A 72,089-nucleotide genomic window follows, 5' to 3' on the forward strand; every position below is an offset into this window, starting at 1 on the left:
TTTGTACTCTATTATCTGTGAGTCTGTTTCTATTTTGGTCTATTAATGAGTTTTTTTTTTTTTTTTAGATTTCACATGTAAGTGATAACATATAGTATTTTTCTTTCTCTGCCCGACTTATTTTCTTAAGCACAAAACCCTCTGTGTTCATTTATGTTGTTTCAAATGGCAAAATGTCATTCTTTTTTGTAGTTGAGTAGTATTAACAGTGTCAGACTTTATTTTTTTGGGCTCCAAAAATCACTGCAGATGGTGACTGCAGCCATGAAATTAAAAGATGCTTACTCCTTGGAAGAAAAGTTATGACCAACCTAGATAGCATATTGAAAAGCAGAGACATTACTTTGCCAACAAAGGTCTGTCTAGTCAAGGCTATGGTTTTTCCTGTGGTCATGTATGGATGTGAGAGTTGGACTGTGAAGAAGGGTGAGTGCCAAAGAATTGATGCTTTTGAACTGTGGTGTTGGAGAAGACTCTTGAGAGTCCCTTGGACTGCAAGGAGATCCAACCAGTCCATTCTGAAGGAGATCAGCCCTGGGATTTCTTTGGAAGGAATGATGCTACAGCTGGAACTCCAGTTCTTTGGCCACCTCATGTGAAGAGTTGACTCACTGGAAAAGACTCTGATGCTGGGAGGGATTGGGGGCAGGAGGAGAAGGGGATGACAGAGGATGAGATGGCTGGATGGCATCACTAACTCAATGGACGTGAGTCTGAGTGAACTCCAGGAGTTGGTGATGGACAGGGAGGCCTGGGGTGCTGTGATTCATGGGGTTGCAAAGAGTCGGACAGGACTGAGTGACTGAACTGAACTGAATATTACAGTGTGTGTACATGCATTTATGTACACATACATTTTCATCCACTCATCTGTTTGTGGGCACCTGGGTTGTTTCCACATGGGAGATCCCTGGGTTTGGAAGATCTGAAGAAGGGAATAGCAATCCACTCCAGTACTCTTGCCTTGAATCCCATGGACAGAGGAGCCTGGTGGGCTACAGTCCATGGGGTTGCAAAGAGTTAAACTTAACTGAGCGACTAACACACACAGGTTGCTTCCATGTCTTCAGTTCAGTTGCTCAATCGTGTCCAACTCTGCAACCCATGGACTGCAGCATGCCAGGCTTCCCTGTCCATAACCAACTCCTGGAGCTTGCTCAAACTCATGTTGGTGATGTCATCCAACCATCTCATTCTCTGTCATCCCCTTCCCTTCCTGTCTTCAGTCTTTCTCAGCATCAAGGTCTTTTCCAGTGAATCAGTTCTTTGCATCAGGTGGCCAAAGTATTGGAGTTTCAGCTTCAGCATCTGTCCTTCCAATGAATATTCAGGACTGATTTCCTTTAGAATTGACAGGTTGGATCTCCTTGCAGTCTAAGGGACTCTCAAAAGTCTTGTCCAACACCACAGTTTAAAAGCATCAGTTCTTCAGTGCTCAGCTTTCTTTATGCTCACATCTGCACATGATTTCTGGAAAAACCAATTATAAACAATGCTAATATGAACAACAATGGGGTACAGATATCTTTTTAAAATTAGCGTTATTGTTTTATTTGGCTATATACCCAGAACTAGAATGACTAGATCTTAAAGTAGTTGATGAAAGTGAAAGAGGAGAGTGAAAAAGTTGGCTGAAAGCTCAACATTCAGAAAACTAAGATCATGACATCCGGTCCCATCACTTCATGGGAAATAGATGGGGAAACAGTAAAAACAGTGTCAGACTTTTATTTTTTGGGGCTCCAAAATCACTGCAGATGGTGATTGCAGTCATGAAATTAAAAGATGCTTACTCCTTGGAAGGAAAGTTATGATCAACCTAGATAGCATATTCAAAAGCAGAGATATTACTTTGCCAACAAAGGTCTGTCTAGTCAAGGCTATGGTTTTTCCAGTGGTCATGTTATGGATGTGAGAGTTGGAGTATAAAGAAAGCTGAGCACCGAAGAATTGATTCTTTTGAACTGTGGTGTTGGAGAAGACTCTTGAGAGTCCCTTGGACTGCAAGGAGATCCAACCAATCCATTCTAAAGGAGATCAGTCCTGGGTGTTTATTGGAAGGACTGATGCTGAGGCTGAAACTCCATCCAATACTTTGGCCACCTCATGCGACGAGTTGACTTATTGGAAAAGACTGTGATGCTGGGAGGGATTGGGGGCAAGAGGAGAAGGGGGCAACAGAGGATGAGGTGGCTGGATGGCATCACCGACTCAATGGATGTGAGTTTGAGTGAACTCCGGGAGTTGGTGATGGACAGGGAGGCCTGGCGTGCTGCAATTCATGGGGTCACAAAGAGTCAGACACGACTGAGTGACTGAACTGAACTGAATTTTTAGTTTTTTGAGGAAACTTCATACTATTTTCCACAGTGGCTGCTCCAATTTACATTTCTATTAATACCAGCAGTGTGAAAACTGTTCCCTTTCCCACACATCCTCACCAGCATTTGTTGTTTGTGGTCTTTTGATTGTGTCTATTTTGTCAGGTATGAGATAATATCTCATAACTGTTTGTGTTTTCCACTTCATGAGGTTCTTCTGGGGTTTTGCCTTGTTCTTTTGTTTAGAACATGTTGCTCATTTTGCCTACTTTGCTGTTTTTACTTCTCTGTATTTGGTAGGTGGGTTACATTTTGCAACCTTGGAGAAGTGACTTTTTGTAGGAGACATCCTGTGAGTCCCAGTAGCACACTCCATCTCTAGCCACCAGAGCTACATGCTCTAGGGGTGCTCATGGGTGGGTGGTTTCGTGGCCAGGCTTCCTGGATCTAGTATCAGCTCATGGGCGGGGCCAATTCCTGACTGTTGACTCAAGAGGTTTCAAAAACTGGTGCTGGGCTTCTCCTGAGTGGTTCTGGATCCCAGAGAAGGCTGGCTAATGAATTCTAGGTATCTCTGAGCCAGTTTTGGCCTGTTGGTGGGGGAACGGGGGCTCAGCGGTTCCCAGCACTGCTGCTGGCCTGCTGGTGGGTTGGCTAGGTCCTGCCATGGCAGCCTTCAGAGCTGTGGTTGTCCTGGGGCTTGTGCCTGCCCACTAGTGGGTGCAGTCAGGTCCTAGGGTTTCTGCCTTCAGCATCCTGGGGTTCCCAGATCTATGTCTGCATCTTGGTGTATGGGACTAGATTCTGGACCCTCTGGTAGGCAGGGGCATGTCTAGGGGAGGCTATGGACCCAGGGGTTTATAAAGCAGCCTGCTTGGTGGTAGGTGGGGCTGCTCTCCACTTGGTTAGTCACTTGGCATGAGGCTTTCCAGTATTGGTGCCTACAGGCTGGTGGATGAGGGTAGGGCTGGGTCCTGAGGATAACAAGGTAGAGGGAGGGTTTCAGAATGATGCCTGTCAGTATCAGTGTCCATGTGGTAGAATAAGCTCCCCCAAATGGCTGCTGCCGGTATCTGTGTCCCAGTGTAATCCTAAGTTGCCTTCTGACTCTCTATGAGATTCTCCAAATCATCAGGTGGGTCTGATCCAGGTTCCTTTCAAACTGCTCCCTTTGCCCTGGGTCTCTATTTGAAATATTTTTGTGCATCGTTTTAACGGTGGAGTCTTTATTTCCCATAATCCTGTTATCAGGGGAGTAATTTCCTCAGTTCTGTCTTGCTGCAACAAATACTTGAAGCGACAGAGGGACCAGTGTTACAGCTCCATGTTACAGTTTGAATCTCCCCCAAAAAAGCCTTTGAAAGCCAAACGTTCTGAGAGTATGTCTTCCAGGCACAGGACATTTAGCTTGGGGAATCCAAAGTGAAGCTTAGACCCCTCTCTCATGTTGAGGAGGACATCTGCAATTTTGGTTAATCACCTGTTTGTGGGTTGCCCACCCCAGGGGTGTGGCTCTCCACTATACTATACCTCTACCTTTCCTGCCCACCTTTTGGCTGCTTCTTTATAGTTTTAGTTATAGGAGGTATTTTCCAGTCTTCCTCATCAATAGTTTCTCAGTAAATAGCTATAATTTTGGTTTACTCATGAGGGAAGGTGAGCTCAGGGTCTTCCTACTCCACCATCCTGCAGTTTTCCTCTGGAGATTAGTGATGTTCAGCATCTTTTCATGTGTCTATTGGCCATTATAAGTCTTCTGTGGGAAAATGCCTATTATTTTTTAATTGAATTGTTTGGCTTTGATATTGATTTGTGTGAGTTTTTAAATTTGTTTTGGATATTAACTCCCTTATCAGATATATCATTTGCAAATATCTTCTCCTATTCAATACTCAGCCATAAAAACCTGGGAAAAGAGAAAAAACCTGAAATTTTTCTACTAGCAAAAACATGGATGGACCTGGAAGGTATTGTGCTTGGTGACGTAAGTCATACAAAGACAGAAAAGTATTACATGTTTTCATGTCCATGTGGCATCTAAAAAATAAGTGAACAAATGTAACAAAACAGAAACAGACTCACAGATAGAGAACAAACTAGTGGTTACCAGAGGGGAGAAGGGTGGAAGGGAGAGAAAAAGAGCAAAACAGGTGAAGAGAATTAAGAGATACCAACTACTAGGTATAAACTCAATACGTTACAATAACGTAATGTTCAACATGGGGAATATAGTCAATATTTTCAACAATTCTATATGGAGTATAATCTATAAAAATATCAAAATACTGTGCTATAAATCTGAAACTAATATTGTAAGTCATTGTACTTTAATTTTTTTTAAAAAAAAGGGCATAGATTTTTCTCTATCAGATGCCAGAAAGACCACATTTCAGGGCATGCGTAATCTATTAAGTGCAGGGGATTTAACTCCCTCAGTGACAAATCTTAACCAACAGGGCTCAGAAGTCAGAGGATAACAGTTCCATCCTATGGTGGATCAGTTCTGGAGCTTACTCTTTATGGTTCCTCAGAGTTTCTAGTGGGATTGAACCTAGATTCCCAGCTAATTAAAAACCTCTTATAGATTTTTCTTTCTTTTTTTCCCAAAACCACACAGATGACTATAAGACATGTTAAAAAACAAACAAAGTCCTGAGCAGAGTAAGGCTTTGCTCAGTTACTGGCCTCAATATTAGCTTTTGTAACCAGAGTTATAAAATAAGCCCAATAATACAATAATTGAAGAAATTGACTGTGACTGCCTATTACTCCATTTTCCCCTCTTCTCTTGTTAAAACCGAAGTTCTGTCTTAACAACTGCAGTTGTATTCCTTCTGTTTCCTACTGTGCCTGCCTCCAAGTACACAAACACACAGACTCAATTTTTTAAAATTGTATTAAATCATGCATATTTCTCTTATGAATAGGACCTATGATGTAATTTAAAAATTTCTAAAAAAATATTTGAAATTTTGAAAAGTATAAAAACATCAACTTTTAAAATGTGGAATCTTCATATGTATAAGGTATTTAGGTAGCTAAATTAAAAATAGATTCCAAATTTCAGCTTTTCAGAAAAAGAAACCACAAAAACTCTTACAAGAATGAGAGCCTTCCTCTGCATTACTAAATTTGTGGGAGTGGAATCTCTTGAAATAATTGTTTTAAGTGCAAATATTTCAGCATCAAGTTTCAGGCTTTTTAAAAAACATATATGTATATATTCTCTTTCAAATTGTTTTTCCCATTTAGGTTGTTACAGAATATTGAGCAGAATTCCCTGTGCTATACAGTAGGTCCTTGTTGATTATCCATTTTAAATTATCCCCTCCCCCACCTTTCCCCCTTGGTAACCATAAGTGAGTCTGCTTCTGTTTTGCAGGTAAGTTTATTTGTATCATTTCTTTTTAGATTTTGCTTGAAAATGATATCATACAATATTTCTCTTTCTCTGACTGACTTCATTCAGTGTGACAATCTCTATATCCGTCCAAGTTGCTGCAAATGACATTGTTTTATTCTTTCTAATGGTTGAATATATTCCATTGTATATATGTTCAACGTCTCATTATCCATTCGTTGATGGACATTTAGGCTACTTTCATGTCTTGGCTATTGTAAACAGTGCTGCAATGAACACTTCGGTACACATATCCTTTCAGACCCTATTTTTCTCTGAATATACGTCCAGGAGTGGGATTTCAGGGTCATATGATAGCTCTGTTTTTAGTTCTTTCAGGAACCTCCATACTGTTCTCCATAGTGGCTATACCAGTTTACATCCCCACCAACAATGTAGGAGTGTTCTGTTCTCTCCGTACCCTCTCCAGCATTTATTGTGCATGGATTTTTTGATGATAGCCATTTTTGATGGGGTTGAAGTGATATCTCACTGTAGTTTTGATTTGCATTTCTCTAGTAGTTAACGATGTTGAACGTCTTTCATGTGCCTCTTGGCTATCTCTATGTCTTCTTCTTAGTATAATCACACCAGTGATCCAGGAGGTTGAACTTACTAGGTAGTTTCAGTGACTAAAAGATGGTGCCTTTGAATATTGCAGCTCCAGTACTGTTTTATGCCCATCACCCTCCAAGACTTTTCCACAGATTGAGGAAAGGACCACTGATTAATCTGTTTGAGATTAACAGCCACGCAAATTTTATTTTATTTTGGCATGGTTTTATTCTATTTTGTTACTTTTTGTTTGTTTGTTTTTTTTGTTTGTTTACTTGAATGTTTAGTGAACATTTCAGTGTGATAGGGAAATACGTCTAACTTGTTGCCTTAATGCAGTTTTTTCATGATTATTTCTTGGGTGATTTCGAAATTCAACATTATGTTAAAACATTCAACTTCATACATGTCCAAAATGATGAAACTCACTAGAAAACTGCATCAGGTAGGTATTTCCTAACAAGTTGTATCGCTGCATAAGACAATCAGTGATATTTTAGGGAAGATCATGCTATAAATGAAATGCAAGAAGATGATGTCTGATGTTGAAAGAAGGAAGAAGGGATAGAAAATGCCATCTAAGAGAAAGAAGAAAGAATAGAAGGGGAGTTAGTTCTGATAGCATGTAGTACATTATATACCAAGTATTTCAGCAATCCCATATTTTTATACATTAGCTAATGTATCCAATAATTAGTAATGTATGAGTCTTAGGAGTATTATTTTTTGTTTTGGAGGATGCTTTGAGTAATGAAGAAACTCTGATATTGCTTACCTGAATTCTCTCAATGCTTTTTTTCTCTGAAATGTATTGAGGGATGTACTACATCAATTAGAATTCTTTTTTTTTTTTCAGGCATATACTGAACACACTTAAAGAATGCAGAGAATGGTTGTCTTTGTAAAATATGCTGGGTCAAAATCAAGTCATTTGATCTAGTGTAATCTCTACTTCAACAGCTGAAGCGTATGGCAAAACCAATACAGAATTATAAAGTAAAATAAAGTAAAAATAAAAATATAAAAACAAAAACAAACGAACAAACAAAAATATATATTTAAAAAAAGGCATTTGAATCAAGTGATCTCTGTCAGGTCTGCTGAAGATCTGGTCATTTTCAGAGCTGACTTCAAATGGCTGAGATTATAACCTACGTCACAAAACAGCCACTTTTGCCCTCTAAATGGAACTGGTGAACTGCATAGTTACCAGAAGACACACATCAGGTATTCTTGCTGAGCAATAAAACATTTGTGTGACTCACTCTATTGTGGTGGTCTGGAACCAAACCTGCAATATCTCTGAGGTATACCTGTGTTTCTACTGCTTAGTAGAGAGAGAAGATTCAGTATGATGGGTATGTACCCCATCTCCTGATAAGCGGAATGTTAAAAAAATTTCTTCGCCATGTTTTAAAATGACAAAAACTTACTTGCAGTTTTTCCATTTGTGTGATTCACTAATTCCCTCTTAGATCTCCCCAGTGTCTCATTCTATCAGGATAAGCTAAGGCTTGAGATACAGAATCTCATCTCAATCAAATCCAAGTACAAATGAACTTCTTTGAATTCAGATCATTGGGTACAGTTTTGCAAAAAGTTCCTTCTTGATCTGAAGTCCTATCAACTAGAGAGACAAGTACTACCACCTATACAACCCTCTCCCATATATATACCCTATATATTATGGTGAGTCAGCATAGGAAAACTTCAGTAGACATTCTTATTTGAAAAGTGGAAGCATAAGACATACAGTAGTCACTGAGAGTGAGTCCCTATTTCTCCTGGCTTTGTCCACTGAAGTCTTGGTTTCATCTTCTAAATTATCGTTCATTTTCCATAAAATAGAGTCCCCCATTTGTAGCTGAATAATTTTTTCTGCCTGCTCTTGTCGATAGGAGTTTGGAATCCAAAGATGTCTTTTCATTTCATACTGATTCTGTCCTTTTAAACTCAAGTTGGTGCTTCCACCGAAACAATTGCCTTTAAAAACTGTGGAGTTTCTTTCTTTCTTTTTTTTTTTAAATTTTAATATCTTTAATTCTTACATGCGTTCCCAAACATATGAATGGTTTTAGAACTCTATCTTAGGCAGATAAGACTGTTATAATTAAATACCATAGACTGGGTGGTTTAACAAGTATTTATTTCTAACAGGTCTAAAGCCTGGGAAGTCAAAAATGAAGGTGCTGGCAGACTTCAGTTCTTTGTGAGCTCCCTGCCTGGCCTGAAGACAGCCAGCTTCTTGCTGTGTTTTCCATAGCCTTTCCTCAGTGCATCACTCTCCTCAATCTGATTTCCTCCTAAAGACTCCACCTGCAAATGCTTTCACATTGAGGGTTAGGGCTTCAACATATGCATCTAGGAGAAGCACAGTCACTCAGTGTAGAATAGACTCACTACATTTGACCAAAAGCTAAGACAGAACTCTGAAACAGTTCATAGAAACTCCATAGTTTTTAAAGCACCTAGTTGGAAGCACCAGCTTGAATGTGGTGATGGGAACATGAAAATTAAAAAACGAAACAAAAAACAGACTTCAATCTATATTAAATAAATAAATAGAAAAGGAGCAATTTTTAAAAAATATTTCTACTAATGGTTCTTAATGTTCATATTGCTCTTCAAAATTCTGGTAATAAAGATCATTAGAACTTGAAATACAGTGTTATAACATTAATCATCAGCTACTGGTTTATACATTGAGATAGTCTAGATAATTCTCATTCTTGCAATGGTCCTTACAAGAAGTTCATTTTTAATCTTTTTTTTTTATAAAAGCACACTGATAGGTTCAGTATGATGACTGGTCACAAAGGTATTATGAACACAAGAGTAGTATCTTAACTATGTATTTTCTTCTGTTTCCATGAGCATTTACTTCTTATCAGAAGTGCTGTTGTATTACTTTTGGGTCTATTTTCTATGGTGTTCAGAAATACATCTTAAAACACTGTTAAATGCCAATGAAGTTTACGGACTGGTAGCGGTCAGTCACCTGTTAGGAACCAGGCTGCAAAGCAGGAGTTGAGAATCCAGCGAGTGGATTCATCTTAAGTATTCAATAACTGGGTCAGGAAGATCCCCTGATGAGGGCATGGCCATCCACTCCAGTATTCTTGCCTAGAGAATCCCCATGGACAGAGGAGGCTGGCAGGCTACAGCCCATGGGGTCACAGGGTTGGACACGACTGAAGCGACTGAGCATGCATGCACACACTTATCGGTTTCTTGAAGCAGTTTTTCCACTGACTGGGGTGGCAGGGGAGGTGGAGCCCAGGTGTAATGAGAGTGGTTGTAAATACAGATGAAGCTTTGCACACTTGCTGGCTGCTCAAGTCCTGCTATGCAGCCTGGTTCCTAACAGGTGACTGACTGCTACCAGCCCGTGACCCAGGAGATGGGGATGCCTGACATAGACCACCGCTAATGGATGATGATTCTTCCTGCTTTTCCCCCTTTCTTCAATTTGCTCATTAATAAGGAGGAATGGTATATTTTACCATAGCTCAAGTCTCAGAGAACCAAGATTTAAAGGATTATTGTGCTATTAGGGCCACCATGTAAGTAAACTGTAAATTTGAGAGATGCTATCTTAATCCTGCACTCATTTCATGTGCTAGCAAAGTAATGGTCAAAATTCTCCAAGCTAGGCTTCAACAGTACACAAACTGAGAACTTCCAGATGTTCAAGCTGGATTTAGGAAAGGCAGAGGAACCAGAGATCAAATTGCCAATATCTGGTGGATCATAGAAAAAGCAAGAGAATTACAGAAAAAAACATATACTACTGTTTAATTGACTGTGCTAAAGTCTTTGACTGTGTGGATCACAGCAAACTGGAAAATTCTTCAAGAGATGGAGATACCAGACCACCTTCCCTGCCTTCTGAGAAACATATATACACGTCAAGAAGCAACAGTTAGAACCAGAGTTATAACAATGGACTGGTTCTGAATTGGGAAAGAAGTATGTCAAGGCTATATATTGTCACCTTGCTTATTTAGTTTACATACAGAGTACATCATGCGAAATGCCAGGCTGGATGAAGCACAAACTGGAATCAAGATTACTGGGACAAAGTTCAATTATCTTATATATGCAGATGACATCACCCTTATGGCAGAAAGTGAAGAGGAATTAAAGAGCCTCTTGATGAAGGTGAGAGAGGAAAGTGAAAAAACTGGCTTAAAACTCAGCACTCAAAACAATGAAGATAATGGCATCTGGTCCCATCACTTTATGCAAATAGATGGGGAAACAATGGAAACAGTGACAGACTTTATTTTCTTGGGCTCCAAAATCACTGCAGTTGGTGACTGCAGCCATGAAAATTAAAAGATACTTGCTCCTTGGAAGAAAACCTATGGTTAACCTAGACAGCATATTAAAAAGCAGAGATATTATTTTGCCAGCAGAGGTCTGTCTAGCCAAAGCTATGGTTTTTTCAGCAGTCGTGTATGTATGTTGGAACTGGACCATAAAGAAGGCTCAACATCAAAGATTTGATGCTTTTGAGCTGTGGTTTTGGAGAAGACTCTTGAGAGTCCCTTCGACTTCAAGGAGATAGAACCAATCAATCCTAAAGGAAATCAGTTCTGAATAATCATTGGAAGGACTGTTGTTAAAGCTGAAGCTCCAACTTTGGCCCTGTGATGTGAAGAGCTTATTCATTGGAAAATACCCTGATGCTGGGAAAGACTGAAGACAGGAGGAGAAGGGGATGACAGAGGATGAGATGTTTGGATGGCATCACCAAGTCAATGGACATGAGTTTGAGCAAGGTCTGGGAGATGGTGAAGGACAGGGTGGCCTAGTGTGCTGCAGTCCATGGGGGTGCAAAGAGTCTTACGTGACTGAGCAACTGAACAACAAGAAGTCTTAATCTTAACAGACCGAATGTATATAGTGTTATATAAAAGACAGTGATGTTTATTACAAGCATAAAATAGTATTCTTTCTCTACTTAATATTTTTTGGAAATCACATGGCCTCCTTCTAACTGGTTTTCAACCTATCTGTATTTGGGGGAAGTATTTGAATACTTGAATTTATGAAACTTTCACCACAATGTAGGATAATAATATCATACCAAATTTAAAACAATTGTAAATGAGACAGGAATAGTTTCAAGAAACTCACAATTTTTTATGTTGCACTGTGCGTTTTCACCCTGCTGCTGCTGCTGCTGCTAAGTCGCTTCAGTCGTGTCCGACTCTGTGCGACCCCAGAGACGGCAGCCCACCAGGCTCCCCTGTCCCTGGGATTCTCCAGGCAAGAACACTGGAGTGGGTTGCCATTTCCTTCTCCAATGCATGCAAGGGAAAAGTGAAAGTGAAGTTGCTCAGCCGTGTTTGACTCTTGGTGACCCCATGGACTGCAGCCCACCAGGCTCCTCCATCCCTGGGAAGCCTATCATAACATCAGTTCCTGGAGGGTCCAACAGATAGACTCTCCATGCTTGCAGCCATACTGAATGAACTAATTATTCTTAAAAAAAATAAATTTATTTCTTCAGTTGCACTTGGTCTTCGTTACTGCTCAAGGGCCTTCTCTAGTTGCAGTGAGCAGTGACTATTCTTCATTGCTGTGCATGAGCTTCTTGTTGCGGTGGCTTCTCTTGTTGCAGAGGAGCACAGGCTCTAGGTGCGTGGGCTTTAGTAGTTGCCGCATGTGGGCTCAGTAGTTGTGGCCTATGGGCTCTAGAGTACAGGCTCAGTAGTGGTGGTGCCTAGGCTTTAGTTGCTCTGTGGCACGTGGAATCTTCCTGGACTAGCAGTCTAACATATGTCCCCTGGATTGGCCGGTGGATTCTCATCCGCTGTACCATCAGGGAAGTCCATGAACTAATTATTTTTAAATAGTCACCTCTGCTGCTTTTCAGAGTTCCAAGTCAAAGACCCTTCCATCTTTGTTCACTAGACATTGCTATTTGGGCTGACTTTGCAATTAAAATTCTGGTGTTCACAAATGAAGTAAATGTACTACTTACAGAGTTAGTTGCCTTTTAGTGAGATAAATATTTTTTTGTATGTGTTATCCATTGTGTTTCTCATAGTATGATGTAATTTAAATAGTAATTAGAAAACTCTACCTAGCTGCTTATTCTCTCCCACCAAACTATATAACCACAGTGATTTTAATAAAGTTTTATAGTAACTCTGGTAACAATTTAGCTTTGTGGTAGGTAACTTCTTTACATTAATGTAAAATGGAGAACTATGCAAATGTTCATTTCAGCTTTTCAATTTGGGTCATCTTTATATGTGAGTTCTTTCATAAATAATTTATCATTTATCTTCTTGCTTAGGTATTTATTTATATTTTGTCCTCTGTGAGTTAACATTATCTCCTTTGTCCTACCTTGGGCATTTGTTTGTTTTGTTGTTTACTCTGCTGTGTGTCATGTAAATGTAATAGACTTTGAACTTGATTTTCACCTTGAAGAAGGCTCTGTTATAGAGAATGCAAAACTAGTCTTGCTAAATATGTAATATTTTCTTCTTTTGCTTTCACATTTCCTTAATTCTTTAAATTCATGAGGTCAGCACCTAACTCTCAAATTATTATTAACATTAAACTTGTTCCTATTGGATGCACTAATTGTCTAATAAACAATGTTTTTTTTATTTATGGATAACAGTGCTTAATTATTAGAGGCACCATTTTAAATAATTTAAAATGAGAATGACCATTTTCCCCAACTCATATGGTCCTTTTAAATTATTTATTTCATTTAATAAATATATACCTAACTCTTATTATATGCTAGACCTTATTGCAGCACTTTGTAAATGTTAATTTATTAATCTTCATAGCAACCCCCTTAGGTAAGTACTATTATACCCATTTGATAGATGAAGACATTGACTAACAGGGTTTAAATAACTTCATGCAGCTAGTAACTGCTGGAACTTAAATTTGCGTGCTTTCCCCCTGTGCTAACAATATACTTTTTTTCTTCTTTATAGATCATTTTTATGACCAATAAATCTCATCAATTCTGTCATATACCTATCCAATATGGATTTGTGATATGGATTATGAATATGAAATCAGTGTTGAGCATACATTATGCCATTTTTTTTTACTGTTTAACTTATTTGATAAAAAGGCCTGTAATTATGGAAACCAAAGTCATTTTCAATTAAAAGGGATCTCATCTCTCAAATATTCATTCTTCCCACCTATATGAATGAGGGCTGTGATTAGCTTTAGTTTTCCTGATCATTTTACTCTTTTCTGAAAGTTGCTTTGGGAGAGATTGTAATTTCATCTAGGTAGATATAGCCATACTATGTTGGTTTTCCTGGACATTTTGTTTCTTACCAAAATTGTTAATAACAGAAAATGCGTTATTTTAACTGGTGTCATACTGAAAAATTGGAGTGGGTGTTCCAAGTGTGGCTCTTTCTATGTGTTTAAAAGTATTTATGTTGGAAAAGTATTTTTGAAGAGTTTCAAGAGCTACACTAAAGTCAATTTTGTCTTTGATTAATATGACAACAAAAACTCAACCCAACCAATAGAAATATATGCTATAAATAAACCAGAGCCACATTATCATTTTCATTATAAGTTTGATGAAATATTGTCTTTAAGAAGAGATACACTACTGACAGCAATGAAAAACAAGACATCAGAAACTCCATTTAAGTGCAGGTGGCAGTGTTATTTACTGTCATCCACTCGTGTTACCGTCAGGCTTCTTAAATTTACACAGAGGGAATATATCCTCTCAGCTTGTGACAGCTGGAGGGGAAATCACACTGGTGACAATACATGCTCATAAATGGCTAAGGAAGAATTGCTTTTCCTCTGTTCAACTTGTATATAATTGGAAAGGCAGAACACCAGTGATTCTAACAAATAAAAACTTGAAAATTCCAAAAAGGCTTTCTTTTTCAATTTTGGCTTTCCAAATCAAATTTTGCCTTCCTTATCACATTCCCTTTCTTAAGGTAAACAGTCCACAACTGCCACAGAATTAACCCCAATAAATTATTTTTCCATTATCACCTTTCTTTCTTATATTTTTCTAATCTTTACCAGTTATCTTTTTAAACTCAAATTTAGATTTCTTTCCTCTTTTCTAAAATTTGGCCACCTCACCCTCCTTGTTAGACTAACTTGCCTTTCTCCTCGAATAGTATGTTAGTACCCTGAAGTGAAGTGAAGTCGCTCAGTCGTGTCCGACTCTTTGCAACCCCATGGACTGTAGCCCACCAGGTTCCTCCGTCCATGGGATTCTCCAGTCAAGAATACTGGAGTGGGTTGCCATTTCCTTCTCCAGCAGAATCTTCCTGACCCAGCGATCAAACCCAGGTCTCCTGCATTGCAGGCAGACGCTTTAACCTCTGAGCCACCAGGGAAGCTAAGACAAAATCGCCTCAGGTTCTAGGTAGACATAATATCTTTAATCATTACCTATGGGGATTTAGGATCTTCGTTGCCAATACACTGGTTTTGTCCATGTTTCTTTACTTGCCCCTCACATAAACAGACTCTATCACAGACATCTTACGGATGTGCCCTGTGTCTTTTCTTTACGCTCATCACATGACAAAGCCATTTTCCTCTCCAAACTGTCAACCACTTATGATGGGGACTGAATCCGTCTAGTTCACCATCGCACCCCTATGTGTCGGAAAAAAAGAAGAATCTCTCCAGACAGCTGCTGAAGGTAACGACAGAGAAGATCAATGAAAACGATGTGCCTCTTACTGAATGCGTACTACGTACCGCAGGAACCCAGAAGGTAGGTACCATTTTGCAGGAAAGCATACCGAAGCTCAGAGAAGTGAAGCGACTTGCCCAAAGTCACACAAGTTAATCAGTGGTGGGGCCAGGATCAAACCCAAGCCAGCGTACCTCTACTACTTCCCCAACTGCACCTAGATGCTATATTATTTCCAGAGTGGTTCAGAAAGATAAGATGGCCTTCAGAGAAGAATCTTTGGGCTTTTTAGAACCATTTCTTGGATAAAGGATAGAAAAAAGATGTCTTACGGAGACAATAGTTTGATCTGCCATTTGTCTTGAAGTAGGAACAGAAGTAGTATTAATGAGGTCAAGGCTATGGCTTTTCCAGTGGTCATGTATGGCTGTGAGAGTTGGACTGTGAAGAAAGCTGAGCACCGAAGAATTGATGCTTTTGAACTGTGGTGTTGGAGAAGACTCTTGAGAGTCCCTTGGACTGCAAGGAGATCCAACCAGTCCATACTAAAGGAGATCAGTCGTGGGTGTTCATTGGAAGGACTGATGCTAAAGCTGAAACTCCAATACTTTGGCCACCCTGATGTGAAGAGTTGACTCATTGGAAAAGACCTTGATGCTGGGAGAGATTGGGGGCAGGAGGAGAAGGGGACAACCGAGGATGAGATGGCTGGATGGCATCACCGACTTGATGGACGTGAGTGTGAGTGAACTCCGGAAATTGGTGATGGACAGGGAAGCCTGGCATGCTGCGATTCATGGGGTTGCAAAGAGTCAGACATGACTGAGCAACTGAACTGAACAAATGGCCATTCAATCTATAAATATTACCAAGTGATACAGAATTAAAGCATAAGCATAAGCTAATAAATCCTATACAGGGAGAACAACTGCATATCCTATTGCTATGAGGCCAGTGCTGGAAATGGGTGTCACTGTGGAGCAATAGGAAGCATTAATCAAAAAAAAAAAAAAAAAAAGGAAGCATTAATCAAGTGGCAGAAAAATTTGAATCATGGGGTGCCTAAGATTTGACATTGCTCAAGGTGAAACTCTGATCTACGGGGACAAGGGGACTTCAAACTCTCCAGGGCTGAGCATTCTTAGCTGTGCAACTACAACTACATTGGATTAGAGCAGCAGTTCTCACTTATTAACAAAGCATCAGAATCACCAGGAAATCTCCTTTAAACAGTTTGTTAGGCCCACCTCCAGAGTTTCTGATTAATTAGGTCTGAGGTGGGGCCTAGGTGTTTGCATTTCTAACAAGTTTCCTGGTGGTGGTGATGCTGCTGGGTCAGGAGTAGCCTTTTTTTTTTAAAATTTATTTATTTTAATTGTAGGTTAATTACTTTATTTAATATTGTATTGGTTTTGCCATACATCAACATGAATCCGCCACGGGTATATACGAGTTCCCCATCCTGAACCCCCCTCCCACCTCCCTCCCTGTACCATCCCTCTGGGTCATCCCAGTGCACCAGCCCCAAGCATCCTTTGAGAAGCACTAGACTAGGGTCATTTTACTGCAGTAGTGCTCAGTGGATTCACTTTCTAAGATCTTCTGGAAAAATAAAAGGAAAAAATAAATTTTGTGGGGTTATAAAATCTATGAAATTCCAAATAAAAATGCTTTATCATTGCATAATTTATCAGGTTAACTAATATGCTAATATAATCACATGCATTTTTAATCTTAAATCTTAAAGTCTTGTCTCTTACACTTCTTAACCAGAACTTTCTGCTCTAGCCAAATTGAACTATTACTTTTCCCTGAATATCTCATATGCTTAAATCTTATCTGCCTTTGTATATACTTCTTTCTTTCCCTTAGCCTGCAATCTTCTTCCCACATGGTTTATCTGCTAAAGACTCTATATTCCCTCTAGTCATTCATCCTTTCAAGGGTCATCTATTCTCTCAGGCTTTCTCTGACCAAATCTATTTAGCTCTCCACCAGAATACATTGTACTATATATATTGTTTGTTTCTTTGTCTCCTAGAGTTTCTTAAGGGCAGTGAAAGAGAGTGTTCTGTCACTCATGTCCTTTACAGCTACAAGTTGATGATGTGACCTGTTACAAATTCAAGAATTTACTCAGTTCAGGCCTGAATTTATTTGCCCATTGTAGGAGGCTGAACAGTGGCTCCACAGTGATACCAGTGTCAAATCCCAGGACCAGTGAATGTTACTGTAGACGGTATAAAAGATTTTGAAGATGTGACTAAGTTAAGGATCTTGAGATGGGGAACTTATTTTGAATTATCCAAGTGGGCCCAAAGGAATTACAAGCATCCTAATTAGGGGATGGAAGAGGAAGATTTGACTGTAGAAGTGACACATCAGAGTGCTGTAACTTCAGAAAGATTTGACCAGCCATTGCTGACTTTAAAGATGGAGGAAGAGGCCACAGTTCAAGGAATGTAACTGCTCTCTGAAAGATAGGAAAGGCAAAGAAATTGATTATATCCTAATGCCAGGATAAGGAATGTAGCCCTGAAGACTCATTTGAGACTTTTGAACTTCCAAACTCTAAAATAAATTTGTGTTACTTTAAGCCACTAAGTTGAGGGTAATTCGTTACAACAGCAATAGGAAACTGTTAAAAATAGTGGAATAATATTACAGAAATATGAATAGATCCTCTATAGAATTTTTTTCACCTAAAGAATCACACATTCTAAATTCTATCATTAAAGTTATTATAAGTAATGGTACTGGAAGATGACATTTATTTGTTGCCTATTGTCTACCAATGCTTTAAATGCATCAACTATTAAGTAATTACACAACCATATGAGGTAACTTATGTTTAATATCTCTATTTACTGATGGAGAAAATGAAAGAGTGATTTTAAGTAATCACATCACTAAGTGGTTGAGAAAGGTTTTGAGTCAGTCTGTTCCAAACTGTTATGCTATTTATTTTTACAGTATATGACTTTCATCCATAATTAAGAACAAAGTGATGTTATAGTCATGTCCAGTTAGAGGAACTATGGTTCCATGTACCTCTGATTGGTGCTAGTGGTAAAGAACCCCCTGCTAATGCAGAAAACATAATAGATGCAGGTTCGATCTCTGGGTTGCGAGGATCCCCAGAGGAGGGCATGGCAGCCCACTTCAGTATTCTTTCCTAGAGATTCCCATGGACAGAGCAGCCTGGTGGACTACAGTCCATAGGGTTGCAAAGAGTCAGACATGACTGAAATGATGGCCGCATGGTTGCATGTAATGCTCAGGGGAAGTATGGGTCAACTTTTAAGGCAGTTCCTTTTTGTTATGGTCTAGCTAAAAAGCTGAGCTTCCCTGATGGCTCAGTGGTAAAGAATCTGTCTGCAATGCAGGAGACCTGGGTTCAATCCTTGGGTTGGGAAGATCCGCTGGAGCAGGGCATGACAACCCATTCCAGTACACTTGCATGGACAATTCCATGGACAGAGAAGCCTGGCTGGCTACAGTCCATTGGGTTGCACAGAGTGGGACATGGCTGAAGTAACTAAGCAGCAGCAGTAACAGCTAGAAAGCCACCACATTTTTTTCACTAACTCCTGTAAAAATTCATAAGCATCCATATGTAAAATTTGCATCTTGACATAGGATTTTATTTTAGGGATATCATATAGTGCAGTCTTGATAAGTTTAATGAATTTTATATGCCCACAGCACTAACTTGTTTGAATGTAATTTTACCATTTTGTTTGAGTGACCTTTATAAACAAATTGCAGCACCCTTAAAAGCACAAGTTTTATGATGAACCATGATAATATTTACTGTTAGAAAACATGTATTAAAAAAAAACAAATATTTTCAAATGACTAAAGAGTACAGTGTTGAAAGCATTAAAATGAAATAATCACACATAGGTCTGGAATTTAATAGGCATTCAACAAATTACTAATTAAATAAAGATCCAAAATATTAGTCAAAGTAAAAATGACTCCTCTTTCCTTCTCTATCTGATATGCATACCCATAGCTTCCCCAAGCACATGTGTTTGTGCTACTAGAGCAGATTGTTGTATGTATTATTCTGTAATTTGGGGTTTTTATATATTTTTGTTTCTTTGTTGCTTATTTATTTATGTATTTCGATGTCTTTTCTTTAACAGTATATATGAGCTTTGTTTTTCTTGGTATATCTATATTTATTTTTTAGAGCATTGCTTTGTGGTCTGTGGTATCATTTAACCAGTCTCATACTGATGAATGTTCAGTTTGACTTCATTTTTATTACTAATAAAAGTAATGCTGTATTGCAAAATGCTGCAATATATCTTTATTCGCTTGAGTGATAATATTCACAGACTAGATACCTTGAAGTGGAATTCCTGATTCATCTGCATACACACTTAAAAATATTGACAGATAACGGCAAATTGCCTCTGTGAAAGTTTGTAACAATTTATATTTATAACAAATTTATGAAAATTTCTCTTCTCAAAAACCATCACCGATTCTGGGTGTGAAAAGAAATCTTTAAACTTTTCCAGTAAGATAGATTTCACATAAACTGAGAGTTTTCTATATTTCCAGATTCATGCCAAGTACTACAGAGAATACTGAAGAGGTAGAAGATAGAGTACCTAATTTTATACTCTTGTTTTTATTAGGGAAAGATTCCCATTCCTTAGTTACTTAAATGTAATACTGTATAAGTATAAAATAGTGAACGTAAAAAATACAGGGTCAAACTATAGGACTCAAGTATTGGACATGTTCAGAATCCAGTAGGGAAAGTAATTGATATGTTTGAATTTGTTAAGAAATACTAATCATCATTATGAAAAGTAAGCTAGGTTTAGGATAGGTGGAGAAAAGACATTAAACATTTCAGAAGCATATATGATGGTAGAAATGAATGAGCTTGTGGCTTTATATATAGGATTTTATTTTCTGCTGCTAAAAATTGCAGTCATTTGCCAATGAACATCTGTGAAGATGATAAAAACTGCCTCTCTGGTAACTTAAATCTAGGTTTCAAACCTTGTATTTACATGTTGGGGATTGACATTTCATTAATTCAGATGAATGCAGGAGGGAAGTCAGAAGCTGTGGAGGCTGCCACTAGCTATGAGGCCTTTGGCGACAGGCATCCAACACACATCTGTCATGTTTTAGCCCCGAGCCGTGAACACTGCAGCATCTCAGAAGCCTCTGTAACCCTTCTGTTCTGATGAGCACCTACAAGCAAACAACAAGAGAGTCTAAGAACAAGCCACACTTGGTGGAGAAACATAACCCCAAGCAGCTACTGAATACAAACGGCATATTTGGAGCAAGAATTTGGAAATCATACCTGGGAGTCATGAGTCTTCTGAGGGAAGACTCAAAGCATCAAAATTCAGAGGGAAAGCTTGGCAGGAAAAGCCCAGAGAGAAAAGGGTAAAGTCATGGCTCTCCTCGGGCACCAAACAAATCAACACAAGAAACATCCTCTGCCCTAAAGTGGGCGGATGTCCTGAACTCCAAGAAAAAACATACACATGGGAAATGAGTTGTAGCTTCCTTAATAAAATTCTGTATCTACCAAACATCTGTTCCAGTTGAGAAAAAGGGAGACATGCAGTGTGATGTGATGGTTGGATAGAATATTTAAAATGGAATCATCCATGAGCAGGCCCACATGTTTGGTATGCATCTCCCTCTGGCCCTTTCTCTAATGAAATATTGTTATATTTTCGGAGGCAGTAATTAACCAGCTTGTCAAGGTATGTATGAGTCCTTCATGCTTCCTTTGAGGAATATACGACCACATCCTTTCAACAGTCCACCGATATTTTCTTATCCTAGTGGCATTTACACTCCAAACAAGAGTACCCCTGGAATACTACAAATCCCATAGAAAATTCTGGTGGAATGATGTTTCTTTATCTCCTAGAATTATACTCAAGTTCTCAAAGGGTAATGTGATTCCATTATATTTTAATTCAGGATCTGGCATGTGGAGGATGCTCCTTAATTACATCAGAAGACGCTAACAAAAAGACACGTGTCTGCCCTGAAATTAGATAAAATCACGTTAAATCAAATCAGATGTGGTTGTAAAGGAATAAACAGACTTGTGATTTAGCCTCAAAAACATGGGGCCCTATGATTACTTGAGGTATGTCAGAAAGGGGGTGGAAAAAACATGAAAGATAGATACACTTGAGTTTGAACTCTGAAAGTTAAGATACTAGCTAATTTTAGCTAGCATAGTTCTAAAATCCTAGCGCATCACCATTTTTAAAGTATATTACATGGTTTTAGAAAACATGACAGAAGAGTTTGGAGAACATACGTAAAGAGAGCACGCAGGTCACAGGCAGGATGAGGTCACACACTCAAATTTCTTGATTCCTGGGTCCACACAAATATACAGTTAATACACCCTAAACACATTCACAACTGTTATTTTTCCTGTGATGTTAAAATGCAGATTAAAGAAGCAAAAGCACAGAAAATCTCCACCCAACAGGCAGGCAGAGAATAGGGTGGATCTGCCTTCTTGGCTCTTGTTCAGTTGTGCTACTTACTATGTGGCCTTGGACCAGAGGCACTCTGCCCGATGCATCCCATCTTATAAATATGAGATAAAATATCCTAATTCATAGTCTTGTTGAAAGAATAAGATGAAAAAATAAAAGTAAATAATTTAGAACAAGGCCTGGCATAGAGTAATCACTCAATGAGATATTATTATTCTTATCTGTATAGTCTTCTAGCCGCTAAGTTTCATCAACTGTAGGTCTGTGAATATAATTAAGAAACTTTAATCCAAAACAATGATTTTCTTCCAAAATCTATGGTGAAGTTTACTTCTTATTCAGATTAGAAAATGGAAGTCTGCAGTTTTAGAATTGCAGATGAGCTCTGACTGACTGTAAATCGTCTCGGATAGGATGGATGGGCCAACCCTCAACCTTAACAAGGCTTTTTCAGTTCAAGACTCATTTTTCCATTGGTGATTTTTCTGCATCAGCTGTATCATTTACTTTTTGTATTCTGTATTTAAAAATATAGCAGTCTATTTAATCTTGTTTCATGTAACCGGAAATGATGTGGATAAGAAGAGACAAAGTTGCTTTTACATTCTTCTGTTCTTGATCATTTCCTGAAAAATGTAAAGGAGATATTTTAATCTATGCTTTACCCACTAAAACTTTTGTATTCCCTTAAATTTTTCTTTATTCAACTGTGTGAGCCAACCACTTTCCACCCATATCTTTCCATGATTACTTACTAGGAATAGTAACAAATGACTTGGATTCCTTTGTTCTCCTGTTCCCTTTTGGTGATCCCATCCTCCAGGACCACAAGACTTTGCTGTCCTTTGTATTCTGCATGGACCATCTCCTGTGATCCTTTCCTTCAGGCTCTGAGAGTCTCTGCTGCTTGTTGCTTTAATAAAATGATTATTCTTCATTGACAAAAGGTTTTATTCTGCCAGGGCTTTGTTTTGAAAATACATTTAGGAGCGCTGTGTCAGATCAGTGAGGTAGACAGTCTTTGACTTGTGAGTCTTTACGTTCCTTTGTGGTCACACTGTTTAGAGTTGCACCATTCCTCTCTATGCCATTGCTTTCTTTTTCTTTTCTTTCTTTTTTTAAAAAATTATTTATCTGGTTTCACTGGATCTTAGTTGCAGCATGCAGGATCTTTGATCTTCATTGTAACATGCGAGATCTTTAGTTGTAGCACATAGCTCTTAGCTGTAGCAGGTGGGATCTAGTTCCCTGAAAAGGGCTCAAACCCGGGCCCCCTACATGGGGAGTGCAGAGTCTTAGCTGCTGGACTGCCAGGGAAGTTCCATTTATTCTTTCCTAAGGGAACATCTCATGCAAAGATGGGCTCGATAAAGGACAGGAATGGTCTGGACCTAACAGAAGCAGAAGATATTAAGAACAGGTGGCAAGAATACACAGAAGAACTGTACAAAAAAGATCTTCACGACCAAGATAATCATGATGTTGTGATCACTATTCTAGAGCCAGACATATTGGAATGTGAAGTCAAGTGGGCCTTAGAAAGCATCACTACGAACAAAGCTAGTGGAGGTGATGGAGTTTCAGTTGAGCTGTTTCAAATCCTGAAAGATGATGCTGTGAAAGTGCTGCACTCAATATGCCAACAAATTTGGAAAACTCAGCAGTGGCCACAGGACTGAAAAAAGGTCAGTTTTCATTCCAATTCCAAAGAAAGGCAATGCCAAAGAATGCTCAAACTACCGCACAATTGCACTCATCTCACATGCTAGTAAAGTAATGCTCAAAATTCTCCAAGCCAGGCTTCAGCAATACATGAACCATGAACTCCCTGATGTTCAAGTGGGTTTTAGAAAAGACAGAGGAACCAGAGATCAAATTGCCAACATCCCTGGATCATGGAGAAAGCAAGAGAGTTCCAGAAAAAACATCTATTTCTGCTTTATTGACTATGCCAAAACCTTTGACTGTGTGGATCACAAGAAACTGTGGAAAATTCTGAAAGAGATGGGAATACCAGACCACCTGACCTGCCTCTTTAGAAATCTGTATGCAGGTCGGGAAGCAACAGTTAGAATTGGACATGAACAACAGACTGGTTCCAAATAGGAAAAGGAGTACGTCAAGGCTGTATATTGTCACCCTGCTTATTTAGCTTATATGCACAGTACATCATGAGAAATGCTGGGTTGGAAGAAACACAAGCTGGAATCAAGATTTCTGGGAGAAATATCAGTAACCTCAGATATGCAGATGACACCACCCTTATGGCAGAAAGTGAAGAGGAGCTAAAAAGCCTCTTGATGAAAGTGAAAGAGGAGAGTGACAAAGTTGGCTTAAAGCTCAACATTCAGAAAACGAAGATCATGGCATCTGGTCCCATCACTTCATGGGAAATAGATGGGGAAACAGTAGAAACAGTGTCAGACTTTATTTTTTTGGGGCTCCAAAATCACTGCAGATGGTGATTGCAGCCATGAAATTAAAAGACGCTTACTCCTTGGAAGAAAAGTTATGAGCAACCTAGATAGTATATTCAAAAGCAGAGACATTACTTGGCGACTAAGGTCCATCTAGTCAAGGCTATGGTTTTTCCTGTGGTCATGTATGGATGTGAGAGTTGGACTGTGAAGAAAGCTGAGCGCTGAAGAATTGATGCTTTTGAACTGTGGTGTTGGAGAAGACTCTTGAGAGTCCCTTGGACTGCAAGGAGATCCAACCAATCCATTCTGAAGGAGATCAGCCCTGGGATTTCTTTGGAAGGAATGATGCTAAAGCTGAAGCTCCAGTACTTTGGCCACCTCATGCGAAGAGCTGACTCATTGGAAAAGACTCTGATGCTGGGAGGGATTGGGGCAGGAGGAGAAGGGGACGACCGAGGATGATATGGCTGGATGGCATCACGAACTCGATGGACGTGAGTCTGAGTGAACTCCAGGAGGTGGTGATAGACAGGGAGGCCTGGTGTGCTGCGATTCATGGGGTCGCAAATAGTCGGACACGACTGAGCGACTGAACTCTAACTGTAATTGTAATCTCATCTCTAGCCTTATACAGAACTGTGAGAGCATAAGTGATTTTTTATTGTATTTTTTATTCCTGGTATTCTTTTAGATTAAATGTATAGGGTATAGTTAATTAATGAGTAATCATAGATCTTATTTCGCTGTGGTCTTCTATATCCCTTTGTACAACAAGTACAGTTTCATATTTGTGCTCAGCTTCATGCATGGTGTGCCTTTTCCAGCCCTCTAAGAAAACCGCTCTTCTTTAGGCTTTTCCCAATTTTTATAGTTTAGCCTACAGAACTTTTTTAGCACTTTTTGCAATTCTCTTTCTTATGTAGTACCTAACACGCCTACCTTAATTATCTATTCATTTACTTTCTTTAACAATCAGACTGTGAGCAATGTTTTGTTTCCATTTCTTGAATAGAACCGGCTTATATTAAATACTTAACTAACATTTAGTAATAGAATAGCTTGGAGGGAAATAGTAAGGGCTTAATTTTTATATGGATATTTATTTCAGTGTTTTAAAATTTCTTTCCAAGAAACAAATAATAAAAGTGTTTTCATGGGGATCTGAAGTTAACATATCTAAGTTTTAAAGAGAACGACAGTTATTTAGAAATGAAAATGAGGATTTATACCTAATGAGGAAAGTTAATGAAAGTCCACCGGAATGCCAGTCTCAGTGCCTGACTTGCAGTCTTCATTGTGCCTGTAAGTCACTAGGTGAACTCTTCTGAACCAGGGCTTCACCAGATGATGTGTATTAAGGTTCTTGTATAAATTAAAATACTTTCAACTTCAAATAACAGAAGACTTACATCAAACTGACTTAAATCACAAAGGGAAATTTCTATTCATGTGAGTGAGGGCTTAGGTGAGGGCTTATTCAGAGGCTTTTAAGTGTCAATGGGAACTGTTTTGTTCAGATATTCCACCTGTAGCTTTCAGTCCATCGAAGTTTTCCAGCGGCTCCCAGCAGAAGCCGGAGTTATCTGCTTCCTTGTTCGCATTTCTTCCCCTCTTCATCAAAAGCATTGTGCCTCATTCTGACTAGTCCAATTTGTATCATGTGTCAGCTGTCAACTCCTGAAACAATTATTGTGGTTTGAGACAAGTTAATAGCTTTTACTATACATACATACATATATACTGGGTTGGTCAAAACATTCATTGAGATTTTTGCCTAATTGGCTGACCCAATATTTACTATAATTGACTGGTTTGTATTATCAAGGCCCTCACTTGATATCAAGGTCCTCATCCATTTGGGTGTATGGATCAATTCCCCCCCAACTCCATGATTACTACGCTGTGGCCAGGGGCTGGAAATAATGTGGTAGCTCCTACTATAGTCACAATATTCTCATACACCTTTAAAACACTGTGATTATATAATGTAACAAAATAGAAAGTATTTTATATTCTATATTAGGGAATAAATACTAGAACATGTATGCTTATATCTTTAATATTAAATATGGAGCAGCCCCAAATCATTAAACATCTGAGAACTATTGCCAGTATCCAAAATTAGAATGCTTGTTACCTCTCAGGAGGAAATGCTATCTCTACTTGAAGACATACAACTTTTCTCTAGATAGATTTAGGATGCTTTAGAAACATCTAAAACCACCAGATCTAGAGATATTAGAAGTCAAGTTAAAAGAAATTTTAAGAGATTAAAAAGAGATTGATGGGAGGAAAGATGGGCTGTATACTTTAAAATACTCTCAATTTGGCTTAGATGACCCAGGTCACAGGAGCTTCACAAAGACCCGGATTTAGCAGTTTATTATACACAGTTGTAGTATATATACAGTTCTGGATTTAACAAATTTTATCACAAAGACCAGAATTATAGTTTACGCCATATCGTGCTCAAGGAATTCTAAGGGCAATGACTCTGTTTTGCTAGGTTAAGACATAGTTTTCATTCAGTCAATATGTGGATTAAAGGCCTTGTTGCAAAAAGATTAGACATCTCCAAAATAGCCTGAATGTCAATTAACAGAAAAGTAGATAAACAAATCATAGCAGATTCATAAAATGAAATGCCATTCAGCAACAGAAATGACTATTGATATTCTCAGGAACATGGTTGAATCTCACAGGCGTTATATCAAGTAAAAGAATCTGTAGGGGTGTATATACCATATGATTTAATTTACTTCCGTTTCTAAAGTAGGGCTTCTCAGGTGGTGCAATGGTAAAGAATTGTCCTACTGATGCAGGAGACACAAGAGACAGTTTTCATTCCTGGGTTATGAAAATCCTGTGGAGAAGGAAATGGCAAGCCACTCCAGGATTCTTGCCTAAAATGTTCCACAGACATAAAAGCCTGGTGGGGTACAGTCTGTGGAGTCACAAAAGAGTTGGACACAACTGAGTGACTCAGCACACACACACACACACACACACACACACACACACACACACACACGTAAACACACCAAAGTCTAAGGAAGGTAAAACTAATTTATCACTATAGATATCAAAATACTAGTTTCCTTTGGCAGTAAAGTTTAACTAAAAGGGGTCAAAAAGAAACTTTTAGGTGTGATAAAATTGCCCTGTATCTTGACTGGGATGGTGGTTACATGGGTGGTTACAGGTGGTAACAACTCATCAAATGGCACAATTAATATCTGTGAACTTAAATATATCCATACACTTTTCTCTGTGTAAAGTTTATTTCAAAATGTTTTTAAAGTTTCATGCCCACCAAAGAAACATTTTTCATTCTGAATAATATCTGGAAATCCCTTTTTTGATGTTTGATATTGCCTAACAAATGAGACTATTGAACCAGACAGTGCACACTTATCAAATATAAGAAACAGATGTTTCTTAATGTTCAGTTGTCTTATAGTTGTATGATGACTCACATCTCTGATTATGATCATGTCATTATCTAATTCTTCCATTTACTCCAAAGGTAATGTCCACCTAGATGGCTTAAATAGTATATCTGAATATTATATTCTACTATTTGACATATTTACACACCTTTATGTGCTGTGCTTAGTTGCTCAGTCATGTCTGACTCCTTGCGACCATATGGTTTGTGGCCCACCAGGCTTCTCTATCCAAGAAATTTTCCATGCAAGAATGCTGGAACAGGTTGCCACTTTCTACTCCAGGGGATTTTTCTGACCAAGGGATCAAACCCACATCTCCTGTATTGGCAGGTGGATTTTTTAACATTGCACCACCTGGGAAGCCCACATCTTTATTGCAAGGATTAAAACTTCTAATCTGATTGAATGCTGAATTATTTTTTTCATTGTTTCTTTCTATATGACTGATCACAAAATTATTACAGATATTAAAATGAGAGAAATTGAATTCAGGATGTGTTCCACTGACACATTTTAGCTAAACTATCATGCATTTAACAAATGAAAAACTGAGACTTTCAGAGAAAAATTTATCTTTTCCCAAAACAATATACATTGTATTTAATGGACAGAGAATCCATACTAGATCTTTTGACACTTTCACTATTGTTCCTCACACAGAAATGGAACATTCCAGAAACTAAGTTTATGACTTATTATTTAGTAGTTGTGATCGTTAATTTTGTGTGTCAACTTGATTGGGCTATCAGTTCAGTTCAGTCACTCAGTCGTGTCTGACTCTTTGTGACCCTATGGACTGCAGCACGCCAGGCTTCCCTGTCCATCACCAACTCCCAGAGCTTGCTCAAACGTGTATTCATCGAGTTGGTGATGCCGTCCAACCATCTCATCCTTTGTCGTCCCCTTCTCCTCCCACCTTCAGTCTTTCCCAGCATCAGGGTCTTTTCCAATGAGTCAGTTCTTCGCATCAGGTGGCCAAAGTATTGGAGTTTCAACCTCAGCATCAGTCCTTCCAATGAATATTCAGGACTGATTTCCTTTAGAATGGACTGGATTGATCTCCTTGCAGTTCAAGGGACTCTCAAGAGTCTTCTCCAACACCACAGTTCAAAAGCATCAACTCTTTGGTGCTCAGCTTTCTTTATAGTCCAACACTCACATCCGTACATGATTACTGGAAAAACCATAGCTTTGACTAGACCGACCTTTGTTGGCAAAGTAATGTCTCTATTATTTAATATGCTGCCTAGATTAGTCATAGCTTTTCTTCCAAGGAGCGAGTGTCTAACTTCATGGCTGCAGTCACCATCTGCAGTGATTTTGGAGCCCAAGAAAATAAAGTCTGTCACTGTTTCAATTGTTTCCCCATCTATTTGCATAAAGTGATGGGACCAAACGCCATGATCTTCGTTTATTGAATGTTGAATTTTAAGCCAACTTTTTCACTCTCCTCTTTCACTTTCATCAAGAGGCTTCCTTTTCACTTTCTGCATGCATAAGGGTGGTGTCATCTGTGTATCCGAGGTTATTGATATTTCTCCTGGCAATCTTGATTCTAGCTTGTGCTTCATCCAGCCTAGCATTTCACATGATGTACTGTCTATACGTTAAATAAGCAGGGTGACAATATACAGCCTTGACGTACTCCTTTCCCAATTTGGAGCCAGTCTGTTGTCCATGTCCAGTTCTAACTGTTGCTTCCTGACCTGCATACAGATTTCTCAGGAGGCAGGTCAGGTGGTCTGGTATTCCTATTTCTTTCAGAATGTTCCACAGTTTATTGTGATCTACACAAAGGATTTGATATAATTAATAAAGAAGAAGTAAATGTTTTTCTGGAACTCTCTTGCTTTTTCAATGATCCAATGGATGTTGGCAATTTGATCTCTGGTTCCTCTGCCTTTTCTAAAGCCAGCTTGAACATCTGGAAGTTCATGGATCAGGTACTGTTAAAGCCTGGCTTGGAGAATTTTGAGCATTATTTTGCTAGCGTGTGAGATGAATACAACTGTGTGGTAGTTTGAGCATTCTTTGGCATTGCCTTTCTTTGGGATTGAAATGAAAACTGACCTTTTCCTGTCCTGTGGCCACTGCTGAGTTTTCCAAATTTGCTGGCATATTGAGTGTAGCACTTTTACAGCATCATCTTTCAGGATTTGGAACAGCTCAACTGGAATTCCATTACTTCCACTAATTTTGTTCGTAGTGAAACAAAGGACCACTCGACTTCACATTCCAGGATGTCTGGTTCTAGGTGAGTGATCACACCATCATGATTGGGCCATAGGGTACTCAAAATTTGGTCCAAAATTCTGGATACTTCTTGAGAGTGTTTTTGGATAAGATAAATGTACCATTTGGTATACTGAGTAAAGCATATTGCCCTCCATAAAGTGGGTGAGTCTCTGCTGACCAGTTGAAGGCTTGACAGGTCCATGAGGCTGACCCTCTTGTGAGAATCCTCGTTCCTGATGACCTTCAAACTGGGGTGTTGGTTCTTCCTGGTTCTATATTAATATGCCAGGCATGGGATTCAAACTAGTACATGAGCTCTGGCTCTGCAGATTTTGGAGTTGCCAGACTCCATAAACACATGAGCCAATATAAAGAGTTAATCAATCAGTCTCTTGTTGCTATTGTTGTTCAGTTGCTAAGTCATGTCCGACTCTTTGTGACCCCATGAACTGTAGCATGCCAGGCTTCCCTGTCCTTCACTATCTCCTGGAGTTTGCTCAGACTCATGTCCATTGTGTCAGTGATGCCATCCAACCATCTCATTCTGTTATCCCTTTTCCCTCCTGCCCTCAATCTTTCCCAGCATCAGGGTCTTTTCTAATGTCAGCTGTTCGCATCAGGTGGCCAAAGTATTGGAGCTTCAACATCAGTCCTTCCAATGAATATTCAGGGTTGATTTCCTTTAGGTTGACTGGTTTCATCTCCTCGCTATCTAAGGGACTCTCAAGTGTCTTCTCTAGCACCACAGTTTGAAAGCATCAGTTCTGTGGTGCTCAGCCTTCTTTATGGCCCAACACTCACATTCATGAAAAAGCATAGCTTTGACTATATGGAGCTTTTTCAGCAAAGTGATATCTCTGCTTTTTAATACGCTGTCAAGATTTGTCATAGCTTTTCTTCAGGTGGCAAGTATCTAATTTTGTGGCTGCAGTCACTATCTGCAGTGGTTTTGGAGCCCAAGAAAATAAAATCCGTCGGCTTCCATTTTTTTGCCATATGTTTGCCATGAAGTGATGGGCTGAGATGCCATGATCTTAGTTTTTTGAATGCTGATTTTTAAGCCAGCTTTTCCACTCTCTCTATATATATAGAAAACTGTATATATCTGTGTGTGTGTGTGTGTGTATGTGTGTGTATATAAAACTCTATTAGTTCTGTTCTTTGGGGAACCCTGACTAATAGGGTTGGCATATAGCATATGTTTATTCTTTATTTAAACTCAGATAATGGCTTATAGAAGCTAAGAATATTATATAAAAATTTGTTTAAAAAGTACTATAATATGAGTAGCATTTAGCCACAATTTAGTATCATGTTTTCTATAATAAAATATGTTTTGAGTTTGGATTTTACAAACAGTTTTATCCTCTTTTTTTCAGTGCAGAAGTGGGACATTTTCCTAATTTTCACTAATTGGTCCATTTATTGAACAGCCACTAAGAATGTGCAGTATGAGATGATCAGTTGTATGAGTCTCTCATCTCTGCCAGACCATCTTTTGATTCTCTTATTGTTCCTTCAGTAAAGCCTTGCTCATAGCTAACAGAGGTAGTGCTGGAGGAAGGATATTTTCATTTTATGAAGTAGTGCAGAGTTCTGTCTTTTCCCCCTAGTTCAAGTAATGGCATCTGAAGCTGCTGGAATTGATAAACACTGGCAAGGGCAGGAGAAAGAAAATGATTTCCTACTTTGGAGAGTAAAAACTATTTTGTTACAGCAAAAAGAGAAAGGAAGCCTCTAAAACCCAGTTGAGGTCCTTTGATATGTAAGAGAATCATATGAATGAGGGAATAGCCTAGAGACTTTCTACTGGGTAAATTGTTTTCTAAGATATTTATATCATGAAAGGCATTTTAGAATAATGTAGGAACTCAACCTGAACTTTGCTGTAGTGATACATAAAGTATGGACCAAACAGAAATGAGACAGAAAAATCAGATTAATGACAAGATACTGAAAAGGTTAACCTTTCAGAAATACAAATTATTGAATTATACCGGTTCTAGTGGTTTTAAAAAGCATTTGAAGAAAAAAGCTATATTTTCTTTTACATGAAGTATTACTTCTCTGATCCTTTCTCTTTTACAAAGGGAAATAATCACAAGTATTAGAAGAGTTGTACATAATTCTTAGATTGTTATTGTTTTAAAGCTATTTCCTTTTAAAAAGATACTACCTAACTTTGAAAATCTTTAAAAATTCTTTCATATTTTAAAATTCTCTTTCTCACTATTTTTTTTGTTTTTAATATGAAGTGAAGAGGAATAAAGAATTAATCATATGGTTCTCATTCTTGTTAATAATCTATAACAGCAATAGAGAATGTTCCTAATTCCTTTAAAAGTGCATTCAAAGTAGGTAGCAGCAGACCTAAAGATTTTACTTTTATCTTTCACTTAAAATCTAGATTTCTAAAGTTTTAGATGAATTCTTTAAGCAAGAATCCATTATTAATATAGTTAGAGCAGTATTATCTTTTATGCTTTTTAGTAGCTATCATGCATATTCTCTTTGAATGTAAGCTCTAATTGTAACTCAAAGATAATCTGTCATTAATTTTTATTATAAGGTACATTTTTATTATAAGAAGTATCTAGAAAAAAGACAAAGCTTATTTTCCTTTCTGACCCCCAGGGAGAAATATATCTGATCTTTTAGGTCCCTTTGCAGTGATCTAACATTCTTTAGTGGCTTAAGACTGTCTAGGCATTTCAACCCAGGCACATACTGAAGGACTGTGTCATAATATTAGAATTTCCATTATGTGCATTAAAGAAAATACTCTTTTAACCTATATCTTCAAGTCGCTCATAACGAATACATAAAATTACAGATGACACTTTCACTATCAATTCAATTGATCTCTTTAAAAACGTCTAACTTACTTAGCTCACTAGTTTATATAAGGGACTTCCAGAAGTTGTTGAATCTTGTCTTTTTAGCCACAGAGTTAGTCTTGAGCTTGAAACATTTCAGTTCATACCTCTTTTACTCAAAATGACTCTAAAGAAACTTTTCCAGACAAATTATTTCTGGGTCAGTTAATGCATTTTTTCAAATCTAGAATCCTGTGAAATAATAGCTGTAATATCTGTGTTTTAGTTTACTTCACAAAAATACATATACATGTGCATTTTAAACATATATATATTTGCAATCATTCGGAGAGCTATTTTGGTGGCTCAGATGGTAAAGAATGCAGGAGACCTGGGTTCGATTCCTGGGTTGGGAAGATCTCCTGGAGAAGGGATAGGCCACCCACTCCAGTATTCTTGGGCTTACCTGGTGGCTCAGTTGATAAAGAATCCATCTGCAATGCGAAAGACCTGTGTTCAATCCCTGGGTTACGATGATCCCCTGGAGGAGGGCATAGCAACCGACTCCAGTATTACGGCTGGAGAATCCCCATGGACAGAGGAGCCTGGAGGGCTGCAGTCCACGTGGTCACAAAGAGTCGGACATGACTGAGCGACTAAGCATACATATGTCTCTCCAATATGTATGACATTAACTTCATCATGAAACTTAGCTCTTACCTTCACTTAGAATAATCTAATCCTGTTTCTTAAAAGTCCTTTGGTTGACCCAGCTGACTCCTCTCTTCCTCCCTCTTCTTTGTCCTGTCTTCTTCCATTTCCTCACTCCCTATACAGTTTTTTGTTGTTCAGTTGCTCAGTTGGTGTCTGACTTTTTGCAACCCCATGGACTGCAGCATCCCAGGCTTCCCTCTCCTTCACTGTCTCCCAGAGTTTGCTCAAATTCTTGTCCCTTAAGTTGACGATACCATCCAACCATCTCATCCTCTGTCACCTCCTTCCCCTCCTGACCTTACTCTTTCCCAGCATCAGAGTCTTTTCCAATGAGTCAGCTCTTTGTGTTAAGTGGCCAAAGTATTGGAGCTCCAGCTTCAGCATCAGTCCTTCCAGTGAATTTTCAGGGTTGATTTCCTTTAGGATTGACTTGTTGTTTCATCTCCTTGCTGTCCAAGGGACTGTCAAGGCCTTGAGAGAGTCCTGCGGTGTCTTTTCTTACACCACCATTTGAAAGAAGGTGCTCAGCCTTCTTTATGGTCCAAATCTCACATCCGTACATTAAAAAAAATAATAATCATATGGAAAATGGATGTGAACATATGGAAAAGCCATAGCTTTGACTATATTGACCTTTGTTAGTAAAGCGATCTCTGCTTTTTAATATGCGGTCTAGGTCTGTCATAGCTTTTTTTCCCACGGAGCAAGCATCTTTTAATTTCATGGTTGCAGTTACCTTAGCAGTGATTCTGGAGCCCAAGAAAATAAAGTCTGTTACTGTTTCTTTTTTTTCCCCCTTCTATTTGCCATGAAGTGATGGGGCTGGATGCCATGATCTTAGTTTTTTAACCTAAACCTGTAGAGTTTAGAACCATATGGAAATGGAAGACTGATTTACTAAAACAGGTTAGAGAAGGTTCTGAGGTATCAGAAGCAAAAATGCTTAGACATAATGGGAGTAAAGATGCGATAATTTGAGTTCTGATGCAATGACACTCTAACAATTTGTGTGACAAACTTTTGTTAGGGAATTAGAGGGAATATCTGATGCTCTAATGTAGAATGCTAGAGTGAACTGTACCTGGAGTTAGACAGTCTTATTAGAATATTTTGTTCTGTTTGTGAGATAGTTTGGAGTCTGAGGGTCTCTAACATTCTGAACAGGTATATGTTTCTTTCCAAAGTTGTACAACTATTTCTGTAAGTAGAGACTGAGAAATTAAAATTAGATAAGAAATTTCAATGGTAATTATTTTATCAGTAAAGACTTAGATAGTTTTAGTCTCCTGATTGCTCTTGGGCTATTCATAGTGACTGTTATTGGCCAGCAATAACTATTCTTTAGACTGTCTTTACCACATACCATTTCTGTAGAGAATCTTAAACACACTTGTTACAAGGAGCTTAAAGTTCAGAACAGGGGCAGGGTCACCTGGCAACATTGCGTAATTCCAGGCTTGATGACAAGGCAGTCCCATGTTTCTCCAGTCTGACGGCTGATTCTGTTCATTTGTGAATAAGTCATTGTGGAAATGAGGCTCCTGATTTCCAGGGCTACCATCCTAGTGATGATGGCTGCAAGTCCAGCCTCATGTATCTGTTCCAAGCAAGATCAAAGGGGAACTAGAAAACGCAGAGCCTTCACTGTTGTACTTGTGTTTCCTTGGCAAGAACTGTGTCATATGACTACTACTAATAAGGGGTGCAACAGAATTCAGGATTTTAACTTTTAGCCTATACTATAGAGGACTCGGTGAAAGGAGTTAAATGGCAGAGTTTATAGCATCTACCACAAATTTCTAGATAACATCTTGATAAGTCAGGTATAATATGTGTATTTATATGTTAATATCTTATAAGAAAACAGACTATAATGGTGCCACTAATTGTACAATATTTATATTACTTAAATTAACATTGTAACATATCTTGCTGCTGCTGCTGCTGAGTTGCTTCAGTTGTGTCCGACTCTGTGCGGCCCCATAGACGGCAGACCAACAGGCTCCCTGTCCCTGGGTTTCTCCAGGCAAGAACACTGGAGTGGGTTGCCATCTCCTTCTCCAGTGCATGAAAGTGAAAAGTGAAAGTGCAGTTGCTCAGTTGTGTCCGACTCTTAGCGACCCCATGGACTGCAGCCTACCAGACTCCTCCGTCCATGGGATTTTCCAGGCAAGAGTACTGGAGTGGGGTGCCATTGCCTTCTCTGGTAACATATCTTATTTAGATAGATAGCTCTGAGATTTCCTAAATGTAGAATTAAGTAAAATTTGAAATTTAGAGAATGTGATCAAGTAAAAGGAACCCATTCTTTATTATTTAAGTCATGAGATTCCCTTTTACTAGCTGTATAATTTGAAGCTTCTTTTCTGCTGCTTAATACAGATAATTGTGCTGATATGATAAAGTTGTGGTACAGGCTAAACAGGATCACATATGGGAGCTTCTGATAAAGTGTCTGTCAAATAATTGGAGCTCAATTACCAACTCACCCACTTTTATGAAGATATTGTTTATTTAAATGTCATTATCTAATTTTAAATGTGCTTAATATATAAATTAGGAGGATACCAAAACAAGGTTTATAAAAATGACTGATTTTCACAAAACTATAATATTTTTAAAAGTCTATAGAAAGCAACATCATTTATATAAGCAAGTTTCAATGATGAGTTTTGTTTTCTACCTACTTGAAAATAAATAGAAAATTCTTACTGTTTAACCTTATAATTCAGAGTGTTTGGCCAGCTTAATTTTAGTACTATTACTTAGTCCCAACCTAATTAAATAAAAGATGTGAAAATTTTCATATAACCTATAGAGAAGTTTCAGGGATAATTTACAAAAATTATTTATTTTAACATAACAATGGATGCCTATAGAAAAACCCAGCAGTGAGATGCAGAGTATGAGTTTTTAGAAAACATTTTTCTTTCTCTTGGAAGCTGTGATTCACTGGTTCTGTCTCTTTATGAAACACCAAGTATGCGTTCTTTGACCTCTGTATAATTTATTTAAACTCAAGCTCAATAACTTTAAATGCAGTTATCATCACAGTGCTTCAAACAATGGTCAGTGATCTGTGAAGAAGCAGTGCAGTGTCTCATTAAACTAAAAAAAAACCCAACAGTCTGAAAAAAGTACAGTCTAACTGCCTAACAATTAGATATGATATCTTAAAAAAATATGTGCAGCACAGCCATAACCTTTGTGATAATTAAACCTCTCTGGCAGCTGACTGTTATTCCATACACACCTTCTTAAACAGTCTTGAATGTCAAATCACTTATAACTTACAAAGGCAGCACTGTCAAATACCCACTAGTATGCAGTCTTCTTCCAGAAGCTCTGGCTCTCTTCCATGGCAGGTTTTGTGTTCGCACAATTTTGAATCTTTACGGAACATGTCAGAGTCAGGTTAGTAGACAAAAAATGGGAATCCCAAAGGAGCCACTGAGTCAGAGAATGAAAAAGAGGGAGCATGCCAGGGAGTGGTAAGTGTAGCCACAAAGGCATGTGAGACAAAATGGAAATATGTGATATGAGAATATATCCATCCTAAAGGAAATCAGTCCTGAATTGGAAGGACTGATGCTGAAGCTGAAACTCCAGTACTTTGGCCACCTGATGTGAAGAACTGATTCATTTGAAAAGACCCTGATGCTGGGAAAGATTGAAGACAGCAAGAGAAGGGGACGGCAGAGGATGAGATGGTTGGATGGCATCACCGACTCAATGGACATGAGTTTCAGTAAACTCCCGGAGTTGGTGATGGACAGGGTCGCCTGGTGTGCTGCAGTCCATGGGGTCACAAAGAGTCAGATATGACTGAGCGACTGAACTGATATAATAATGTGGTGATGTGGTCTGGGGAAAAGATGGGATGTAAGTGCTTAGCAAGGGTTCATGTGATTTCTAAGGTTATTCTTTGATTATATACTTAGTAGATATTTATTAAACATGTATCAGGCACTGTGCTAGCTGCTGAGAACACTGGGCTAAGCAAGACAGACATGGTCACTGTCCTAACAAACATTACTGTTAAAGGCATCTGAGAGCAGGAGTGAAGGAAAATATTGGTTCAAGTGCAGCAAACTAAAAATGGGACTAGCCAGTTACTGGTAGTGACTTCCTACTTGGAGATACCAGAGGTAAGCATGGATAATAAGTTAGGAACTCAGTAACAAGAAAACTGGTATATTAGAGGATTCTCTTTATATGACTTATTGTCTCTGATGTTATACTTCTTTATTTTTTAAACTTATTATATCCCTTGCCTGTCTTCCTACTAGATAGTGAAAAATACTTAGCCCACAGGAGGTACTCAAAGGATAAAGTCTGTTGAATAAGTGAGTAAGTTGAAGTTCAAGTAGGAACCTAACCCAACAACCTCAGTAATAAGCTCGTGAAATCCTGTGGCCTCCTGGGCTGGGACAGAAGGGACTTTAAGGTCTAGGAGACAATCAGCCTGCACTGAGAGCTTGTCACCCAGCAGTCATGCGGGGTGGCAGCTGTGTTGTTGATAAGTAAACGTGACAACTGTTTTCCAGAGAGAAGCAAAGTAAGTAAGGACATAATTCCATTATACTGTACAGAATTTTTCCCCTCTTTTAAAAAAACAATTGCCTCAATAAAAATTATGTTTGAGGGGCTGCAAACAGAAAGTCAGATGAAGGTAAATAAGTATCAAAGCTATTCAAATGGACCTTGTGCTGTCATATTCTACGTGACTGCTGAAAAGAGTCAATCTAGGAGACTTTAAGGTCTTCCAGGTCTAATCTAAACATAGAAGTTCAAAAAGAAAAAAGAAAGAAAGGAACAAGAAGAGAATGCTTCTAGTTCCATGGGATCTAGCCTTTGGAGCAGCTTCCTAAGAAGTATCATTTGAAGCTCTGATATCAAACCAGCAGTTTCATAAATGACTGAGATTATAGGTTAAAATAAAGTAGTTGAATTTCTGATGACTTTCACACCAGGGAACCATCCCTATCACTATTAGCAGTTTCAAAAATAGCAACATACTCATGTTGTTCCTGTCTGAGAGGTGCCAAAGTATAGACAGGCTGACCTAAAGTGCTCACAAACAATAACTGGAAATGGAAGAAATCATGTGTACATCTAACCTAGATTTAAAGCCATTAATTTTTCCTTCAGTCTGATTTCATAGTGCAGCATTTATCCAGCACAAGAAAAGAAAACACCTTCAAATGAGTCCCTTGGTTTTCTATTTATTTATATTAAAACATCTATCACATACTAAAGCCATATATGATCTTAAGCACTAGCATTTAATGGAAATAGCAGGGAATATCTATATCTATATCTATATCTTAGTATAGTACCTGTCTCAGTTGGGCACTGAATCAGTGTTTGTGATTATTATTGAAGACAACAGGGATTTCTGAATCAGCTGACCTTGTTTTCAGTTTTTGTCCCTGTCTCTTATAGAGCTAAAATACATAGGTATTCTTAAGTACATAGGTGTCCTTTTTTAGACTTGCCTTGTATAAAACAAAACAAAAGTAGGAAAGTAAAAAAGGGGAAAACAAGAAAATACAAACTAAGATAAAGTTTTGTGGCAATTTATTATTATTATTTTTAGCTGAAATATCTACTAAAAACAAAAATGAGTTAGTAAGAGAAAGCAATCAATGAAAAAGGAAAAGATTCAACCCACTTGGAAGCTATGACAATTGTAAACATCTATGTACATAAAAAAAATATATTTAGCATAAATAAAGCCGAAATCAATGGAACTGCAGGAAGAAAGTGATAGATACATCACCATATTGGAGATGTCAACAAATCTTTCTCATTTATCAGAACAAATGGAAAAAAAATTAGTTTAGATATGGGAGACTTGAATTTCACAATTGATAAGTTTTAATTTATGTTAGATTTTATAATAGTATAATGTTTACAGCCAAAAATTTATGGTAAACTTTTGTGAGTGAGAGGGGTCCTGTAAATGATTACAATTGGGACAATAAGTATAACTAAGATTCACATAGACCAATTGGGCCTATGAAAACCCTACTTATACAGAACCTGCCATTATGAAGAAAGCAAGGGAGTTCCAGGAAAAAAAAAAAAAACAAACAAACATGTACTTCTGCTTCATTGATGATGTTAAAGCCTTTGTGTAGATCACAATAAACTGAAAAATTCTCAAGAGATGGGAATACCAGACCACCTTACCTTTCTTCTGAGAAACCTGTATGTGGGTCAAGAAGCAACAGAACTGGACATGGAACAACTGCCTGGTTCCAAATTGTGAAAGGAGTATGACAAGGCTATATATTGTCAACCTGCTTATTTAACTTATATGCAGAGCACATCATGCAAAATGCTGGGCATGATGTAACAGGATGGATGAATTTCACACAATGTCACAAATGCTGGATGAATCACAAGCTGAAATTCAGATTGTCAGGAGAAATATCAATAACCTTAGATATGCAGATGATACCACTCTAATAGCAGAAAGTGAAGAGAAACTAATGAGCTTCTTGATGAGGGTGAAAGAGGAGAGTGAAAAATCTGACTTGAAACTTGGCATTCAAAAAACAGACCACGCATCCAGTCTTCTCACTTCATGGCAAATAGAAGGGGAAAAATGGAATTAGTGACAGATTTTATTTTATTGGGCTCCAAAATCACTGTAAATGGTGGCTGCAGCCATGAAATTCAAAGATGCTTGCTCCTTGAAAGAAAGGCTATAATGAAACCTACACAGCATATTAAGAAGCAGGGATATCATTTTGCCTACAAAGATCCCAATAGTAAAAACTATTGTTTTTCCAGTAGTCATTCATGGATCTGAGAGTTGGTCCATAAAGAAGGCTGAGCACCAAAGAATTGATACTTTTGAATTGTGGTGCTTGGAGCAGACGCTTAAGAGTCCCTTGGACTGCAGGAAGATCAAACCAGTCAATCCTAAAGGAAATCAACCCTGAAAATTCATTGGAAGGACTGATGCTAAAGCTGAAGCTCCAATACTTTGGCCACCAGATGCAAAGAGGTGACTCACTGGAAAAGACCCTGATGCTGGGAAAGACTGAAGGCAAAAGGAGAAGAGGGCAGCAGAGGATGAGATGGTAACATAGCTTCACAGACTCAATGGACATGAATTTGAACAAACTCGGAGACAGTGGAGGACAGAGGGGCCTCGTTCATACAGGAGACTGATGATACAGTCCATGCGGTCCCAGAGAGCCAGACATGACTTAGTGACTGAACAATAGCAACATGTAGCAATTATGTAACAGGACAAACATTAACAAAAATGACCATTTGCTTGGTTACAAATCAAGTATAAACATATTTTAATTACATTAGAGTAACACTAGACCACGATTTCTTTATATAATGCAGTTAGTTTAGAAATCATTGACATGATATAAATTTGACCCTCTCCTTATATTTGGACATAAAACATGCATTTCTAAACTACTCATAGGTAAAAGGAAAGATCATAATGAAATTTTAAATAATATTAACTAAATACTAAGATAGAACATATCAAAATATGTAGTAAGTAAAAGAGCTAGAGTAAATAGTAAGTAAGTTAGAACATATCAAAATGTGTAGTCAGAACAATATTGATATATTAAATAAAATTCTAATTTAAGCAGCAAAATTAAAAAAGGGCTAAAAATTAAAGAACTAGGAATCTAAGAAATTAAAGATAAAAGAGTCAAGTAAGCCCAAAGAAGCAGAAGAAAGGAGACAATAAAAGGAAGAACTGAAATGAATGAAATAGGAAACAAAATTAAAATAGTATGAAAAAAGCCAAAAGTTTATTCTCCAAAAAATATAAAATAGATAAATTTTGTGATAAAAAACACAAAACATTAGGAATAAAAAAGGTACAGAAATGCAGACATAGAAGAGATTAAAACACAGTAAAGGAATAATATGGCAAACAATGTCAAAACATCTGAAGATGTAGCAAAAATTATGTATGTAAACAGTATACATAATTTAAATTTATTTTTTTAACTTTTTCTTTATTTCTATTTTTTTTTAGTTTTTTATTTTTTAAATTTTAAAATCTTTAATTCTTACATGCGTAATTTACATGTATATATGAAATACTTTAAAAACAACAAATCACCACACTAAAGTTGTCTTAAAAAAATAGGTACTAGATAATAGTTGAGGGACAAAGTTGGATCACAGACTCTCCCCTTTACCAATACTTCTGTTCCAGAACAATGAACAGAAATGAGTAAAATTTGCATATTGCTTAGAATTACATTTAACTCTCTGTGATAAAAAGCCCCAAACTGTAGCAGATTTAACAATGTGCTGTTTGTTTTTCCCATGTGAGAGAATTTAGGTGAGTCCATGGAACTGGCAGGACTCAGGCTTATTTCAGCTTTTGATTCCTTCATCCCTAAAATGTGACTTTTTTCCTTGGGTTCAAACTGGTGACTAGATTTCTATCCATCATCTCCTTGTATTAGGCCAGCAGCAGGATGAAGAGGAGAGAAAATAGCAAAGGGAGCATGTCTGCTGTCTTTTAGGGAGGTTTAGTAAAATGTGCCAAAAAAAATCTATTCTTATATTTTATTAACCAAAACTTAGTCACATGCGATGGCACCCACTCCAGTACTCTTGCCTGGAGAATCCCATGGACGGAGGAGCCTGGTGGGCTACCGACTATGGGGTCGCACAGTCAGACACAACTGAAGCGACTTAGCAGCAGCAGCAGCAGCAGTAGTCACATGCCTAACTTAGCTATGGCGGATGCTGGCATATGTAATTTCTGTTCTGCGGCTGCCGCGAAGTCACTTCAGTCATGTCCGACTCTGTACGACCCCATATACGGCAGCCCACCAGGCTCCCCATCCCTGGGATTCTCCAGGCAAGAACACTGGAGTGGGTTGCCATTTCCTTCTCCAATGCATGAAAGTGAAAAGTGAAAGTGAAGTCGCTCAGTTGTGTCCGACTCTTCGCGACCCCATGGACTGCAGCCTACCAGGCTCCTCCGTTCATGGGATTCTCCAGGCAAGAGTACTGGAGTGGGCTGCCATTGCCTTCTCCAAATTTCTGTTCTAAGAAGCCATATATACAGCAATAGAGCAAATGTTCTACTACTAGGGAAGAAATGAAGAAGATATAATGAGAGTAGACAGCCACCATTCTCTGGCATAAACAGCAATGAATTCACTAGCAGAATCCAGATATGTAAAGTAATTCAACCTTATAAATTTTGAAAAATAACTGATTTTGGTATGAAACAGTTTAATCCTCATCCCTGTCTCTGTTTCTCAAATGCCATAAAGAGCAAAGAGGATGAACTGCAAAGAGTATGAACTGAAACCATTCTAAAAATATTTAGAAAAGCAGATTGAGAGGATAATTAGGTAGCCTAGAGAAAACTTGAGAAAAGCTCCTTAAGAACAGAAACTTTGTGCTACCAGCTGGTTCTCAGGTTCTCAGCAGAGGCAGGAACAACCACCAGGGGTCGCTGTGTTCTATGAGAATTATCAAAAATCCATGTGGCTCCTTCCTCCAGAATAATATACACTTGAACCGGTGAAATGAATCTGCTAAAGACACTTAACAAAGTTTCAAAAGAGAGTGCAGGGACCTGGCTGTTCAGAAAATATTTGGCTTCAAACAATACAGCTTTCATCTCTAATCTGCCCATACCTTTGAAATACCAAATGTACATATATTAGCAAAACTCCAGTTCTCAACCTGTAGCTCAAGAGACACTGTTAACAAGTGACTAGATAAAGTGTGACCACTGTCAAGGAAAATTCACCCTCATTAAATAGGGTAAAATAGATTATTTGGGCTAAATTGCTAATATTAAGCATGAGAAAGAAAATAGATAGTCTGGCAATTAAATGAACTTTCTAGGAAAAAAAAAAGCTCAACAAAAATCCCAAAGGGTAAACAGACATTACCCAAAGAAAAGAAAAAAAATACTTGTGACTTTTTCTATAGAAGTTACAAAACTTATTTTAGTATAATAATTCATTGATATGATATATCAAAAAGACTTGATGGGCTCCCCAGGTGGCGATAGTGGTAAAGAATCCACCTGCCAATGCTGGGACACAAGAGATGTGTGTTTGATCCCTGGGTTGGGAAGATCCCCTGAAAGAGGAAATGGCAACCCACTCCAGTATATTTGCCAAAAGAATCCATGGACAGTGGGCCCTCGGTCCATGGAGTCACAAAAAGTCAGACACAACCGAGCCTGCATGCAATCATATACAATATATGTATAATGCAATGGACTATATATTGCTCAAGACTGAGTTTCAAGTTCAGAGGAAAAGTGTGGCATAATGAGAGTAAATGAAAAAAAAAGAGACAAAGATTACAGTAGTTACAAAGAAGATAGAGGTGCCAAAATAACTGTTAGCAGAGTCTCTAGGATAGAGAACACAAAAAACTAAGAAATGCTATTAAAAAAATATGATTTAATAATTTCTCTGAAATAGAGAAGTGATTTTGAAAGTCAAAGGAACTCATATTATTCTAGGACCTGTTGGTATAAAATGATCAACATTGAGACATATCCTTTTGAAGTTATTGAACTGCATTTACAAAGAGCTCTTTAGGCAGCCAAGTTGAATGAAACAAGTCACTTCATGACAAAATGAATGAGGAACAGTTCAGTCAGTGCCAGAAGATAACTGAGAAGTTTCTACATTGAGAAATGAGAGCAGTTATAGTTCAGTTATAGATACTAGACCACCCAGAATATGAAAGAATGAGAGGATATAACATCCACACTGTCTTTACCATAAAATGACTGAAAGTGGTTTTGCTAATCCAGGCAAGAGATTATGGTAGACCATGTGAAGCAGTGATAGACACGGTAGAAGTCAAGTTTTGGATGTATTATATGTATAGACCTGGTGGGACTTTTTTGATGGAATTAATGCTGTCTATAAGAGAGGATGTAAAAGAAAAACACATGGAACAACAAGCTCTATTTATTTACTTGTTTATTATTTATTGGTTTTCTTGCCTGTTGAAAGTTTAGTTTGAGGCGTGTTATATTGGAAGACATCTAGATGCGTGGTAGTCCAAGTAAACAATTTGATACATGAGTTTAAAGGCACAGGGCATGAGTTATTGGAAAGCACATATATAACTTGTTTTACAGCTATGTAAGTTGAAATGAGTGTAAACAGAGGGAGGTCCAAACACTTGAGTCTTAGAACTCTACAGTGTTAAAAGGTCAAAGTGAAGGAACAAGCGCAGAAGACAGAAAAGAACCATTTATGAAGGCTTGTGTTCCTGAAAACAACTGAATGACGTGTTTCCAGGAGGGAAGGATTGATTGCATTAAATGCTGCTGTTGATTCATGTGAAAAATGGCAAATAATTAAATATGGGATTTAGCAATGTGAAGATCACTAACATAGCTTCCAGTGGTGTGGGTGGAGTGAGAGGGTGATTGGAGTAGATTTAAAAAATCGTTGGAAGAGCATTTGAAGACTAAGTACAATAAATAATATATTTGGGTGGTAGCTACATTTCTTCATCTCTTTTTCTAAGTAGAGGATATATTAATAATGTCCAGAATTGAAAAATAGTGTTAAGACACAAAGATTTTATTTACTAATTGCTGTTAAACTATTTAGATCTTTAGGAGAAATTCTTTTGCTAAAAATTATTATTATTTTATTTAAAATGCTATCTGAAGTTTATCAGTTTTCTTAGCTTCACTTCAGATTTTTCATCTATGAATCTCAAGTGAAATTAATGTCTATATAAAACAGTACTATTTATAAGTTTAAAATTTTATTTTCTATTTGTTTCCAGCTCTGCATATACATAAAGATATATGAGATAATGTTCTCTTAATGTTCACTTTTCTTTGTGATTTACTATGACATTCCAAATCTAATACAGAATGTATATTATTTTTATCAAAAAAATAGATTATTCTTTAGCAAAGGTCTTGAAAAGAAGGCAACATGGCAAATATTTCACAATATATAATTTATATATATATATATATAAATAATTAAATCTGACTGCAAGGATCTTTTTGTGCTGTGCATGCTATATCACTTCAATTGTGTCCAACTATTTGTAACCCCCTCGACTGTAGCCCAGCAGGCTCCTCTGTCCATGGGATTCTTCAGGCAAAGTACTGGAGTGGGGTGCCAATTCCTCCTCCAGGGGATCTTCCCGACCCAGGGATTGAACTCGTCTCTTCTCTCTCCTGCATTGGCAGGAGGGTTCTTTGCCACTATTAGGTGAAGTTTAATTTGCTGTCTTGGTCCAGCTCCTTTTCCTTCATGCATGCTTTTTTGTTAACCTCTTGTGCCCAATTCAAAACACAGGTAGGTCTGCGCTCCAGAGGATATTTTAATTTTTTAGCTAATACTAGTTGGCTAGTAGTGGTTGTGGCTAGCCTCTGAAATTGCCAGAACTCTTTTCTAAAAAAGGAATTGATTTAAATGCTACTTTATAAGTGATACCTAAATCTGCTGAGTATATTTACAGTTGACAGGAGAGTTTGTTAATGATAAATGAATATGAAGGTGAAATTTCAGCAGAGATATTTTGGGCTTCCCTGGTGGCTCACCTGGTAAAGAATCTGCCTGCAATGTGGGAGACCTGGATTCGATCCCTGGGTTGGGAAGATCCCCTGGAGAAGGAAAAGACCACCCACTCCAGGATTCTGGCCTGGAGAATTCCATGGGCTGTATAGTCCATTGAGGTTGCAAAGAGTCAGACACGACTGATCCGCTTTCATTTCACTTCACTTCATTTTGAAATGAGATACCCTGGGTGAGGTGGGAATGAGGGCATTGTTTGAATTATTTAATTATATAGAATCAGCTCTGCTTGGTATCTCCCTCAGTCTGCTATATCTATGAAAGTACTGTGAACCCTTGACACACTTTCATGTTGAAGAGCCTGGATGTCTGGAGTAAATATAAATGTCACCATTTATAATTTTCTATATTGAATATGAATATAGAGTCAATTGTAGTAATTGTTAGCTATATAGGCAATGCAATATTCTTTTGATGTTAGGGGGAACTGCCAAGCTGAATTTAATGAGGAAGTATGTCCCAAACTTTGAAAGTTCAATACTGGTGAATTTTCAAAGAGACAGAAAATGAAATTAAATCCTAAATTTATTTTAAATTTAATAGAGATTTAGTAATTTAAAGTATACCTATTATTACACATAATTTACTCATATGAAGTTAAAATTAAATGTTCAGTGAAATTTTACTTGAATCTTCTGAACATCTTGAAAACAAAAAGGCATGTAGTGTGCCATGGTAGAGGCAGATTTTCTTTGACTTAAAGAGAACAATTTACAGATAAAACTAAAGAATTTCTGGAAAACAAACTTCACTATAAAGAAACATCTTTTTATTCTGCTCTTTGAATTCATTCATTTTATATGCCATTAGAACATTTTGGTAATTCAAGCAGTGGCACTCTCAGTTGTAAGTTTCTGATGTTACTTTGGGATGAAAAATTCTATGATTTGATCAAAATGAAATACTGATGAGCAGTGCTCTAAGTGGCAGAGAAGATGCTGGAAGGTTTAAAGACACACTTTTTATGACAACTTTGAAATTTCTCATACATTATTCTAAGCTCCCATTAAATCTGTTTTCTGCATTTCTCATCTATTTTTTTAAATTCAAAATTAAAATGTTAATCTCAAACTGAACATTAAAAATCCCATTTTACTTAAATATGTGCATATGTGTGTATATAAATAAATATATATGTATATTTACACATATAATTCTTCTGTTCATAAAAGCTGAGAGTATCTGGACTAAAAATAATATCTGATTTATGAAAAATTTCTACAGAACTTTATTACATGGTTTAAATGAACAATCAGAAAAACAGTCAACTGACTTTGGATTTAAAATCAGAATTAAGCACAATATAGATAAACAGATGGGATCATGAAAACAGGGCTAATGAAGACCCTAAAATTGCTTTTTGAGAGAATAACATATGAAGAAAAAAGCTCAAAACAAACAAAAAAAGTGAACACGTTGGTAGCATTTCAAACACTTTGGAAATGGAGAGATCATTTTTTTCAGTCTACTTTGGAGGATAATTTTTTTTAGTCTCAATGTCAAAAAGACACTGTGGTGTGCCAGAACTGATTATAACTCTAAGCTCCAGTCAGGCTGAACTCTTGTATATTCTTTATCTGCTCAGGCTGGCCATTAAACCCCTTTCCCAACAGGTTAGGTAGGCTATAAACAAAAGAAGTAAGCTACTGACAAGCTTCAATAAATTTTTTAAATGAAGAGCACATTTCCATATGCTATATATCATCAAATAAATATGCTTCCCCTGTTCTCCCCAAATTCAGTGTGCCACATACTGTAGATTAAAGACAACCCAAATCCCCTAAAATAGCAATGAAAGAACTCTCAAAAGCATATCAGTACTATCAGATCTCAAAACTCACTATTAAAATAACAAAACTACCAAAGATGTATCAGATACATTTTCAAACTTCTCAAGGTACTAGCAGACTGTAGTTTAAACATGTGAGTTCTATTTTATCTATTTACTTTGGTCCTGCGTTCTTCTTAGGTTAAAATTCTAACATTCTTATTATTTGTTAAAATTCAAACTATCTGTCTTTCATAATGTAATTTATTCACTAGATAGCACCTCATAACTGGGGATATTCACATACCAAACACATGCATTCTGTTAGTACTTAAAATCTATTGATTCCAGCTTTGAAAATTCAGTGGCTACACTATTAAGCTAGTTAAGAGAAATTTAGGACAAATTTTATAATTATGAGGAAAGAAAGTCTTTAAAAATAAATGACCCGATCAAAAAATGGGCCAAAGAACTAAATAGACATTTCTCCAAAGAAGACATACAGATGGTTAACAAACACATGAAAAGATGCTCAACATCACTCATTATCAGAGAAATGCAAATCAAAACCACAATGAGGTACCATTTCATGCCAGTCAGAATGGCTGCGATCCAAAAGACTACAGGCAATAAATGCTGGAGAGGGTGTGGAGTAAAGGGAACCCTCTTACACTATTTTTGGGAATGCAAACTAGTATAGTCACTATGGAGAACAGTGTGGAGATTCCTTAAAAAACTGGAAATAGAACTGCTTTATGACCCAGCAATCCCACTGCTGGGCATACACACCAAGGAAACCAGAATTGAAAGAGACACATGTACCCCAATGTTCATCTCAACACTGTTTATAATAGCCAGGACATGTAAGCAACCTAGATGTCCATCAGCAGATGAATGGATAAGAAAGCCGTGGTACATATACACAATGGAGTATTATTCACCCATTAAAAAGAATCCATTTGAATCAGTTCTAATGAGGTGGATGAAACTGGAGTCTATTATCCAGAGTGAAGTAAGCCGAAAGAAAAACACCAATACAGTATACTAATGCATATATATGGAATTTAGAAAGATGGTAACGGTAACCCTGTATGTGAGACAGCAAAAGAGACACAGATGAATAGAACAGCCTTTTGGACTCTGTGGGAGAGGAAGAGGGTGGGATGATGTGGGAGAATGGCATTGAAACATGTATAATATCGTATAAGAAATGAATCGCCAATCCAGGTTTGATGCAGGATACAGGATGCTTGGGGCTGGTACACTGGCATGACCCAGAGGGATGGTATGGGAAGGGAGGAGGGAGGGGGGTTCAGAATGGGGAACATGTGTACACCTGTGGCGGACCCATGTCGAAGTATGGAAAAACCAATACAATATTGTAAAGTAATTAGCCTCCAATTAAAATAAATAAATTTATTTAAAAAAGAAAACTAAAAAACAAAAAAATGGTGAAGTGATTAATAATATCATTTTAGAGTATTGAAGAATATAGTTTCTTAATTACATATTTCTTATAGATGAAGTTGAAGGTTTTTTTAAGTCAAAATCATGAATTCGAATTTAAAATGATTTACAAGCAGTTTTTTCTTTCTGATTGAATTCTCAGGGAGATTTAGTTTTCTAGAGGTGAATTCTTATATACTTTTCATGCTAGAACCTTTATTTCTCATGATAATAGACCTATTCTTTTATATTAAAACTAAGAAAAATGGAAAGAATTTTTATGCTGCTCTCATCTGTTATAAGGCCATTGTGTTTGGACATCACTTAGCTACATAAAATTTTGATGATTTCAGTGACATCTTTTAACTCATTTAAATCTTTGTAAGATTGTTCCTCAGATAATACTAGGAATTACTGAGGTTGAATTTTTTCTTCCAAAAATAACTATCTAAGAAGGGCATATGAAGGGAAATTTTTATTCATGGAAGATGCAAAGCTTTATATAATGATTCCATGAACATGCTTACTTGTGGTTATGTTCACTAAGAGATTATGTACTAATTGATATCTCAAAAAGTTATCTAAATATTGCAGAGAAAAATTAAAACTTACGAGAAATACATATGGCATCTCCACAGGGGAAAAAAAAAAAAAAAAGAGAGAAGAAGTTATCTATTTGACAACCTAGCTCTGCTGAACGTTGTTCTCTGTCAAACATCTTATTTACATTTTCCTCTCATGAAAGTCTTATGAATTAATTACATTGATTTACCATTTTTCCTGATGTAAATATTTAAATCGCATCACATTGCCAGTGTTCAAAGTGATTATAGGAGAAGTAAAAACTCTTAGGTACCATCTATATCTAATACCCTGTCATTATAAGCAGATAATATTTACAAGGCATTATGAAATGTTATATGGATAAAATGATGTTTATACATAATTCCTGCATTAAGGAGGCTTAAACTTGAGTTCCAGAAGAAAGACATAAATAAAACAAGTATAATAACAATTAGGCTCATCTCATATTATATTTTGGTAAATTACAAAATAATTAATATTGAGTTTTCATAAGGCATTAACCTTTTGGTTGAATTGAATAATTGAAGAACGGGTGATGAAAATGAAAGAATTAGAAAACGATCCCTGAGGATACCTGGGTCTGAAATATCCTTAGTCACTGGAGAACATTCTAGCCCAGAAACACATGAAAATTTGGGGGCTCCCAAACCATCTTGGATGGTATAAAAAGCTCTTTGAGTCTGTGCCTCCTTATTATAAAATGGAATTTAAATTTTAAATTTGATCCTGTTTGTGAAATGCTTGTAGAGTACTAAACACAGAATATATGCTCGATACATGAATTATATGTGTGCTGTGAAATGAAGTTGCAGAGGCAGGTAGGGTTAGTAGACAGTGACAAGCAAGCATAGCCAATTTGATAAATATATGTGGAGTCCCTTCCAGGGACATGTATGTTCTACATTCTGGGGATAAAATGATCAAAAAGACAGCTCTCTTCTCAAAATGCCCACTGGACTCTGATTATGTGTTTCTTAGGACAAATTACTTTTCTATACCTTAGTTTTTCCATTTGAAATTGGGTATCATGAGAGACTCCTTCTCATATGGTTGCTGTGAGGATTGAAAAATATACACTGTGAAATCACTTTGGAAGTTGCCAGACATATATAAGTATTCGTAGCTATTATTGTTGTTCTTTTATAGAAAGTATGAGCACAGGCAAGGTACAGAAGGCTACAAACAAGGAAGTGATAAATGGTTGGGAATGGGCCACAGTGGGGGGTGGGGGGGAAGTGAACAGCTTCCCTGGAGATAGGATCAACGCTGCGGGGCCAGCATAGTTCAGATAACTTTGGAATCATGCTGAAATAAAACTAGAATCTTAACCCTACCAATATTTAGTGAGTTACTTAATCTCTCTGTGTCAAAGTTTGTGTATTCACATTTATAAGATGAGAATAATGACAGGGCCTATTTCAACAGATTGTGATGAGATTCTAATAGATTGATTGAATGCACAAAGGGCCAAGCTCATAGTGAGTGCTTTGAAGTGAGGGAGTCATTGTTTATAGCAAAATTTTGAAGGATTGCTAGGCTTTTTCTAGACACAACGTGGGGAATGCGGGGAAGTCCAGTCTGAGCAAATGAATAGCATGTATGAAGGCATAGCTATGAAAGATCTGAAAGGAGTGTGGCACTGCTTGTTGGCTGTAAAGCTGGAGACAATGGCAGGGGAGTCTGGTTGCAAGAATTTTACTTTGGAGATAGAACTCTGTTTATGAAGCATGTACTTGAACACGTGCTCAGTGTCTTGCTCCATCATGAAGTAATGGAGAGATAAATATGAGCTGTTGGATGGACAATGACATGAAATGTGCACATTATCAATTTGCTGGCACAGAGTAAATGCATTGTAAATGGTGAGGGTGCAAGACAGGTTTGAAGTCAGAAGAATGGGTATCAGATAAGGTGATTTAAAGGAGTTTTGTTTCTGTTTATTTAGCATTTCAGGTATGAGATGTTGAACACTGGAATTAAGTTTAGGGGGATGAAATTGAAATTAAGGAAGTAACATAGAGGAGTTGAGGAGAAGCAGGGATAGTAGACAACTATATGGTTGCTGGCTTTAGAAGTCAGGTAGAGGTGGACTCATCTGTGACCTGGGGAATATGAAAAAAATTATGTTTATGATTTGTAAATGCTGAATCTGAAACTCCTCTAGGGCATCAGGCCAGGTCACAGTGTAAAAATAGGCAAGTTTTAAAAATGAATCTGATTAATAGTTAGGTTATAGGTTTGTTTGAGACATTGACTGCATAGCAGAGATTTACTACCAGCAGTTAGTGATATAAAATTGAAATTTAGGAGGGAGTACAAAGGACAATGAGAAGTTTTAGATACCTATAAGAGAGATTGCATGGAAAATAATAGATACCTGAGGACTGATGCTAGGCTATGGGCTAATAGAAGAAGAAGGAATTAGATTCACTAGAAAAAGCCTAAGTGGGATGGAATAAGCAAACAGCAGGAGGAACTATGGATAATGTAGTGTCACAAAAGTAGAGAGAAAAGTGAAGAGTAGTCAGAGTGCAAACTCTTATAAACTCCAATTCTGTTTAATCTCTGGTTTTTCTCTAAGGACAAAGAGTTACTATTTGCCTAAATTGCTGAGAATGTAGATAATGGTTTGGAGATGAAAATAGCCATATCTACTATGTATTATGTATGACAGAATTTAGTTAGGGGTCTTTATTTGCCTTTATTTATGTATTATGATAATCCCAACCATAATCTTAGGATGTGGGCACGGCTATTCCCATTTCACATATAAGAAAACTGTGAAAATTTAAGTAAAATGAGTTAATAGAATGAGAAATTTGTTCTAATTACAGAGTTTGAGGGGTCTTAGTCATGGGACCATGCTATCTCAACAGCATGACATAATGACAGTAGCACTGGACCAAGAATCAACAAACAGTCATTAGTTGTGAGATTCTGACGTCTTTAAAAGTAGAATAAAATTAGATACTGCAAGTGATAGTACTTCAAATATGGAAAAGTTTTCTTCTAATAGTAGATATTTATAAGGAAGAGGTGACTGGTTAGCTTTGTCAAATGCTATCTAAAGCTCAAAGAGATAAGGTCTGAGAAAAAAGGTCATTGGATTTCAGAATCAGAAGTCACTGGTGAGCTCTTAGAAAGGTTTGCTAGAATAATGGGGACCAACTTCTGAAGCAGTGGATTAAAGAGTGTGCATGGTAGAAATGGGGTAGGCAATAAGTGGGGTATACATTTTTAGAATTTTAGTTGTAAAATCAAGAAGATAAGCAAGATAGCAGTTTGTAGGTAGGTAACATGCTTAAGTAAAAGTTTTAAAGATGAGAATTCTGAGTATATTTGTAGACTTAAAGGAAAGAGACTAACGCAAGTGACTAAAGAGAGCAGGTTACATAAAAGATTTTGGCATTTACCTCTTTTATATGGAAGGATACTATAGTCTTTAATACTAGATGAAAATTATTAAGGTAGAGTGAAAATAGGGAGAATTCTGGCAATGATGAGAAATGAGAATGATGATGCTGTGTGTTGGCCATCTCTGTCACTTAACTAAGACAAAACTATTTCAGGTTGAAAATATGCTAGTCTCTTAGTGTTATTCCAATTTCATTACCATCCATGCATTTTGAGGGTCAACTATGATGCTAATACATTGCTAAAAACCTCCTCTTCAGTTGGCATTTATGCTATCAATTGTATATTGGGGCCTTAATTTCTAGCTATAGATGTAATCATTCAAAAAAACACACAGTACATTTGCCAGGTGTCAGCCCAAATTGCTTTTGCTTGTCATTAGCTTATCCTTCTGTTCATGAACTCTGCTTATCCATCAACCCACAAAACCAATTTCTGATTTCATATTTCGATAGAGACTATTTGCACTTATTGTGGCCTTGGTGTAATGGTTAGTCCTTGGAATCAATTCACATAGTCATATGGTTTATTGTAGGAGTGGACAAAGAGAAGGAACAATGGAAGCTTTCTGTGATTAGTTTCATATCTCAGATCAAAGGATTCAAATGCAAATACCAAAGCTAGAGTGGTAGTAAGAGTGAATGCAGGAAGAGACTGGCAATAGTTAGAGCAGGAAACAGAAAATAAGACCAGAGGTGAAACTGAAACACACGTTAATGCCACTGATAACTGGTCACTTTTTGAAAATGCATTTTCATGCCGTTGGCCCAACCCAAAATTCAAAGCATAGTCAAAAACTAAGTCATAATTGCCTACAATATATCATCATTGCCTTCTTAGAGGCTTTAAGCCTATTATTGGGAAACATTTGGTTGTTAGGCTGTCTCCCTAATCAAAGACCAGTGATTATAACTTATCTCGTTGTTGTTCAGTTGCTAAGTTGTGTCCAACTCTTTGTGACCCCATGGACTGCAGCAGGCCAGGCCTCCCTGTCCTTCATTATCTCCTGGAGTTTGTTCAAACTTATGTCCATTGAGTCAGTGATATCTGCCACCCCCTTCTCCTCTTTCTCTCGATCTTTCCCATCATCAGAGTCTTTTCCAATTCAAAGTCAGCTCTTTGAATCAGGTGGCCAAAATATTAGAGCCTTGATTTCAGCATCAGTCTTTCAAATGAGTATCAAATGGGGGTTGATTTTCTTTAGGATTGACTGGTTTGATCTCCTTGTTGTACAAGGGACTCTTAAGAGTCTTCTTCAGCCACAATTCAAAAGCATCAATTCTTTGGCTCAGTTCTTACAACTGTACATGACTATTTGAAAAACATAGCTTTGACTATACAGCCTCTGCTTTTTAATATGCTGTCTATATTTGTCACAGCTTTTCTTTCTAAGAAGCAAGTGTCTTTAATTAATTTTGTGACTGCAGTCACCATCCTCAGTGATTTTGGAGCCCAAGAAAATAAAATGTCATTACTTCCACTTCTTCTCCTTCTATTTGCCATGAAGTGATGGAACCAGATGCAATGATTTTACTAGACCCTTGTATTTTATAGGAGAGTTTCTAGCTCTAGGACTTACTAAGATAGACTAAATGTTCCTCAGCTTAATTCAACAGGCTGCTTCCTGACTCTAAGCCTTCAATTCCCTTTGCTTAGAGAACTTGTAGAATACCATGAGGCCGTCTCAGGACAGGCCTCTCCCCCATATCCTCTGTTTAAACTCCTCTCTGAAGTACCTAGATAATAGTATCTGACCCCCACCAAATGGAAAATGTTAACTGCTTGATGACCATGAGGCCATAACACCCAGGCCTACTGGAGCCTAAAGATTGATGATGTTAACCCCTGTGACACTGCCCTATGACCTCATGATTAACAATGATGGCTGAGCTTTAATAGATCTTGGGACTCCCCACCCTTACCTTGCTTTTTAAAATGCTTTGCTGAAATCCAGTGGGAAGTGTTGACTTTTTGAGCATGATCTATCCCAGACTCCGGGCTTGGTGCCTGGCAATAAATGCTGCAGTTCTGTTCACCACAACTCAGTGTGAGTAGATTGGATTTACTGTATATGGTGAATGGACCCAAGTTTGGTTTAGTTACACATTTAGCTTAGATAACTTGTTTCTGGGTTCTCTGTCCTGTCCCATTGACCTGTGTCTTGTTTTTGTGCCAGTACCATAATGTTTTAATTACTGTATAGTCTGTAATTAGTTATACTAATTACTATAGTATAGCTTTGTTGTATAGTCTGAAGCTAGGGTGCATGATTCTTCTAGCTCTGTTCTTCTTTCTCAAGATTGCTTTGATTATTCAGGGTCTTTTGTGTTTCCATATACATTTTAAAATTCTTTTTTCTAGGTCTGTGAACAATGACACTGGTATTTTGAGAGGGATTACACTGAATCTGTAAATTCTCTTAGGTATGTTTTAGCAGTATTGATTCTTTCAGTCTAAGAACAGAGTATATCTTTCCATATGTTTATGTTATCTCCAGTTTCTCTTATCAGTGTCTCATAGTTTTCAGAGTTCTAAAAACAAACAACTGATTAAAAAATGGGCAGAAGAGCTGAATAGATGTTTTTTTGAAAGAGGAAATGCATATGGCCAAGAGGCACATAAAAAGATGCTCAACAATTCTAAACATCAGGGGAATACAATGACTTATCACCTCATATATGTCAGAATGACTATCATTAAAAAAAAAAAAACAAACACACAAATAACAAATGTGGGCAAGTGAAAAAAAAAGTAGGAAAAAAATGGAATATTTTTACCCTGGTGGGAATATTAGTTGGTGGAGCCACTGTGGAAAACAGTATAGAGGTTTCTCAAAAGACTAAATCAAATCACTATATGACCCAGCAATTCCACTTCTTTATATATATCCAAAGGGGAAAAAAAAAAAAAAAACACTAGTTTTAAAAGATGAATACATTCCAGTGTCCATAGTAGCATTGTTTGCTATTGATAAGCTATGGAAGCAACCTAAATGCCATCAACAGATGAATGGGTAAAGACTATTTGGCATATATATACAATGCAATATTACCCACCACAAAAAAGAATGAAGATTTTGTCATTTGAGGCAACATGGTTGGACTTAGAGGGCACTATACGAAGTGATATAAGTTAGACAGAGAAAGATAAATACTGTATGATATCACTTGTATTTAAAATATAAAAAATTCAACAAACTAGTGAATCTAACAGAAAAGACTCATAGAGAACAAACTAGTGGTTACCAGTGGATACAAAGGAGTTGGGACAAAATAAGAATAGGAGAGTGGGAGACACAAACTATTGGGAGTAAGATAGACTCAAAGATGTATCAAACAACAGGGAGAATACAGCCAATATTTTGTAGTAACTATAAATGGAAAGTAACCATTTGAAATTTTATAAAAAAATTAAAAGCTTTTTAAAGAAAAAATAAAACAACATTAAAAAAATTAAATTCTATGAGGCCACCATCATCCCAATACCAAAACCTGACAAAGATGCCACAAAAAAAAGAAAACTACACAGAAAAGGACTAGAGCTAATCAATGAATATAGTAAAGTTGCAGGGTGTAAAATTAACATGCAGAAATCCCTTGCATTCCTATACACTAACAATGAGAAAACAGGAAGAGAAATTAAGGAAACAATTCCATTCACCATTGCAATGAAAAGAATAAAATACTTAGGAATATATCTACCTAAAGAAACAAAAGACCTCTATATAGAAAACTATAAAACACTGGTGAAAGAAATCAAAGAGGACACAAATAGATGGAGAAATATACCGTGTTCATGGATGGGAAGAATCAATATAGTGAAAATGAGTATACTACCCAAAGGAATCTATAGATTCAGTGCAATCCCTATGAAGCGACCAATGGTATTTTTCAGAGAACTAGAACAAATAATTTCACAATTTGTATGGAAATACAGAAAAACCTCAAATAGCCAAAGCAGTCTTGAGAAAGAAGAATGGAACTGGAGGAATCAACTTGCCTGACTTCAGGCTCTACTACAAAGCCACAGTCATCAAGACAGTATGGTACTGGCACAAAGACAGAAATATAGATAAATGGAATGAAATAGAAAGCCCAGAAATAAATCCACACACCTATGGACACCTCATTTTTGACAAAGGAGGCAAGAATATACAATGGAGAAAAGACAATCTCTTTAACAAGTGGTGCTGGGAAAACTGGTCAACTACTTATAAAAGAATGAAACTAGAACACTTTCTAAAGTGTTTCTAACACTTTCTAAGAATAATCTCAAAATGGATTAAAGATCTAAATGTACAATCAGAAACTATTAAACTCCTAGAGGAGAACATAGGCAAACCACTCTCTGACATAAATCACAGCAGGATCCTCTATGATCCACCTCCCAGAATTCTGGAAATAAAAGCAAAAATAAACAAATGGGATCTAATTAAAATTAAAAGGAAAATATAAGCAAGGTGAAAAGACAGCCTTCTGAATGGGATAAAATAATAACAAATGAAGCAACTGACAAACAACTAATTTCAAAAATATACAAGCAACTTATGCTGCTCAATTCCAGAAAAATAAACGACCCAATCAAAAAATGGGCCAAAGAACTAAATAGATATTTCTCCAAAGAAGACATACAGATGGCTAACAAACACATGAAAAGATGCTCAACATCACTCATTATCAGAGAAATGCAAATCAAAACCACAATGAGGTACCACTTCACACCAGTCAGAATGGCTGCGATCCAAAAATCTGCAAGCAATAAATGCTGGAGAGGGTGTGGAGAAAAGGGAACCCTCCTACACTGTTGGTGGGAATGCAAACTAGTACAGCCACTATGGAGAAGAGTGTGGAGATTCCTTAAAAAATTGTAAATAGAACTGCCTTATGACCCAGCAATCCCACCGCTGGGCATACACACCAAGGAAACCAGAATTGAAAGAGACACATGTACCCCAATGTTCATCGCAGCACTGTTTATAATAGCCAGGACATGGAAACAACCTAGATGTCCATCAGCAGATGAATGGATAAGAAAGCTGTGGTACATATACACAATGGAGTATTACTCAGCCGTTAAAAAGAATCCATTTGAATCAGTTCTGATGAGATGGATGAAACTGGAGCTGATTGTACAGAGTGAAGTAAGCCAGAAAGAAAAACATCAATACAGTATACTAACACATATATATGGAATTTAGAAAGATGGCAATGACGACCCTATATGCAAGACAGCAAAAAAGACACAGATGTGTATAGTGGACTTTTGGACTCAGAGGGAGAAGGAGAGGGTGGGATGATTTGGGAGAATGGCATTGTAACATGTATACTATCATGTAAGAAATGAATCGCCAGTCTGTGTCCAATGCAGGATACAGCATGCTTGGGGCTGGTGCAAGGGGTTGACCCAGAGATATGTTATGGGGAGGGAGGTGGGAGGGGGGTTCATGTTTGGGAATGCATGTACACCCGTGGTGGATTCATGTCAATGTATGGCAAAACCAATACAGTATTGTAAAGTAAAATAAAGTAAAAATAAAAATTAAAATAAAATAAAACCAATGTTTAAAAAAAAAAAATGGGCCAAAGAACTAAATAGACATTTCTCCAAAGAAGACATACGGATGGCTAACAAACACATGAAAAGATGCTCAACATCACTCATTATCAGAGAAATGCAAATCAAAACCACAATGAGGTACCATTTCACACCAGTCAGAATGGCTGCTATCCAAAAGTCTACAAGCAATAAATGCTGGAGAGGATGTGGAAAAAAGGGAACCCTCTTACATTGTTGGTGGGAATGCAAACTAGTACAGTCACTGTGGAGAAGAGTGTGGAGATTCCTTAAAAAATTGCAAATAGAACTGCCTTATGACCCAGCAATCCCACTGCTGGGCATATACATGGAGGAAACCAGAATTGAAAGAGACACGTGTATCCCAATGTTCTTCGCAGCACTGTTTATAATAGCCAGGACATGGAAACAGCCTAGATGTCCATCAGCAGATGAATGGATAAGAAAGCTGTGGTACATATACACAATGGAATATTACTCAGCCATTAAAAGAATACATTTGAATTAGTTCTGATGAGGTGGATGAAACTGGAGTCTATTATCCAGAGTGAAGTAAGCCAGAAAGAAAAACACCAATACAGTATACTCTACTAATGCATATATATGGAATTTAAAAAGATGGTAACGATAACCCTGTATGCGAGATAGTAAAAGATGTATTGAACAGTCTTTTTGACTCTGTGGGAGAGGGCGAGGGCGGGATGATGGGAGAATGGCATTGAAATATGTATATTATCATATGTGAAACGAATCACCAGTCCAGGTTCAATGCATGATACAGGGTGCTAGGGGCTGGTGCACTAGGATGACCCAGAGGGATGGGATGGGGAGGGACGTGGGAGAGGGGTTCAGGATGGGGAATACATCAGGATGGGGAATACCCGTGGCAGATTCAAGTCAATGTAAGGCAAAACCAATACAATATTGTAAAGTAAAATAAATAAATGAATAAATTAAAAAATTAAAAGATTAAAAAATTAAACTTATAATTACAAATTATTTCTCTGCCCTTTTGAGACATATTTAAGCCTCTTGCCAATTTTATTTATCTTCTAGTTCTGTGGGAGGGTAAGAGCCTAACTTCTGGTGGGTACCTTGCTGGAAGTTCTAAAACTAGCTCCTGTCATGAAGATACAAAGTTGTTGTTTTCCTTTATGGTAAGAGATTAGCAAACACACAGGACTTGATTCTTCAGTTCAGTTCAGTTGCTCAGTCGTGTCTGACTCTCTGCGACCCCTTGAATCGCAGCACGCCAGGCCTTTCTGTCCATCACCAGCTCCCGGAGTTCACTCAAATTCACATTCATCGAGTCGGTGATGCCATCCAGCCATCTCATCCTCTGTCGTTCCCTTCTCCTGCCCCCAATCCCTCCCAGCATCAGAGTCTTTTCCAATGAGTCAACTCTTTGCATGAGGCGTCCAAAGTACTGGAGTTTTAGCTTCGGCATCATTCCTTCCAAAGAAATCCCAGGGCTGATCTCCTTCAGAATGGACTGGTTGGATCTCCTTGGGTTTAAAAATCCTCTCACTGTTTGCTTTAGCTGGGTTAAGTTCAGATTTCGGTTCTGGTCTCTCCTACTACAGCAAACTTGAAGAAATTCTCCCTTACCCGTTTGAGTGTTTGGTGCAGTTTTTGCTCTGACAGACCTTAGACATCAAAGTGACTAATCTTTTTGTTTTTCCTTGTAGTTACCTAAGCCCCTTTGTGATTTTATACTATAAATAATTTTTAATCAATATCTTGGGATTAGTAACTCTTTAGACAAAATTTAAGCAGAATTGGTGGAAATAAATTCTGAGTTCTAGATCACTGAGTCTTTTGGAAAATAACTGAAATTTAGAAAACTGAATTGTTTCCTAAGACCCGTATTGTCAAATTTGTTGCAACCGTACTTTCTTCAAGTCTGTTTTGTTATCACCAATCGTTTATAGCATGCTTTTCCATAAGGAAATAGAAAAAAGCATGCTTTCCCCTCTTTTTCTTTTGTTTTTGATGAATTGATACATTAGCTTATTAAACCTAATGTCAGGCATCATATAGACCAAAAATTTATTAATTGAATTTTTTACTTTTCATCTAGATGTTTGCAGTAACAGCTCTATTTTTCTGTTAATTTGTCAGACTAACTTTCTGTCAGAAAGTCAGTAGTTAATATTGCTAAATTGTCTTTTTTATTTGCAATTTGCTCATTTCCTTTGATATCGCTGTGAATGTTGATTCACATGAATTTGAGTCCTTTGAATTTAATGAATTTTAAAGCACAAGTCTATGAGTAGCATAATGGATCTAGTCTGTACTCTATAGTTAAATATCATTGATGTCTGAGCAGCATTGTTAGCTGATTTTCAGAAGCTGTTCTTTTCTTTTAGTTTTTATAGTGCAATGTTTTCTCCTCTTTAGTTTTAGCTGTTTGCACATTTAGCATTTTTTACTGCAGCATTCCCATTTTGAAGAGGTGCATCTTAGTTTCTGAATGTGTATGCCCTTTGTCTGCTGTCATTTTTTGCAGGTAACAAAAATTAGGCTCTTCTGAAATGCATGAAGGAGATTTTCAGTAAACACTTCTAAATGGATTCCCTGATAAAGTATTCTTCCAAATGTGTTTTTCTTTGCTCCATAAGTGGCTCACTCATGAAGATCTTTTCCCATGTAATTTAAAGGGGCAGGGAGAAAAGGCAGTAGTTGGTTTTAGAGAGTTTGAACATCAAATCAGTCCTAAGGATAATTCCTGGGCTCCAGTACCTATTAACTGGGTGACCTCAGACAACTTTAAACTTCTTAGGTATGTTTCTTCATTTATAGAGGGGAAAATTGATGAGATCATTTATATTAGATGCTTAGCAATGGGGCTAATCTTTCCGTAAATGTTAATTCTTCCTCTTATTGGGGAAAGATAACTAGCACTTATGGGAAAATAGACTAGTTTAATCTCCACATTGCCCATCTAGCTGTTCTGCAGAATTAATGATGAAACTGTTTCTTGTGCAGGAATGAAGAGTTGGTCACCCAAATTTATGGTCATGTTGAATGACAGAGGTGTGTTTGCTTTATCTCTACCCGACAAGTATACAACTTGTAACACATCTCTTGATCGATGACTTTGTCACTATTAAATATCACTTGTCATAATGAGGTCATTAGGCAATTCCCTGGAGAATGCCTGAAGCTGCTAAACCTTTGGCAGGTCAGAAGTAGCTCCCTCCTGAGGAGGCTTTTGGCTGAGGGAGAGGAAACACTGCTACTCCTTGGGATGGAAATGTTACCCAGTGAATTACTTAAACTGAGACTGTCAGGCCAGCTTAATCTAGTACAGTGATGTGTCATCATCACTCCTGGAAAATTAACCACAGCTCCTGTGACCAAGGACAGACTATCACTCTCCAGAGAATATTTTGGAAAACATAATTGCCTTTCCAACTATTGAAACTATCTTTTTTCCCAGAAGGAGAAAGAATAAAAGCTCGCATTTCTGTGGAAGAGGAGAGACAATAAATATTTAAAATAGAGTATTATTATGGCTCAGCAGGTAAAGAATCCACCTGCAGTGCAGGAGACACAAGAGATGTGAGTTCGATCTCTGGGTTGGGAAGATTCCTGGAGAAGGAAATGACAACCCGCTCCAGTATTCTTGCCTGGAAATCCCATGGACTGAGGAGCCTAGTGGGCCACAATCCAGTGAGTTGCAAAAGAGTCAGACACAACTGAGTGACTAAGCACACAGCACCCATTATTAACCATTTCCTTTTATTTTTATTATTTTCTTATGTGCCTTTGTTTTCTGAAGGATATATTTTCTTCCTTCTGACATTATTGGCTGGTGAAATGCATTTAGAAAATTAAAAGTAACGCATATGAACCAAACTAAAATGGCCTTTCAATTATGAATTTGGAAAATCTTTGTAACATAAAACTTTAAATTGAGATTGGAGCCCAGAGTACCCTCAAAACTGTTTTCTGTTTTGTTTAGATCAGGGTAGGGAACTCTATTTTCTGAAACAACTAGTTTTAAATATGTGTGTTTCCCATTGAGTGGAAGCTTGTGTTAGGAAATGGCAACCACTCCAGGATTCTTGCTTGGGAAATCCCATTTACAGAGGAGCCTGGTGGGCTACAGTCCATAGGTTTGGAAAGAGTCAGACACGACCACAGCGACTTAGCACATGCACACCACCTCATTTATCCAAATGATCAAATCAGTTTTAAAAAATTATTATGATGATAAAAGAGCTCTTGTGAAAGTCCTTTTCTGTGGATGTATGCTTTCATTTGTTTTTAGCAAATATTTAGGAGTGGAATTGCTGAGTCTTATGGTAGACACATGCCTAATTTTTAAAGAAATTATGAAACCTTTATAGAAAGTGATTATGCCATTTTACACTCCTTTTATCAACACAGAAGATTTTCAGTTACTTCACATTCTTTCAACACTTGGAACTGTTAATTGTTTTCATTTTAGTAATTTCACTGTTTGTGTAATGATATTTCAATGTGAGTTTTAATATACATTTTTACAGTGATATTGAATATCTTTTCATGTAATCGTCAATCGTTTGTCTTCCTCTGAAAATATATATTCCAATTCTTGACTATTTTTTTAAGCTTCATATTATTAATGACTTGTAAGGTTTCTTGGTATGTCCCAGAAAAATATGTCAAGTATATCTTTTGAGAATGTTTTCTCCAGCCTTTGGTTTGCCTGTTCATTTTCTTAATTATGTCTTTTGATGAAGCCTCATTGTTAACTTTAATGAAGACTATCACATTTCCTTTCCTTTCTTTTATATTTATTCCTATTTGTGATGTGACAAAACAATCCATGACTATACCTATGTCATGAATATATTATTCAGTGTCACTGTAGAAAAACAGAATTACTGATTTTTTAAAAAATTAACACATTTGCTTTGAAGGAATAAACTTTGAATGAAAGTTGGAGTGAAGGTGTGAGTCGCTCAGTCATGTCTGACTCTTTGTGATCGCATGGACTGTAGCCCACCATCCTCTGTCCATGGAATTCTCCAGGCAAGAATAGTAGAGTGGGTAGCCTTTCTCTTCTCCAGGGGATCTTCCCAACCCAGGGATAGAACCTGGGTCTCCTGCATTGCAGACAGTTTCTTTTTTCGTCTGAGTCACAAGGGAAGCCCAAATTTTGAATATATCATACCAATGATGAATGGCTAAATCATACTCTTAATTAGCAATACACAAATATTTTTCTTACTCATACATTAATTTTAAACATTATTATAATGTCAAATGATCACTATCTAAATATTATTTGGTTCAGTTCAGTTCAGTTGCTCAGTTGTGTGCGACTCTTTGTGACACCATGAGCTGCAGCACACCAGGCCTATCTGTCCATCACCAACTCCTGGGGTCCATCGAAACCCATGTCCGTTAAGTCGGGGATGACATCCAACAATCTCATCCTCTGTCATCCCCTTCTCCTTCTGCCCTCAATCTTTCCCAGCATCAGGGTCTTTTCAAATGAGTCAGCTCTTTACATCAGGTGGCCAAAGTATTGGAGTTTCAGTCTCAGCATCAGTCCTTCCAATTAACACCCAGGATGATCTCCTTTAGGGTGGACTGGTTGAATCTCCTTGCAGTCCAAGGGACTCTCAAGAGTTCTCCAACACCACAGTTCAAAAGCATCAATTCTTCCATGCTCAGCTTTCTTCACAGTCCAACTCTTACATCCATATATGACTACTGGAAAAACCATAGCCTTGACTAGATGGACCTTTGTTGGCAAAGTAGTGTCTCTGCTATTTAATATGCTGTCTAGGTTGGTCATGGGGCTCCAGCTATCCTGCTGTGCTTGCCCTAGGTGTTAAGGCTCTGGTAAATTATTTACCCTTGAGTGCAGACCTTGAGTGGCGGCCAGGAGGAGACACCCTGTGTCCGAAATCAGGGGCCGCCAGGAGAAGCCACCTCGCGCCCGAGGCCAGGGCTGGTGACCCTGAGAAGCCACCCACACCTGAGGCCAGGGCCGGCGGCAGGGGGGAGCAACCCAAGGAGTGGTGGCTGCGCAGGGCAGGGGGGCCTAGAGGAGCCATCCCACGTTGAAGGTCAGGAATGGCGGTGGTAAAGAGATACCCCTCGTCCAAGGTAAGGAACAGCGGCTGGGCTTTGCTGGAGAAGCCGTGAAGAGATACCCCACGCCAAGGTAACAGAAACCCAAGTAAGATGGTAAGTGTTACAAGAGGGCATCAGAGGGCAGACACACTGAAACCATACTCACAGAAAACTAGTCAATCTAATCACACTAGGACCACAGCCTTGTCTAATTCAATGAAACCAAGACATGCCTGCAAGGCAATGTAAACGGGCAGGTCATGGTGGAGAGGCCTGACAGAATGTGGTCCACTGGAGAAGGGAATGGCAAACCACTTCAGTATTCTTGCCTTGGCAACCCCATGAACAGTAGGAAAAGGCAAAATGATAGGATACCAAAAGAGGAACTCCCCAGGTCATTAGGTGCCCAATATGCTACTGGAGATCAGTGCAGAAATAACTCCAGAAAGAATGAAGGGATGAAGCCAAAGCAAAAACAACACCCAACTGTGGATCTGACTGGTGATAGAAGCAAGATTCGATTCTGTAAAGAGCAATATTGCCTAGGAACCTGGAATATCAGGTCCATGAATCAAGGCAAACTGGAAGTGGTCAAACAAGAAATGGCAAGGGTAAACGTCGACATTCTAGAAATCAGTGAACTAAAATGGACTGGAATGGGTGAATTTAACTCAGATGACCATTACATCTACTACTGCGGGCAGGAATCCCTCAGAAGAAATGGAGTAGCCATCATGGTCAACAGAAGAGTCCGAAATGCAGTACTTGGATGCAATCTCAAAAACGACAGAATGATCTCTGTTCGTCTCCAAGGCAAACCACTCAATATCACAGTTATCCAAGTCTATGCCCCACCAGTAACGCTGAAGAAACTGAAGTTGAATGGATTTATGAAGACCTACAAGATCTTTTAGAACTAACACCCAAAAAAGATGTCCTTTTCATTATAGGGGACTGGAATGTAAAAGTAGGAAGTCAAGAAACACCTGGAGTAACAGGCAAATTTGGCGTTGAAATATGGAATGAAGCAGGGCAAAGACTAATAGAGTTTTGCCAAGAAAATGCACTGGTCATAGCAAACACCCTCTTCCAACAACACAAGAGAAGACTCTACACATGGACATCACCAGATGGTCAACACCGAAATCAGATTGATTATATTCTTTGCACCCAAAGACAGAGAAGCTCTATACAGTCAATAAAAATGAGACCAGGAGCTGACTGTGGGTCAGATCATGAACTCCTTATTGCCAAATTCAGACTTAAATTGAAGAAAGTAGGGAAAACCGCTAGACCATTCAGGTATGACCTAAATCATATCCCTTATGATTATACAGTGGAAGTGAGAAATAGATTTAAGGGACTAGATCTGACAGATAGAGTGCCTGATGAACTGTGGAATGAGGTTTGTGACATTGTACAGGAGACAGGGATCAAGATCATCCCCATGGAAAAGAAATGCAAAAAAGCAAAATGGCTGTCTGGGGAGGCCTTACAAATAGCTGTGAAAAGAAGAGAGGCAAAAAGCAAAGGAGAAAAGAAAAGATATAAGCATCTGAATGCAGAGTTCCAAAGAATAGCAAGAAGAGATAAGAAAGCCTTCTTCAGCGATCAATGCAAAGAAATAGAGGAAAACAACAGAATGGGGAAGACTAGAGATCTCTTCAAGAAAATTAAGGATACTAAGGGAACATTTCATGCAAAGATGGGCTCGATAAAGGAAAGAAGTGGCATGGACCTAACAGAAGCAGAAGATATTAAGAGGTGGCAAGAATACACAGAAGAACTGTACAAAAAAGATCTTCACGACCCAGATAATCATGATGATGTGATTACTAATCTAGAGCCAGACATCTTGGAATGTGAAGTCAAGTGGGCCTGAGAAAGCATCACTATGAACAAAGCTAGTGGAGGTGATGGAATTCCAGTTGAGCTCTTTCAAATCCTGAAAGATGATGCTGTGGAAGTGCTGCACTCAATATGCCAGCAAGTTTGGAAAACTCAGCAGTGGCCACAGGACTGGAAAAGGTCAGTTTTCATTCCAATCCCAAAGAAAGGCAATGCCAAAGAATGCTCAAACTACTGCACAATTGCACTCATCTCACACGCTAGTAAGGTAATGCTCAAAATTCTCCAAGCCAGGCTTCAGCAATACATGAACCGTAAACTCCCTGATGTTCAAGCTGGTTTTGAAAAGGCAGAGGAACCAGAGATCAAATTGCCAACATCTGCTGGATCATGGAAAAAGCAAGAGAGGTACAGAAAACATCCATTTCTGCTTCATTGACTATGCCAAAGCCTTTGACTATGTGGATCACAATAAACTGTGGACAATTCTGAAAGAGATGGGAATGCCAGACCACCTAACCTGCCTATTGAGGAATCTGTATGCAGGTAAGGAAGCAGCAGTTAGAACTGGACATGGAACAATAGACTGGTTCCAAATAGGAAAAGGAATATGTCAAGGCTGTATATTGTCACCCTGCTTATTTAACTTCTATGCAGAGTACATCATGAGAAATGCTGGACTGGAAGAAACATAAGTTGGAATCAAGATTGCCGGGAGAAATATTAATAACCTCAGATATGCAGATGACACCACCCTTATGGCAGAAAGTGAAGAGGAGCTAAAAAGCCTGTTGATGAAAGTGAAAGAGGAGAGTGAAAAAGTTGGCTTAAAGCTCAACATTCAGAAAACGAAGATCATGGCATCCGGTCCCATCACTTCATGGGAAATAGATGGGGAAACAGTGGAAACAGGGTCAGACTTTATTTTGGGGGGCTTCAAAATCACTGCAGATGGTGGCTGCAGCCATGAATTTAAAAGACGCTTGCTCCTTGGAAGAAAAGTTACGACCAACCTAGATAGTATATTCAAAAGCAGAGACATTACTTTGCCGACTAAGGTCCATCTAGTCAAGGCTATGGTTTTTCCTGTGGTCATGTATGGATGTAAGAGTTGGACTGTGAAGAAAGCTGAGCACAGAAGAATTGATGCTTTTGAACTGTGGTGTTGGAGAAGACTCTTGAGAGTCCCTTGGACTGCAAAGAGATCCAACCAGTCCATTCTGAAGATCAGCCCTGGGTGTTCTTTGGAAGGAATGATGCTAAAGCTGAAGCTCCAGTACTTTGGAAACCTCATGCGAAGAATTGACTCTTTGGAGAAGACTCTGATGTTAGGAGGGATTGGGGACAGGAGGAGAAGGGGACGACCCAGGATGAGATGACTGGATGGCATCATGGACTCGATGGACGTGAGTCTGAGTGAACTCCGGGAGATGGTGATGAACAGGGAGGCCTGGCGTGCTGCGATTCACGGGGTCACAAAGAGTTGGACACGACTGAGCGACTGAACTGAACTGAACTGAGGTTGGTCATAACTTTCGTTCCAAGAAGTAAGTGTCTTTTAATTTCATGGCTGCGATCACCATCTGCAGTGATTTTGGAGCCCCCCAAAATCTCTCAGTTTCCACTGTTTTCCCATCTATTTGCCATGAAGTGATGGGACCAGATGCCATGATCTTCGTTTTCTGAATGTTGAGCTATAAGCCAACTTTTTCACTCTCCACTTTCACTTTCATCAAGAGGCTTTTTAGTTCTTCATTTTCTGCCATAATGGTGATGTCATCTGGATATCTGAGGTTATTGGTATTTCTCCCGGCAATCTTTTTTTTTTTTTTTTTTTACTAATTTATTTATTTATTTCTTTAATGAATTTATTTATTTTTTAATTTTTTTAGTTTTTTATTTTTTTAATTTTAAAATCTTTAATTCTTACATGCATTCCCAAACATGAACCCCCCTCCCACCTCCCTCCCCATAACATCTCTGTAGGTCATCCCCATGCACCAGCCCCAAGCATGCTGTATCCTGCATCAGACATAGACTGGCGATTCAATTCTTACATGATAGTATGCATGTTAGAATGACATTCTCTCAAATCATCCCACCCTCTCCCTCTCCCTCTGAGTCCAAAAGTCCGTTATACACATCTGTGTCTTTTTTCCTGTCTTGCATACAGGGTCGTCATTGCCATCTTTCTAAATTCCATATATATGTGTTAGTATACTGTATTGGTGTTTTTCTTTCTGGCTTACTTCACTCTGTATAATCGGCTCCAGTTTCATCCATCTCATCAGAACTGATTCAAATGAATTCTTTTTAACGGCAGAGTAATACTCCATTGTGTATATGTACCACAGCTGTCTTATCCATTCATCTGCTGATGGACATCTAGGTTGTTTCCATGTCCTGGCTATTATAAACAGTGCTGTGATGAACATTGGGGTACATGCGTCTCTTTCAATTCTGGTTTCCTTGGTGTGTATGCCCAGCAGTGGGATTGCTGGGTCATAAGGTAGTTCTATTTGAAATTTTTTAAGGAATCTCCACACTGTTCTCCATAGTGGCTGTACTAGTTTGCATTCCCACCAACAGTGTAAGAGGGTTCCCTTTTCTCCACACCCTCTCCAGCATTTATTGCTTGTAGAATTTTGGATCGCAGCCATTCTGACTGGTGTGAAGTGGTACCTCATTGTGGTTTTGATTTGCATTTCTCTAATAATGAGTGATGTTGAGCATCTTTTCATGTGTTTGTTAGCCATCCGTATGTCTTCTTTTCTCCCAGCAATCTTGATTCCAGCTTGTGCTTCCTCCAGTCCAGCATTTCTCATGAAGTACTCTGCATAGAAGTTAAAGAAGCAGGGTGACAATATACAACCTTTATGCACTCCTTTTCCTATTTGGAATCAGTCTGTTGTTCCATGTCCAGTTCTAACTGTTGCTTCCTGACTTGCATTAAGTTTCTCAAAAGGCAGATCAGGTGATCTAGTATGCCCATCTCTTTCAGAATTTTCTACAGTTTATTGTGATTCACACAGTCAAATGTTTTGGCATAGTCAATAAAGCAGAAGCAGATATTTTTCTGGAACTCTCTTACTGTTTTGGTGATCCAGCAGATGTTAGGAATGATCTCTGATTCCTCTGCCTTTTCTAAAACCAGCTTGAACATCTAGAATTTCACAATTCATGTATTGCTGAAGCCTGGTTGGAGAATTTTGAGCATTACTTTACTAGCGAGTACTCATCTCACACACTAGTAAAGTAATTATTTGGTAGTTCCTTATAAAGTCTTACTCTATCCAAGCCTAAAGAGTTCTTAACTCTAGAGCTTGATAATCTAAAATTTTGATTAAGAAGTTTCCTTGAAGGTGTAGTAAATATCTCTTAAGGTTTAGCCAGTCATATAAGTAGTATTTCTGTTGCTGCTGCTGTAAAGTCGTTCAAATTGTCTTAACTCTTTGTGATCCCATGGACTCTTCGTGGCCATAAGTCTCCTCTGTCTATAGGATACTCCAGGCAAGAATACTGGAATGGGTTGCCACTTCCTTCTCCAGGGATCTTCCCAAACCAGGTAATGAGCCCTCGTCTCCTGCTTAGTAGGTGTCTCCTGCTTGGCAGGTGGATTTTCTTTTACCACTTAACCTGGGAAGCTCAAAAGTAGCATTATATATTGGTTTAGTGCCTTTACAAAATTATTCTATCTACTCCAGTAATTTTTTCCCAAAATTGAAATACACCTACAGCCATCATCTAGTGTCAGATTTATTGTGAGACATCCATTGAAAGGTACAAATTAAACTTCCAGTGTTTAATTTATATGTGTTTGTTTAGGACACACTTACCCTATAGTACTTTTTTCTTTTTGCATCTAGTATAAATCAATATTTATACTATTATGTTAAATAACAGTCAACCAAATTTCAATGAAAAACTGGATTTCATTTTGTTTATATACTCTGGGTCTGCAGAGAACTTATATCCCCGTTAATCAAGTGATAGTAGATCAATATTTTTTTCACACTTTCTTTCTATAATGCCAGATTTATTTGTCTGTAAATTAGATTTTTTCTTTTCTACATCATCCTAAGCCAGTTACCAAAATGTTTTTGTGTCAAATTTAAGGCTTAAGCACTTGGATACATATTATTCATAGTTACTTTTACTTTGTCATTATCAAAAATTAATGAAGATGCATTCCTTCTATTTGTTGAGCCACCTTGCCATGTCATGCTATGTCAAAATGTTATCAGAGTCATACGGTAACACACTTTTTTACCTGAGATTTCTCAACTGCTCTAATGAACGCTCATCCAGAGAGTCTCCCTGCAGAAATAAAAACAGAAAGGAGTGGGGACTCAGCAGAGTTCTGCAGGGACATGGAATCAAAGCCATTGCAAGGCATCATCTCATAGAGCATTGTGAGTCAGGAAGAGTCCCCAGGAGAAGAGATAGGTTACCCACGCCAGTATTCTTGACCTTCTCTGGTGGCACAGGTGGTAAGGCATCCACCTGCAATGCAGGAGACCTGGGTTCAACCTCTGGGTTAGGAAAATCCCCTGGAGGAGGGCATAGCAACCCACTCCAGTATTCTTGCCTGGAGAATCCCCTTGGACAGAGGAGCCTGGTGGGCTACATTCCATGGTGTCACAGAGAGTCGGACACAGTTGAGTAACTAAGCATGCGTGCATGGATAGTCAGCTTCCCTCAGCTACTATTTCCCTTGATGGGAGATTTGGACCCTGACATTCATATTACTCTATCAAAGTAGCAAAGTGTGCTGTTTGCAGAACTGTATACAGGAGCCAGGCTACCTCTCATTCATGGGCTTATAAACTGAAAACATGTTTTGAGGTTCTTCAGCAAAGTTCTGGGTACAAGGAAAAGAAACCTTTAAGTGACTAATACCAGCTGGCATTGAATGTGTGTGGCTGACTGGGGGTCCTGGGTAGCTTTTCAAAAATTATCCAAATTAGAGAGACTGATTTTTCTCACACTGAGATAAGAAAAATGTTAAGTTATATGATACTTTCATTTCCCTTTATTCATCAGCTTAATCATTTGTTTGCCTTTTCCCAAGAGATTAGTATAGTGACTCTCCATCCCATTGTGTTCACACAGGGATACAATCTTTTATGTAATTCTCAGTTATTCTCTGATCAAGTTTCTATCATGTCTGCTTCCCTAGCTAAATGGTCTTTGGATGATATGTGATGCTTGGAGGTAGAAATGGGCAAAGACAGGAAATAGAATCAGATTGGGCCACAAAGCTCCAAAGCCTGTGACCTTAAGCAGAACAGGTAATGAAGTTGTACCTCAATCTTCTTTACAGGGAAATTTACTAGTGAATGGAGCTACTGATTTAAAAACTCATCACCTCACCCTTCAACAAAGTCAGTATGGGGCAGGGAAAAATAAAGCGATACAAGGGAGTAAGGACAGTATAGATAGGAGGGTTCTGTGAAAGGCAAAGTGCTTTTTAAATTATCACATTTTCTGTTTCATTTCCCTCAATCTTCTCTTTTGACAATCCAACTTATTTTTAATTTTTTTCTTAGAATTACATTTATTGCATAAATGCCACTAATTTACTTGCTCAGGATGAGGCTTAAGAGCCCAAACTAATACATTTATTTACCCAAATCAATGTAACCATCCAGAGACCACTGCAAGATTAGGTTTTCATATACCTG

This window comes from Ovis canadensis, chromosome 8 (assembly GCF_042477335.2).
Source record: "Ovis canadensis isolate MfBH-ARS-UI-01 breed Bighorn chromosome 8, ARS-UI_OviCan_v2, whole genome shotgun sequence".
In the NCBI taxonomy this organism is placed as follows: Eukaryota; Metazoa; Chordata; class Mammalia; order Artiodactyla; family Bovidae; genus Ovis; species Ovis canadensis.